The following is a 71,931-nucleotide window of genomic DNA, read 5'->3' on the forward strand; positions in this document are numbered from 1 at the left end:
GGGAAGGAAAATACATTGTTTTTCCGTCAGGCTCCATAAGAGCGCTGTCCAAAGGTCAAAGTGCATCGTGTTTGAAGGTCACATCTGAATATTCCCTATGGATGCTCAGGCCAGAAACCACTGGAGATTCCTCCAGCAGTGTGGCTAACCCAGAAGGCCCTGGGGAGGCTAACCGAAGCTCATTTTCCTTGCTTCATTCTCGTAGGACAGGCAGAGCCACCTCTCCTGTGCACTGGCTACCTTCGGCCTGTTTCAAGTCTAGTCAATCAGCCTGTGAGAGGCTGTTGGGCCAGACACATTGGATGAGAGGACAAACCTGGGACACTGGTAACAACGAAGATGCTTTTCTGATAGTCCCGGGGCAACGAAGATATTCTAAAAGATGGCTCAGTGGTACAGAGCACATACTGTCTGGCAGAGGACCCCAATTTGGTTCCCAGCAACCACTTCCGGCTGCTCACAACCACCTCTAACTCAAGCTCAAGGGGACAGGACGCCCTCTTCTGGTCCCCAGACACCTGCATGCATGTGCGTGTACCCACACACATAACCACAATCCAAAATAAAATCAAATCTTAAGTGAAAGAGGGGAAGATACTTCTGCCCCTTCTCTTAGGGATCACACCGCAGTGACTATGACACACCCTGCACCCTGCAGGGAGCTGAAATTTCCTCAGGAATCTCATGCTGGGAAGAAAAGGCTCACCTGTCAGGCAGAAAAGAAATTTGTCACCTGGAAAGAGATTTCCCATACTGGAACAATGGTGACAGGCACATATCTCCTGCCCTCTATTCAAACCTAAACACGTTAGGATGCTAAGGACTTGGGGGAGGGGCACAGGAGCACAAGTACCCACAGTGAATAAATCTCCATTTCCTGCTTTTTACTATGTTTAATTGGCCTATTGAGGACTGGCGGCCCTTAGGTTCTAATCCTCCAATTCTAATAACACTAGTTTAGATCCACTGGTTAAACTCTCTGGGCTGGCACGAAACCCTCTTTGGGATAATAGCACATGACTACCTTGCACAAATGACTCTCTGATCCATCCTTAACCATGCTGACATTTGTCGAGACTAGCAGACTGTGGCCAGAGAACTGCTAGGGACAATTTTATTTGAACTGGGAATAGATAGCATGTAGTGAGGACCTGTGAGGTACTGGTCATTGGCTTAAACACAGCTCCTCGAAGACTGAAAGAGTCTCTGCGCGGTATGGTTCCCACTTTCAGGAAAATGAAGGGTCGATGGGAAAATCTGTGACTTGTGGGAGGCAGGTGTAGCCTGCTGCTGCCTCCTTCCCCCGCTACCCAAACCCCTTAAATTAGAAGAAAAACCACAGTTACAAAGATAGGGTCATTTATTCGTGTTATATTACTGTATTTCAAAGGCAAAAAAATACAGTTGTCTGTTCTGAACATCAAAGTCAGAGAGACAGCGCCCCCACCTCCGCCCCAGCCCCAACAGTAAATACACACACTTGCATACATAGGATATGGCAATACATACACGGCATCACAAGTATCTAGAGTGCCCAGTGGTCAGTGCAGACCCTACCAGGCTGAAGGCCAGCATGGCATTTCCTTTGCTTTCCTGTGCCACCGATCTTTCCCAAAGGCCACTTTACACGGGTCACCAGCAAAAAATACAGACAGAAAAAGGCACGGCATGTAACACTGGGGTCCAAACTCCCAGGTGAAGGGAATGTTCACTGACTCCTCAATCCTCCAATCCCCGGTGAGGACGCAGACAACGGCCTCTCCTGGGTCAGGCAAATGTCCAGGCCCAACAGTATCTTAGCTGTGCGCTGGGCCTGAGGTGCCCCAGAGCAAGCTGGAAGGTGGAGGAGCAGACGAAAGGATTTCCCTCGGTTCTGAGGACCACATGAACAAAACAGAGTAAAGGCAGTTCTGCTTTAAGAATAAAGGAGGTGACACAGACAACACCACTTGGCATCTGTCTCCCTTCTAAGGCACTTTGGAAAAGTCAGGATCTGGGGACAGAAAAACAAAACTCTCGGTGCAGGCAGTCTCGGTTTGAACGGCCTTCTAGAGGCACGTGGAATCGAGAGAGCACGGACCTTGCACAGCCTGTGTGCTTTGGTTGGGGAATAATCGTTTTTAACTACACTAAAAAAAAAGTGTCTGGAAAAAGCAGCAAGTTAGACACTGTGATGCTGAAAGCCACAAAGGCACAGGGAGGACCAGGACCGTCTCTCTGGTCACCATCCACACTCACTGGAGTCCAGGCTGCTACCATGAAAAGGCCTGAGCTCTGGGATTAGACTGCTGATCTTGGCTCTCAACCCAGGCTGTATTTTACAAACCCTCTCATCCTGGTGGTCTGAGTGCCTCCAGTGATCTCAGTGACCCCAGGCACTGCACCCCAGCACGGGCGAGTTTGTGAGGGACCCCTGTGGGTTAGACCGAGCAGTGGGGAAGCACCTGCGAAAACCCTGAGTGGTGATGAGGGGCTCTATGGGCACCAGGATTCTCAAGGAAGAACGGGGTGTGGGCTCTGGGGAACTTTCTAGACCTCTAATTAAAAGGCACAATTGTGCTGGAGAATGAAGTTTGACCCTGAGTGCCACAGGAGATTTCAGGAAAGGAAGAAAGAGTGAAAGGGAGAAGGAAGAGGAGCAAAGTAAGAGTTGGTCAGTGTAGGTGGGGCCGGGAGTGCGGCACGAAGCTCCGAGGGGTGTACGGATGGCAACCACCCGGATGGCTGAGATCTTCAACCCCACAGCCTAGGGCCCTCAGGGGGGTCTAGGAAACTGAGCCCCCCCTCCCCAGAGGTGGAGAGAGAGTTCTGCCAAGTCTCTGTAATTCCTGACCCAGAGGTCTGGCAGGATAATGCTCACCTGTAGGCTTTGCCCTCATTAGGGGACCTGAGGGTAATTTTGCTCTTCACAAAACCTGGCCTGCCAGCCTAATCAGAGGCTTATTTGTAACCACTACAGCATACATTAGCTTTCTCCCTAAAAAATACTCAATCCCTTCCCCACATATAACATACCACAATAAAAATATATAGGAAATTCAAGTTTACATAGCATGCCTAGAAAAATAAAGTGTCATGACTTAACAATAGCTATTTCAATTTGGATCAACATAAAAACAAGCTATAGCATAATCAGAACTCAATTTATTCTTTAAAACACTGCAAACTGCTTCTTAAAAAACAAATAAACAAACAAACAAGCCCCCCCCCTCCCAAAACTCCCAAAACTTTACATTCAGAAATCAGACAGGGATCTGAAGACAGGCCATGTGAGTTGAGAGTACCCAAGGCCCCTGCTCCGAGTGCAAGGCCTCAGAATCCACACCCTAACAGGGCACCAAGCTCCAGGCTCAAGTTTTAAAATTCTTTTGCTAAGAAAGCACACACACTGGTGTGCATCAAGCTGCACACCAATAAGAGAACGTAGGACAGGCACAGAACATGAGACTGATTGAAATTTTGATTTTTGTATAAAAAAAAATCCAAGAATATCACATCAATCTGAATCCAGCAGCAGCCTCCAATTTGTCATAAAGTATAAACGTCACCGATTAAAGCGAAGTCTTACCCACGTTTCAGCAGTGGGAATGTGAGCCACAGTCACTCAGTTATGATCTGTGTACAGCTCTGCCTCTTTGGAGAGGTGACACAGGGTGACCAAGAAGCCTCCGAAGGCTGACCTTTTTCCCACTGACCAACACCTGGTAGAGTTTCATCCAGTGCCCAGCCAGGTTCAAGGCAAACATTACATTCACCCTGGGCATCTGGAAAGACGTCTGGATCATAGCAAGGACAACTAGCATTCGGATTACACAAATGCGAGGGGCCAGCCCAGTCGACTGGCAGAGACACACGTCTGAGGTCCCTGGCCATTTTCAGGTCTCTTATTTTGTTCCAAAATGCTATCTTGGTGTCCCGATGTCCACTGTGATTTTGGTATATAATGGGTATCTTTGTACTTCCAACACTTGGTACGTAAGTGAGTTCAAACCATCAAAACGCATAGTTTCCTTTGTGTGCGCAATCCGGTCAAACCTACCGGGAGAAAAGGAGCAAAGGAAGTGGGTTAAGACATAAATCTTGGGAAACTGGTCAACATCTGGACATCCTCCCCAACAGCCCTTGGCCCAGAATGTTAGCACAGATGGAATACCTCTGCCTCAGTGGAGGGAGGGCCAGGCTCTGTGCAAAGCTCTTGACTTACAGGCCTGCCCAGCTTTAAAGAAGCAAAAATGACTAAGAATGAACAGGGAGCTAAAAAGATAACACTGGCTACCCTTGCAGAGGAAACCTACACAGTGGATCACAACTCCAGTTCCAGAGGACCAGATGACCTCTCCTGACCTCCAAGGGCAGCTGGCACACATGTAGTGCACATACTTACGTGCAGGTAAAATACTCATATACATAAATCAAATAAATCTAACATTAACCAAAAGAGGACACACACAGAACATACCTCTGAGGATTGGGCTCATTTTTCTTGTCTCTTGAGTGTCGTATCATGCGACACTTTCCAACCACAGCATTTGGGCGCGATATAGACATGCCTCTATGAACTATTCTGCAGAGTGAAGGGACAATCATCACCAAAGCTGTCATAAGGCGTGGGTCTAGTAGCCCAGCTGGAAGACTGTGGACTTATCCATGGACCTAAAAGTTGTTCACTAAGCCCAGCCCCTCAGCATCATGCTGGGACATAACCCAAAAAGACTTTAGTTAAAATTTAGACTCCTTCCCAATATCCTGAAATGACCGATTCTGCAATTTGTAGTGTTTGCCCATTAAGGCCCCAAATCAAAGCATCAAATATCCAAGACAGGGGCAGACTGGCCGAGGTGGATGAGTTGCATGTTTCTGGCAATGTTTTCCCCGTGGGTTCATCTTCATGTTTGGAATACAGTAAGCAGGTGCATAAAGCCTTTATCTCTTGGAGAGCTACCCCATCCACGTACTGCTCCATCTTTCTAGTCCTGCCCTCAATGTCTCTTCCCTTCCCAACCCTTTGGTATGCCATCAGCCCTGTGCACTGCCACAGCACTCCAGAGGGCTTGCCCAGGGAAGGTGCTGAGGAAGTAGGTGCGTCTTCCCTGCTGGATGGGCCCTTCCATGCTCTGTATGCAACAGATACCCAAGGTGTGCCCGCTTGATAACCAGTTTGCACACTCCGATACTCAAGTGTTTTCTCAAGGTCCTTACTAAGGACTTGGAGCTTTGTCAAATTATAACACAGCAGTAACCTTGAATGGCATGGATGTTCTTCTGACAGATACCTCTGCTAACTCATCAAATGTAAAATGTATCCCAATTCGGGTAATGGGTTCAGGTTGGCTCCCAGATGGATTTTACCACCTGTTTTTTTTTTTGTTTTGTTTTGTTTTGTTTTGTTTTTCAAGACAGGGTTTTTCTGTATAACAGTCCTGGCTGTCTTTGAACTTGCTTTGTAGACCAGGCTGGCCTCGAATTCACTGAGATCCACCTGCCTCTGCCTCCCAAGTACTGGAATTAAAGGCATGTGCCACCACCACCTGGCTGGGTTTGCACATTTTAAAAGTGACTGGGGCTGTGGATGTGGTAAGACTGGTCACAGCATAATGAGCATGGACCAGGCTCACTAAACTATTGTCTTCTTCATCTTTTTTTTTGAGAAAGGGTATCACTATGTAACTGTGGTGGCCGTGGAACTCACTCTGTAGAGCAGACTAGCCTTGAATTCAGAGAGATCCGCCTGCCTCCCAAGTGCTCTACCATGCCTGCCTGATGTCTTTTATTTTTAATTTGTGTGTGTGTGTATGTGTGTGTGTGTGTGTGTGCGCACATCTGAGTGCAGATGCTTTCAGACTCCAGAAAAAAAGCCCTGGATCCTCTGGAGCTGGAGTTACAGGCAACTGTGAAATACCTAAACCTGAGATGGGCGCTGGGAACAAAATCTGGGTTCTCTGCAGAAGTGTTATGTGCTTTTAACTGCAGCCCCGTACTCTGTCTTTTCTTATTTGTGGTTAAAATTTCCAAAATAACAATATGGCACAAAGATTCTGTGGGAGGAAACTTGCACTCTACAAAAAAGGGACTAGACTGAGATGCAAAGTCTCTAAAAGAAGAGCCTCCGACCTGGGGCCCCTGTCCCATGTCCCAGTCGCACTGATGCACACCTGGCTCCGCACGGCTGCTGAGGCTGCAGCTCTCATGCTCGCGAAGGGAAGTGGTTTCCCCTCTGAGTCATCTCCCCGGCCCTTTATGTGGGATATAGGTTCGCTTCTTTGGTAGAGAAAGCAAAGCCCATGTAGGAAGTCAAAGTAAACCTGCCCCTCTATCCACTGCCAGCTTACATTTCCCAAAGTTGTTGTAAAATCCCCAGAAGCCCATTTCTCTAAGGGCTCTGCGATGCTCTGTAGGACCTATAAGAGCATGGACCTAAGCGCAGGGGCGGAGTGGGGGCTGCTCCCTCCCGGGTGCTAATCCTCCCAGAGTACCGGAGCACTGAATCACAACTGGAAGTGAAGCCTGAGACCAGAGAGATAGGAGCTGTGAGCATTACCTGTTAAAAATGTCATCATCTTCTCCTCCCCAGCCCCAGTAATTATTAGGAAATCCATTGATGGCAAGAAACTGCTGTTTACTGAGAGCAGAGACACCTCCAAAGTACTGAACATAGGGCAGGCTGGGGAGGAAGCACACATACAAAGGCCGGGTTAGTACGCTCTGACTCAAGCGAGGACTGGAATACACCAACTTTTATCTCCCCCTTTGAGACAAGGTCTCTGTAACCCTGGGAGGCCAATAACTCACTGTGTAGACCAGACTGACCTTGAACTCAGAGATCTGCCTACCTATCTCCTAAGTGCTGGGATTAAAGGCACTTGGCCATAGTGAATATTTTTGAAGCTTTTTTCTTAGTTACTAAGAGGAAATCTTTATTTAATTTGCTTTTTCCCCCTTCCCTTTAGAAAGTTAGTTTATTTGCTGACTATCTTTCCAGCCCTGAACCAAATTGTATCTTTTGCTGTTTAATTTGCTTTTGTATCCGTGTTCAGATTCTCTTAGAGACACAGATCTGTAGAAGTTTCCCCCTAAGAGTACAGTACTGTACCTACGTTTATATAGAAAACCAGTCGGTTCCAGGAAGGCTAAGCAGTTCTGCTACCTGTTACCTTGTTCCTGCCAAGACACGCTCATTCAGGCCGCTCTGCCCATGGCCACACCATGCTTCTTTGTTCTTCATGTCTACCAATCTCTCTCTCTCTTCCAAAGACCCTCACCACGGCAGCCACACCTCTGGAAACCACCTCAAATGTTATCCTGACTTAGCAAGACGACAGCCTACTTTTCCAGTACTTTTCCAAGTACTGAGTCACGGTACCTTTTGTCCTTCTATGCACTTTTATCTATCTTTTATAGATAGATAGATAGATATAAACATAGATATAGATTATATACCCATATATATATATATATATATATATATATTCTATAACACTGTCATGGTTAGGAAAGTTAGCCTCTGCCCCAAAGACAAAGGTCTACCCAAGGGCCCTCAAAGTCTTCAGTTTTCTGTTACCCTAAGCACAGCTCCAAATGACATTTAGGTTTCTGCTTGACTCCAGAGAGACTGAGAACCATCCTGTCAACTAAGGAAAACGCCAGCCAAACCACCAGAAGACACATCTGAAGATGGTAGTGGGTCCTTTTCTTTCTGGGGAGGAAGATGTGTGTGGACAAGGGTCTCACTTGGTATCCCAGGCCAGCTTGAACTCACAATTTTCCTGCCTTACTTGGCCTCCCAACTGCTAAGACTACAGTTACCTGCCACAGTGTTTGGAACTCGGACCCTACACCCCATTATACACGCACCACACGCACACCCGATCCATTATATACGCACAACACGCACAGCCCATCTATTATACACACACCACACGCACAGCCCATCTATTATACACACACCACACACACAACCCATCCATTACAGACACACCACACGCACACCCCGTTATACACACACCACACGCACACCCCATCCATTATACATGCACCACATGCACACCCCATCCTGGTCTCACTTCCTAAGTCACCTGGGATAGCTTTGGACAGATGACCCTCCCGACCTCAGTTTCCCAGTTGTTACAATTACAGGGACAGACACTTTCACTGATTTGGAAGGACTATTTTTCAAAGGTCCCTGGGGTTCTGCTTGAATAAATCTATAGCAATGAATTGAGATTAAGATGCTATCAGTAAAGGATCAGATCATCCACTTTTGGTACACCTCACACACCTTTCTGGGGGAGGGGGACAAATACAGAACTGGGATCTGAATCCAGGGCCTCAAGCACACCAAGCAACTACTCCATCACTGAGCTATGGCTCCGGCTCTTATGCCTAGATCTTTAATGTTGGTTAAGCAAAGGCTAATAACTGGTCTTTTTAATCAATGCTATTCTAAAAACAGATTCCTGTTTCACTGGAAGTACCTGCTATCTTGACTAAACTCAGTTTTGCTATCAGTTATTTTTCTTATCTACCTGCTCTATTTACCAACAGCACAGGATGTTTGTAAGTCGCTGTTGGCGGTACAGTAAGGAAATCAGTGGTTACTTGGGCCGCATCATCACACTTCAAGAGAGGGATAAGATGGTCAAAGAACAAACCGTTAAAGGGAAGACACCCAGAAGAAGGAAGGACTCAAGTGGGCACAGATTAGTTCCCGAAGAGCCTACATGTGACACTCTGTTTAGACCCCAAACAGCTCTGACAGGGAGACCCATGTTCTAGACGGTGCTATGGCTCATGCCCCCCATCAAGAGAAGGAAAAAGAGAGGATAGAATAACCTAGCCTGACAGAGAGCAGTTGTATTCCCACAAAGACTATCTGCACAGGCCAAATATACGTGGACCCAGCCTGAACCAAGCAGCTGCAGCACAGCTTCCTGGAGCTTCAGTTTACTTACCGAAGGAAAGATAATGCTTTTCAAATATGAGTAATTCGAAGACTTCTATGCTTAGTGCAAATAAGGATGTCAATTGTGAAACAGGAATGCAACCTATGCAACCTATTTACTTACTTAGGTTTGTTTTTAAGATAGGGTCTTAGCACAAAGTTCTGCTGTCCTAGGACTCGGTACGTAGCCAGGCTAGCCTTCAGCTGTAGAGACCCACGTGCCTCTGGAGCACTGGGATTAAAGGTGTGCACTTTTTCCACACATACTATTCCTGGCCCTTGGACTTTTCAGATTAAACAACTAACCATAAGGCTATATTCCATGTGTCAATAAGGTTTGGATCACGCTGCTGCCCCTGGGGACGGGAATATCTGGCCTCTTCACCAGCTCTTTGGCAGAAAACTTAGAGCCCCATGTCTGAGTGGAAGCCCATGTTCTTCTTGGAAACAGACCACACCTAAAACGTAGCACATCTGCGGCAGGCTCTTGCTGAGTATGTCTTACCTAAACCCGAACTTGTCCATTGCAACAGAAATGTGCCTTGGCTGCGCAAAACACCTGTAGGCATTGTGGTCATCCATCGGAATGAGGTCCACATCACTAAACACAAAGCAGTTGTAGTCGTAGTCCTTCAAGGCCTCTTGAAAGCCAATATTGAGGAGCTTAGCTCGATTGAACATGGTTTCTCCAGCCTGGTGCAGAAACAAGAAGTGGTTGGTGTCAGGTCCACAAGACCTTTGAAGAGAACACTCACAGGGATCAGTGACCTGCCTGCTACACATGATCATCAGTTAACTGGCGGGCCTCATTTTTCTGCCCTCGCTGCACATGTCAGTCCTGAGTGTCAGCCCTCTGAGCCAACAACCCCACTCCAGGAGTCTGTCTGGGAGACGGGCTTGCAGGCATATGACAACCTGCGACTAGTACTGTTCACTGTGAAGTGGGCATCGCTGCAGCAGACTGCACCAGTTACATAAGCATCCCTGGAGAACTGGTCAAGCTAGTCATGCCCAGCCACATAATGAAATAGAACTGCTAAAAGATAAAAACTAAGGGCCAGGTGTGGTGACACACATATGTGATCTGTACTCAGGAGCCTCAAGTATGTAGACCATGAGTCTGAGACCAGCAGGGCTAAACAGAAAATTTCAGAGCAGCTTGGAATACAGTAAGACTGTTTTAAAGTGTATGTGTGTTATTGTGTGTGTGTGCACGCATGTGTGTGTGTGTAACTCTAAAAGGCGAAAAGGCATTTAAACATATGTCATATTATTTATATTATTACAAACAGACTCCAGGGGAAAAACAAAAGGAAACAGTGAAAATGAGCTGCCTGACTGTCACATTTTCTGGACGTCTACATGAATGTCAGATCATGAATGCAGTAGGTGCTGCAGGAATGTGGTGAAGCCCACTGGGTCCTCACCCTCCTAACGTTAACAGTGAACAGCAGGAAGCTGTTGGACACACGTTAGAGCTACAGACAAAGTGCCTGCTTCCGTCCAGCTGAGGGGCCCACATCTCCAAGTCTGATGGCAGAGAAGATACTTCATATTTTAATGACTTACCTTGTTTATTTCCAGAATCGTCCATGAAAATAAGCGTGATAAAGAACTTACACTTTTGTGTTTTATTCATCTAGTGCCCCACTGTCATAAAATAAAAACATAATAGTTGCTGTCAAGCTTGATGGATGGATGGACAATGGACGGATGGATAGATGGATGGATGGATGGATGGATGAATGGACAGACTGATGGACAAGTTTCAATATACAAAGGCAGATGGTGGCACTTTCTGTAAAGTTCCCATCAAAGCAGCTCCTTGAGGGTTCCTCTGGGGGTGTCTTCTCTTACCACTCCTGGTCCAGGGTCAGCAGAGATGGCCCCAGCATCAGCTCTGCTGACCTCGACACTAAGCAGCTCATAGGCCCTCTTCCTAAACATGTGCTTTCGTTTCGACCTCGCAGCCCTGCCATGAGGCGCTGAAGCCCCACACTTTGGAATCCCTGCTTATAAGGCTCTTTTCCCTGGAACTCTTGGGATCAAGAGCTGGGACCTCCACCTTGAGGACCACTGTCCCACAAGGCCTGTGGTCCTCTCTCCTGTGCCTGGATGAAAACTGGGAAGCTGGGACCACAGGCCATCAGGTAGATAACACAGAAACAACTACTCAGAGAAAGGCAGGTACCAGGAAGTCAGCAATCAATGAATAAATTAAGAAACCACTTAGCACACAAGAGCTCCTTTCTCCAGCCCTAACAAAGCCCTGCAACTATGCACAGTGAAAGAAAACTGTGCCCAAAGGAACACTGTGTTCTTTGGCTGCTCTACCACAAAGACTTGATCAGAAATCCTGGGTTCAATTAGTTTCATGTAAGACATGGGGCCAAAAGTCCAAAGAGTAGAAATTGAACAGGAAAACTGAGAAGTTATGGGAACTCCTGTTACCATAACAACATATTGCTAATGTACAAGGCATAGAGTAATTGTTTCTACCCTGTGGTGCACAGCTTGATCATCTTGACATCTTTTTTTTTCTTTTCCAAGACAGAGTTTCTTTGTGTAACAGTCCTGGTTGTCCTGAAACTTGCTTTGTAGACCAGGCTAGCCTCTAACTCACAGAGATCCGCCCGCCTCTGCCTCCAGTGCTAGGATTAAAGGCATGCGCCACCACTGCCCAGTTCATCTTGACAATCTTTTAACAACCACTGTTCCAACCCTAACTACACTTAGGAGCACAAAGCCCCAATGACAGCTTTCCTAACAAGTGAAAGGGATGCATTCCCAAAGCCTCTAACCCCTCTGTAGGAGACTCTCGGGGTACACTCCCACCATCTGGGGTGGGGGCTCCTGGTGGCCTTCTCTGTCCCACAGGACCCGCCGGTAATGACCGTCTGATCTAATCACGGCCGGGGACTAGCAGCATATACCTTCCAGGAGCTAAAAACTTGGAACCATAGACTATAAACAGTCACAGCCTGGAGAAGGCCAGGAGACCTGCGTTTGGCTTCCCCGAGGGCTGTGTAACAGACTCCCTTCGACTCAGAAAGGACCCTGGCATCTGGACCACATTTAGTTCCAAATAACCTGAACCACATTCTTCCTCCTAAGCCTCCTTCCCAACCAGTTACTTGAAGGAACAAGGAAGAGAGGAAGTACACGGTACAGGTGAGCAGGTGTGCTGTGGCCCACCAGGAACCTGAAACGGGAAGCTGGGCAGAATGTGTGTGTCTTCCTCTTCCTCCCTTGAGATTGCAGAAAAGTAAAGTATTTTCTAGGTTTCTTTGGGTGAAATGCTGGCCTTTCTTGGTAAGAACGACAGCATGGCAAACCGAATTATCTTTTTTTGAGGCGGCGGGGGGGGGGGGGTAGTTCAAGACAGGGTTTCTCTGTGTGACAGTCCTGGCTGTCCTGGAACTCGCTCTGTAGACCAGCCTGGCCTCAGATCAGAGGCTCATCTGCCTCTGCTTCGCGAGTGCTGGGATTAAATGCCCATGCTACCGTATGTCAGCTTCCAATCTTTTTCTAAAATGTACTCCTCCACCTCCCGAGAGATGGGAGGACCCCTCCCCCAAGCCTTCTTCTCACCCCTCCTCACACAAACCTTCTGCCACCTCACCTACTCAAACTCAGCAAGCACCTGATGCCAGGTCAGGCCAAATAACCCAGCCGAGACAAGACACACACTTTGCTCCACGTCCAGTGAAGTGAATGGGGAAATCGCACTTCTGGCCTCAGTTTCCTGCTTTGTTACATGGGAAGATACCAGGTGAGTTGTAATAAGTACAATAGGTCATAAAAGGCCTTAGTACCCTACCTGGTGACAATTCAGCTACTACCACAATTATGGACACAGTTTTTCATCTGTCTGGAACTATCAGAATGATTCCGGAGTCCTGTGGCTGTTTTTTTTTTTTTTTTTTTTTTTTGTTTTGTTTTGTTTTGTTTTGTTTTTTTAATACTCCCGGGGAATCTGTCTTCTTTAGAGTTTACTTATGACCTTTCTTGCTAGCTTCAATAGTCCCATCAATTCCTGCTTCTCTGACAGACAGGGAATTGCTAAATAGGATTAGGCTTAATTGAGTGAGCCTGAGGCTCACGTGATTGAGACTCCCTCCAGCAGCAGAAGAAAGGGAACTTCAGAGACCAAGGTAAATTGTGGGAACGCACAGGGGAAGACCGTGTTCGGAAGAGAAGCTTCACGCCGAAGCAAGTGACTCTCTAAAAACTGACTTGGATTTTTTTGGTCTGTTTAGGGTATTTTGAGACAGGATCTTACTGTGTGGACCAGGCTGGCCTCAAAATCTCAAAATCACAGAGATTGAGTGTTGGGATTAAAGGCATGCACCACCACCATGACCAGCAAGATCCAGTTTTTAAAAGTGAGCTTCTTCCCATACCTCACATTGGTAGACAAGATTATAGCTACCTTTTCCTAATTAGAGGAAGAAACAGGAAGAAAGAAGAAAGGCCAGAAATAGCTCAAATCTCTGAATGACTGAGAGGCTGCAGATGAGAGCAGAGACTCTGAGTGTGGGGGTGGGGTGGGTGTGCAGAAAGGCATCAGATAGTAAGAGGATGTGAAGAAACAGAAACTTTTCAAAATTACAAGAATTCAAAACAGAGATGGAGGTGGGCCAGTCCATAGGCAGAGAAGAAGGTGCGCCCTTGCTGAGGTACTCAAAGGTTCCGGCTTCCCATCTAGGCCACAGGGAGGCTTACACTATGTTTTACATATCAGGGGGGATTTGTGTCTCAATCCAAGTAAAGGCAGGGAGACCAGTCCATTAGAAAGCTGTTTTATGATCCACACACAACTGGCAAGCCTAGGAAGTAATGGTAAGTTTTGAATTCCTCCTCTAAGCTCTCAGAGGCTCCACTTTCTTCTCAAGCCCCTGTCCCTACGTGTGTGTACTTCTAAGAGCCTTTTGGGGGAGGAGGAGGACAGGATAGGTACCAGAGTCTAGTCTAGGCTCCAGGAAAATCTCGAGGGCAGCTAAGAAAGACAAGAGGAGATGTCCCTTGATTGCAACAAAGGCCAGAGGAGCAGCTACAGAAAGCCATGGTTCACCTTGTCCATGTCCCAACAGCCCCTCGAATATTCATTCTGCCCAACCGTTCTGCCTTCTAGGAATGCAGGCCCATGTGTGCCATCAGCAGCTACATCCTGAGACCTAGATGGACTGGGGATAAACCACACATGCCTCTCCTCTCACAAGACAGCTCAACAACAAAGTTGCTCCTCAGATTCTCCACAAATCCGAATATATGTGATGGGAGAGATTTGGTTGCTGTGGCCACATTACAAAGCTGCCCCCACCTCGACTGAGTGGGTTCTGAGAAGGCTAGGACTTGGGGCTGGGGAACTCTGACTGGGCTTCCCTGCAGCCTTGGTGTGGATCTTAGAACTACAGACAGACTGGAGGGGGCCTGGGGTGGGCTTTGAGTTCCTAGCAGGTGGGTTCTAGTTTTTATCCATAACATGGTGGTCTTGGGCTTAGACACAGTCTTCAACAAAACTTGAATCTGAGACTTAAGTGTTTCACCCAGTGAGTGAAAGACACAGGCCTTCAGAAGGACGGCCCATACTTGTTGGGAGACAGTTCTCTGTTAGCTGAAGCAGTCGCTCAAAAGGATGGAGCACATCTACTCTCCAAGTCACAGGTTGGTAGAACAGCACAGAAATTGTGGGTGATGTATGCGGAGGTCAGCTTAGAACTGCAGTTACTCTGAGGCCAGAGCCTTAGAAGACTTGCCTCTCTCTGGGCCCAAGGCACAGAGACATCCTGCAGAATACAGCCAAGATGGTACTGAACACTTCCAGGATGTGTAAAACACAGGTTAAAATAAAGACTTCTCTTTCAAAAACCAATTTGTCTATTTTTATCAGTTGGCTATAAAAATGTGCACAGTTTTAGTATTTCTTAACTATCCTATCCTATGTCTGAAAATCCAGCCTGGGGAAACAATCTTGAATGCAGAAGCCAAGGCAGAGCAAACCTGACACTTGAGGATGTTTGCTACTGTTTATTAGGCTTCCAATAAAGGAAAAGGTAATTACAGTAGAACCCAGGGATCAACAACTATGAAAGCATGGAAGTTATGAATATGGAGACTATGAAACAGCGTGGGACAATGTTAATGATATGGACCCGAAAAGAAAGGCAAGATATAAACATTTATATACATACACTATGAACTCTAGCAGGTCTACTCTAAAGACAGCGGAGTCTCTCGGGCTCTGCACCGTGAGCTGGCTTCCACTGATCTCGATGTTTTCCCAGAAAGCCCACAGCAGTCCTGTGCTTGTCTGGGAGGCCCCACCGCTGGAGGACAGCCCAGTCACGGCCTTATTCATAGCTTCCCCTGGCCAGCAAGGCCCGGCACTGTGTCAGATGTGAGGACATTACCAGGGTGGCAGTGGCACTGGCGGTGGTGGCAGCGGTGGTGGCAGTAGTTAGGAAGAGCAGCGGTAGGTAAGTCGACTTTTTCTTCTTTGGAGGAGGCAGAGAGGACAGAAGAGAAGGTGGGTGAAGAATAAGAAGCCGCCGGCAAATAGGAGCTTTTCCTTCTTTGCTAACAGGATTAATAAGTACAGGCAAAAGTCCCCCGCTAGAAGGACAAAGGAAAAAGGAGGCATATGCAAAAGAGATGGGTGACAGGCCAACCTCAGGCTGCACCAGGGAAAGGGACCTATTCAGATCACCCTTGTTCCAAGGCGAAGTTCAAATACTTGTCATTTCCCGTTTGTGGACCCAAGGGCGTGTAGAGACAAACTGGCATTTCCCAGAACAATATCTGGGGCTACTCACTAGCAACTGAGTACCAGTAAGTGCTAAGATACACTCTCCAGGAGAATATACAGACTTGGTCAGAGCGGGGACAGCAGAGCAGAGGGTGGCACTCGGACTAGGTGGCAGACACTCCCAACCTTCCCACACCACCTCTGTGCCAGCCAGCAAGCAGAGAGGTCCAAATGTCCTAAGGAAAGGAGGGTGAGCCTGAGCCCTCCCACTACCTAAGTCCCATCCCCTACACATCCACTGACAGCTGGAGGAGGAAATAGCAGACACAAGTGACGGGGGGACACAGAGATGATCAAGACAGAAGCCAAACTATGGGGGCCCCAGGCCGCCCTCATGCCTTACTACAACCGATCCTGACCTCTTGGAGGAATTCTGTCGGCTGGACCGCAGCCTATGACAAGTGTAGCGGTGGCGCTTCTTGCTCATGGAGGGTACAAAAGACTATCTCAGACTACAGCCACAAGCTGATGGACATGACATCTGACAGCCTAGAACAGTCCACAGAGGCAGGGGCTGGAGATGGCTCCATGGTGGAGAATACACACTGCTCTTGCAGAGGGTCTGGTTTTAGTCCCAGTGTCCACATCAGGAGGCTGACAACTGCTCACAACTCGAACTCCATTGGATCTGATGCCTCTTTCGGCCTCTGTGGGCACCTGCACTAACACACACACACACACACACACACACACACACACTTTTGACAAACCATTTTCAAAATAAAAAACAGAGACAGAACAAAGTCACATCACAGCCAGCCAAAGCACCATCTGCTCTTCCGCTTCCCCAAAGCCTGGGCAGTCAGGTCTGCCAACAAGTGAGACAGGCTCCCAGGGGCTCTGTGGCTATTACACATAAGTCGCTGCCTGTCTCACATGGGCAAGTGCCTGTGGTACCTTCTGGAAACAAACATGACAAGTGGGATATTCCTTAGCACCTCTGTCTAATCCCAGCTCTGCTACTGGCCATAACATGCTTACCTCTGCAGCCTTCATAGCAGAGGCAGATGAGAAGCCCTCACCGAAGAAAGTCAAGATGCAAAGGAACACAAGAGACTTTGCTTTTGATTTTGGTCTGGATATGTAGTTCAGGCTTGCCTTAACACACTACGTAGTGGAGCTGATCTCGAACTTGTAATCCTCCTCTTTCTTACTACAATTACAGGTATGAATCACTGACCGTGTAAGGTCAAAAATGAGTTTTATGACCATGAACAAACACAGGGCTAAAGTATATTGTATCTTTCCCGAAAAGGAAGATTACCCCATGGGATGTACTGTAGATAACCTATGTCCTAGTCAGCAATTCACAGGGACTTCAGGGAAAGGACCCCTCCCTAGAGGGAGGGGCAGTGCCAATTTTGCAAGGGTCATGATCTGGCCAGGGTAGGAAAGGAGACTTTGCTTTCAGCAGTGATGGACCCAGCCAGAGAGCCAGGAACAGACACCTGAGTGTGGGTTTAACTAAATGGACAGGACACAAGGAAAGAGTCTCCATATTCCAAACCCTGCGGAGTCCGTGCTGGACTGTGGAGGAGCTGCATGGTCAGAGCTGTGGGGATGAGTCTGGCTGGGGACTGGGAAGCCAAGGTCAAGATGAGGCACAAAAAATATGACTGTCTCTTGCATCAAGTAGATCAGGAACAGTGAAGAGGGAGAAGTCACCTCTACTCCAGGGGCTTCACAGAGCTACTGAGGCAGAGGAGAGAAGCTTAAAACACATTCAGAAAAAGTCATGGTGCGGGGGCGTGGACAGAGGCGGGGGAAGTGTAAGGAAAGGCGCGAGGAGGAGAGGACCCGTGTCTGTGTGAAGGGGGACGGATGGGGAAGAATGGCTGGAGGAAGGTCAGGACCGGTCCCCAGGTGGTATCCCAGCTAAGGTTTCAGACCCCTCTGGCCCTGGCCTGAGGCAGTGGGGACATTGTTGAAGGGTTTAAAGAGGGTACGTGATGTGGTCAGAACCAGAAGGGTCTTGAGTAGCTGAGTGAGGAGACGAGAAGCGTCAGAAACAAGGTGAATGAAACTGCAGAGTAACAGTGTGTGTATTTTATGATGGACAGTCTTCAAAGCATCTGGCCTTTCTGCTTTCTTCTTTCTCATTTAAGGTTGGTGCTACCAGGTGGCAACACCTTCCTATTCCCTGGCTTTGTCCTTCCCTGACTATGAACTATGTGGGACAGAAAGCATCCTGTTTGCTATTTGACACCTTGACATTCACTTCCACATCAAGGCCCGCCCCAGTGCTGGACTCAGCTGGATATCTATGTCTCAGAGCGGAAGAGCGGAGCGGGACGTGGCACTAAGTAGGATGTGCAGGATCTCTAACAGGATCCACATATGCTACAGCAGGAGAAGAAACAGAAACCCAAAGGACAAAAGCCAGACTTGCTCCCCTCTAACAGTTGGGAAGCCCCTCCCACAACTCTCCACTCCCACAACTCTCCAGCACACTTATTTTGAGCTTTAAGTTTCACAGTGGCTGGGGGAGGGGGGGGGGCAGGGGGGCTACATTGAACAAAGTCAACAGCTTCCTACGGACAGAAGTATAAACCATAAAAACTTGTAGGAGTTCATTTCTGCGTGGGGGACCCCTCTGAAGAAGTTGATAAGACATGGTCCCTGAGACTTCTGGGCCTGTCGTCTGACTCAGGCCAGTATCTACTATCTTCTGACCATACAGAGGTCCCAACGGGTGGTAGGCAAGACCCTGATATTGGTACTGTGTTGGGATAAAGCAGGAGGCAGGAAGAACAATAAAGAAGTTATCAGCAAAGTACCAGGCAGAGGCAAGAGGCAGGAAGAATGGGGAGAGGGGAAAGATGAAATCAAGGTAATAGTAGCTAATATTTACTAAGGGTTTGCCACACAACAGGTGCTTCGCAGCCCAGTGAGGAAATACTAACTTCCTTTCCTCTCTTGGAGGGAACCAGGTTGGCAAGGCTTACGTGGTCGGCCCATGATCACTGACTGGGAAATGGCTCTCCAGCATGGGGCTTGCCCCCAGTCCTGAATACCAGACTTTGAGAAACATCCAGGAGGAGGCTAAATGGCTTCAAAAGAGCTCCCGTGACCCAGTAGAAGGGTATTAAAGTTGGAGTCCAGGTTGGGGTAGGGCTGCAGCCCACTGTTACATGTGACCAGTATGTATCTCTGCTGTTATTCACCCTCTCTGAGTCTCTCTGCTGTGACACTGAGCAGAAAACTCGCTCCCTGCCCTCTAGGGTCTAGGCAAGTCCTAGCAGACAGTGACGGGCGGCTCTGCTGGAGCTCAAAGACAGGCACTTGAATGCTGGGCAGGCATTCTACCGCTGAGCTACACCAACTCCTAAAAAAGATTCTTTTTTTCCTCTCTCTCTCTCTCTCTCTCTCTTTCTCTCTCTCTCTCTCTCTCTCAATTTTTCAAGACAGGGTTTCTCTGTGTAGCTTTGGAGCCTATCCTGGAACTTGCTCTGTAGACCAGGTTGGCTTCAGACTCTCAGAGATCTGTCCGCCTCTGCCTCAAGTGCTGGGATTAAAGGCCTGCACCACCACTGCCCAGCAAAAGATTCTTTTGCTGATACTAAGTACAAGTGGGAATAAGAGAAAGGAGTTCATAGTATATCCTAGGGAGAGTAACAGAAAGGAGAGAGGGGCTGACTTGGGGTTGTTTTCTCCAAAGTGTGACTCACAGAACACTCATCACTGGAGACATTCTTAGAAAACAGCTCTCTGTCTAGACTAGCTCAGGAAACGCTTCCGGAGGTCACAGTGTGCCAGGGCATGGGAAGGCTCTTTAACAATGAGATCCACCTTCTCACGTATTTAGAAGCTCCTGTACTATATTATCAGGGCACAGCTTTCTTCTTCCTCTAAATTTCCAAAGCATTAGACAATCATCATATAATCACTTTTTTTTTTTTTTTTTCCTTTTCGAGACAGGGTTTCTTTGTGTAGCCCTGACTGTCCTGGAACTCACCAATCTGCCTGCCTCTGCCTCCTGAGTGCTGGAATTAAAAGCATGCACCACCATGGCCCAGCTCATAACTATTTTTAATTGTTAACGAGCTGTCTAAGGTGGGCTGGAAGCTTCAGGATGTTGCAATGTCACACTTCTCTAGAACATCCCTGAGGCAGCACCAGGCCACAGGAGCCCTCAGCCAGATAGGCAAACACTATCCCAGCTTCCTTGAAGAAACGCAAAGTCCCTTGACATTGATGGAAGCAGAAAACAGTTAGCAATCTTACTGCCTTAAGCAGGCTGAAAGCTGAGCTTGAAACCGAGGAGGCAAACTGTCTTTTCAAAGACATTTCAATGAAATCTGACACACAGACAAGTCAGGCCTGTTAACACACTTAGGAGATTACAATATAAACATGAATTTAAGTTTGGGGACAAAGTTAAAATATCAAACTTAAATTTGTGGAACAAGTAGTAATTCTCATTAAGCATACTGAAATAAGCAAAGTTTTTTGTTTATTTATTTATAAAAGTTCTTGGTGTGTGCCTCTAATCCCAGCCCTCGGGAGGCAGAAGCAGGCAGTTATCTGTGAGTTCGAGGCCGCCCTGGTCTACAGAGTGAGTTTCAGGACAGTCAGGGTTCCATAGTGAGAGCTATCCAAGTCTCCAGGCTCTGGTGACAGAGGCTGGAAAGTCTTCAGCACTTGTGTCCTAGACGGATGGCATCCTGACACACAGGATCTGAAGTGCAGTGCCACGCTCAGCCTAACCCACGCCACTCTCCGAGGCTCTGGAATAGGACCTTCCCAGACTTCTCACCCACCGCTGGCTTATATGGAGACACATACAACCTCAACTTAGTATAGGTCTCTTACTGTCTGGCTTGATCAATTTCAAAGTTGTTCGAAAGTCTGACACAAAATGGATATTGTGTTTGTAATATTTTTGTAAAGTAGGAAGAAAAATATACAGTTACCTTAAAATGATAATCAGTGCTTTGCTTTGTGATGATTGGAGATGCCTTTTGCTTTTTTCTCAAACACGCCCTTCCCAGTTGGCTAGCCTAGCAGAGCTAATATCAATAAGCAAGCATACTGTTTGGCACTTAGCTCACTGCGTGTTTAATTAAGGGCAGAAGCAGTGGCAGGGTTGGCACTTCACTGTAAAATGCCAGATTGTCAATGAAATCACTCCCTTCCCTTAGTACTAACTGCGCTTTGTGTACCCGAGTGCCACCTCCCTTGCCCCATCTTCCCAAGCCTCACCTGGTTGATAACGTAGATGCCATAGTCCAGTTGCTGGCGCTGTAGGATTGGGTGCAAATAATACAGCCAATATTTGAGGTGCTCCTGCCGGTTGCGGAATGGGATAATGATGGCCACCTTGTGAGGAGAAATACAGTCCTTGGGGGAGTAACGACCGCCCATCTTTATCTCTGGGTTCTTCTTGGCCAAAAGCTCCAGATCCACAGGAATATTAAAGTCAATCACCATGGGGCCAACTGGGGAGGCGGAAGGAAGACATTAGCCAGCTGCAGGGCCCACCACGACACAGACTGCATCAGCTGACCAGACCACAGATACAGACAGCCCCTCCTGGCAGAGGGAGGACACAGGGTGCGGCAGAAAGTGCACCCATGCCCAGCGCTGGTGTGACTGATCACCCCAGAAAGCCCCTTGTTCCAGGAACTCCCAGTGCTGGGCAAACCCAGACAGTCAGTTACCTCTGGAAAACTCCCTGCCCAAGACACCCTCTCCCACTTGGGTGGCACTGCAAAAAAACTGGAATCAATTTCTGCTCACACAACTTGACTGTTGCAGTACAGACTGGTGAGCAGAGATGCAAAAGCATTTTCTCAGAAATCCTGAGCTTGAGACCCAGCTCTGCCATCTGTATGGCTTTAGACAAAGGACTAACAGAGCTCTTTCTAAACTTAATCTGAGCAGGGTGTGGTAGCGCCCTTTAGTCCCAGCACTCAGGGAGGCAGAGGCAAGCTGATCTCTGAGTTTGAGGCCAACCTGGTCTATAAAGTGAGTTCCAGGACAGTTAGGGTAGTTACAGAGAGAAACTCTTTTTCTGGAAAACAAAACAAAAGAAAAATCTAACTGGAGAAACGACAATTCTAACTAGAGGAAAGAAAGGAGGGGTGTAGTGTGTGTGGCTCACACTGCAGATAGTGAGGAGCCGAAGGGTCAACGGAGAAGGAAGGAGGCAATGCGACCCCAGAGGAGAGGAGGGGAAACAAAGGAACAGCTAGAAAGATCACTAAGAAAAAGAAAGAAAGAAAACAACAACAACAACAGCCCACCCAGCTGTGGTGGCATAACACCTTTAATCCCAGCACTTGGAGGCAGGGGCAGGAAGATCTCTGTGAGCTCAGGGTCAGCCTGATCAACAGAGTGAGTTCCAGGACTGTCAGGGCTGTTAAGGCAAAGTCAGTATGCCTCCAGAATTTCTGTCCTCTGGTTAGAGACCATTAAGAAATGGCCAGTAAGAAAGTGCTTGGCTTTGAGGACTAGGGAAAGGCAGACAGTAGATTCTGACATGGTGGCCAGGAACAGAGGGAAGAAAGGAGCCTGTGCACAAAGTGGTCCAGGCACACACAGGGAATCTTGACAGACAGGATCCAAGTCTGCAAGCCCGGGCTCATAGTGCTTCACGCTCCTCAGAGATCCTCAAAATAGGTTCCAGAAACATGAGCCCCAGCAAGATGCTCAGTGGAGAATTATGCCCAGAACAAGCCAGGGTGGAAGTCACACAAACTAAATCCTGCTTCTGGAAAGCACCCAGAAGCACTGAGAAACCTGTGCTGTCAAGAAACCCCTTGCAGCTCGCTAGCTCACCATTTCCTAAATCTACATCATTACTGAACTAATGTCGTCATTTGGGGAACTGTTACTGTGCCGTGGCCAGCTTCACACGTGAAACAGACCAGGCACCAGAACACAGAAGGAGCCCCTGTGGGAGGGATACTGACAGATCAGTCTCCTGAAATACGTGAGTGAGAACCAGTACTCTGCCCACTGCTGTGTAGGCCCCAATCTGTCCTGCTTATAAAAACAACGTCACTCACATGCTCGGGGAACATCTGCCCTCCTAAAATCTTCTAGCAAAGGAAGCCGTGAGCCTGCTCCCCTGCCTGGTAAGCGTTTCTGGACAGTTGTCACCTCCTCTCCCTTTCCTGGGAACCTCCTCAATCTTCTCTCTCCTTCATTACAGGACCTGTTCCCACTAATTTATTTTCTTCTGAGACAAAGCTCTGATTATATCACCTTCATGGTGAAAGCTGTCTGGCCTTGAAACAAAGCAAGGCCAGACGCTTTGGCTAGGCCACAAGGCCTACCACTCGCCTGTCTTCCCCATCACAGTGCCTATTTCCTTAGCCTGGCCTACTCGCCCTGAACCATCCAATTTCTGCGTCCACAGGCAGGCCTCAGCAGAACTCCATCCCTTGGCCCTCTTGATGACCACAGAGCTTAGTCAAGAAGCTCTCAAACTCAAAAAAGCTGTGCCTTGAATCTGGGCTATGACCTCCCTTTTGGGGGCCAGGGGCCTTGCAGAACCAGTTCTGAAAAATATTGCTACTGTGCCCGTTCTGACCTCCCACGATGCCCCCTGGATGAGCAGGCACTCTGCTCCGGAACTATGTTAGTGGTCACCTGGTACAATACACCTCAATCCTATCAACAGAATTTCCTGGGGTAACTGGCACCAACACACAATCTCAATCCACCTCAGCTGACCTTGGGAGGGACAGAAGTGGATAATTAACAAAAAGCCCAAGAGATTTTGGTTTTAAATGTATCAGCATGCTATGGACATGTGTTCCTATGGGTGTGTACAGGTATGTGCGTGTCCGGAGGCCAGAAATCAACACTATTTTTTTCCCTTAATTGCTTTCCACCTTAGCTTCTGAGACAGGGTCTCTCACTGAGGCTGAGCTCTAGGGGTGGGCGTGTCTCCATTCTTGTTCCCTGCCCCAGCACTGGGGCTACAGGTATATGCTCCAAACCTAGGTTCTGGGGATATCAACTTGGGCCTCATGCTTGTGCAGCAGGCCCTTTACGACTGAGCCATCTCCCCAGACCCTGGATAATTCTTACCAGGCAAACTGGACAACAGAGCTTGACGGCCCATTTTCACACTTGACACTTTCTAGCAATGAAGGTTCTTAGGGATCCCCACCCCTTCCCACGAGACCTACTAAGTTTAGAGGCTCAACTCTCCAATTCTAGAACAAGACCCCAAGGTACAGTGAATTCAAGAAGGTTCTTCTTCCTTCAGAGACCCCACAGCATCTGTTCCCTACACTGTCTATTGGTTTTAGAGAGACTGAAAACAAAACCCTATTTACAAGAACCCAAGAGGCAGCGGAGTTACCTTCCTACTGCCTTGCTTATGCGTTCGGAAACCAACCCAGAAGACAGGAGATCACGTGAGGTCTGCCAAGCCTCCCCAAGGACACACCTGCAGGGGAAGTGTCATGTGTTGCCCCTGCAGAAAGATGCTGAGGTAAAGAGCCCCGAATAAGAGAGGGGACCCTGGGATCCCCAGTGCAGCTGCCTCAGTGACTTATTGGGTGATCCTTGGACAATCCCCTCTGCTCTCAGCGTGCCTAGTTCCCGTCCATACATCGCAAGGACTGGAGTGGATGAGCTCCGAGGTCTCACAGATGCCCGACAGGCTTGGAGTGCTGGTTGAAACTAGGAAGAACAGACCCCGCGCTGGGATCTTCTGAAAACCCTTATTCTTACCTGCCTTGCTCCCTGGATGGCATGAATGGCCAAGCAGAGAGGAAGATATGGGTGCCCTGAAGGGAGATGACTAAGAAGAAATACTTAATTACCAAGCGCGTGCCCCTCACGTCCCCCACCTTACCACCCATGCTTGCTCAGCCTCTTTCCTTGGTAACAATCTCTCTCCCTTTCATTCATTGTTTTAAACAATGCCCACTCCCCAAATTCTGTCTCCAGGCCCTGTCTTTCTGCTGGCTACCCATGTGCCACAGACACCTTAATTAACCTGCCCCATATGCACGCTACCCTTCAGTACCTATCCTTTGACTTGTTTCTCCTCCAGGGTTCCCTTGGCAGCAACATTGCTGCCTATCCAGTCGAGGAGCTGACATGAGCAGTCTATCTTCCATTCCCTCTTCTTCCTACCCAACTCCAATACTCTTTGCCCCTGTTTTTGCCGGCCTCTGTTGCGCGCACACGCACACACGCACGCACGCACAAAGGTATGAAAAGCATGCTGACCAAGTCCCTGGGAGTCTACCAAGAATAAAACCAGCCTTTTATCCTGGAATGTTTACATTACACAAACTCTCCTTGGGTTAAGACAAGAACATTTTTCTTTGTGTCAGCCAGTGCTTTCTGGGTACCAACTGAGTGCCAGTTTGTATGACAGCCCAAGGAGGCTAAGTTGAGGAACGAGAGAAAGAGGCCAGACAAGAATGTTCCCACCTCCTAGAAGCTCCCTGCTGGATATATACTAAATATAAAGGAAACCTTCCCTGGTTTCCAGCTGCCCAAGCAATGCGCTCTTCTAGGGGCTCCACACAGAGTTCGGCCACTGATAGCCTTTTCCACTCTCCTGCTCCCCCCTGAGCCACTCTCACAGCCCACGCCTCCAATACGTGGAGAATACCTCACCCCACGCTCCTCCCCACATGGCAACTCTTCCCTGACTCCCACTTCTGACCCCTACATTCTGGGAATCCTGCAGCTCATGGCTCTAGTGTGAAGAGCACACAGCAGCACCAGGCCCAGAGGCGAACACCTTCTTGGGTCCAGTGTCAGCCAGGAAGCTGCAGAGCTTCTGTCATACTGAGGGGCTAGCCTCCACTGCACACGCAGCTCCACCTCAATACAAAAATCCAAGGAGCTGGACTCCAGGCAGGCGAGGACTGGCACCATTCACAGACATGCGCCTCTGCTACCAGTTCTTGGAGACACTGCCTATAGACACAGGAATAACAAGGGGCAGCAAAAGCCTGAGAACTTCGTGACAATCCTCAGGCTGGGCCAAGGCACCCTGACTGTGTGGCGCATGGCGTCTGCTTCCACAGGCCCTCAGCCCCGCTGGGCTGGCTTGTGTGTTTTTTTGGCTCTGAAAGCTGGAAAGCAGGGTTACATAAGCAGATGAGACGTGAGCTGTCCTCGGCTCCCCAGGCCCAAGCACTGCCACGTGGGCCTCGCAGCTGGGAGTCCAGGTCATGGCCTTTTGTGTAAGTCGCTCAATAACTTCAATGTGTGAGTTCGACTCTGCAAATTCCGCTGCTTCCTTAAAAGACACAGCAAATCTAAACACACGTATGCCCCTATATCAAAAGCAGGGCTAAACTGGGCTTGGTGGTACACATCTTTAATTCCAGCACTGGGGAGGCAGAGGCAGGTAGATCTCTGAGTTCAAGGCCAGTCTGATCTACAGAGCAAATTCCAGGACTGTAAGGGCTACACAAAAAAACAAAAAGCAAAAAAGAAAAAGAAAAGAAAGAAAAAACAGGGCTAATCTAAGTCAACCTCAACAGAGGCACACTTTCAAGTTGGCGAGGCCACCGGATCGATCCTCCAGCCTCAGTAAACAGGCTGGAACCTCCAGGTCACTGACTTCCAACCAACAGGCCAGTCGGTTTAGGACATAATCCCCACCGGAGGCTAGGCGGTACAACAGTAACCGCTGAAACCAGCAGGGCAGTGATTTTAATTCTAGCTCTCTGGGAGGCACAGGCAGGCTGAGTTCAAGGCCAGCCTGGTCTACACAGTGAGTTCTAGAACAGCCAGGGCTACACAGAAAAACCCTGTCTTGGAAAAACCAAAAGAAGGAAAAGAAATGCTGAAATCATGTACATGAAGCTAATAATCCACTGGAGGTGCAGTCTTTCTTCCAGGACTGAGGGCATCTTAGTCTATTCAAAGGTCTTTTTTTCTTAGGAAAATAAAAAATCATAGTGGCTTTTGATATTGGATTGATTTTTTTAATTTTATGTTTAAAAAATATCCTTCTAGATCTTCAAGTGCCAGGTCTCTAAATTTCCTGTGAAAATTTTCTAAGCAAGAAATCCCACCATCTGGGGAGCGTTCAGCAGACAGGGCCTAGGCTCTGGTACCCTAGGAGCTGTGGTTTGGGATCTGTGTTTGGAGCCCAGTCCCAGATCTCACCAGCCTGCCCCTCCTCTGACCTCCCTAATACCGCGCTGGCCCACATACAGGTGTGCGTGTGTGGGAGCCTCTCCTCTCTGTGCCCCTGGATTCCAAAGGGCAGGAATGCACCAGAAGCAGCCAGGCAGTGCAACAGGATGTCTGGGCTTGGGAAAGACGCATTATTAAGCCAGGGCTGACGACACAAGCCAATAATCTTACCACCTGGGAAGCATAGCTTGATCAGGGGATCAAGACCAGCCTGGGCTACATGAGACTCTCTCAAAAAGAAAAAAACGAGAAAAAAATGAGACTCAGGTGCTCTTTAGTCTGGAAATGAGAGCTGATCCCAAAGCTTCTCTTCAGCCTCTGGAGGAGGACACACCCTCTAGATCCGCCATGGGCTGATGAAGTGCTATGACTAAACCTGTTCACCTCTCCCCACCCCCGTGCTGGCCCAGGAGGTCCGTTCTATTTTCATGCACTTATCTGAAATAGTCACAACATCACACTCACTCAGACCTGCACCCCACTAGCAGTTACCATGTGCCAAGGGTCCCAGAAGGTGCCTTAAGAAGCGGCTGCAGCTTTCATTGTGGCAGTTGGGGAGAGCCCAAGACAAAATATGAGGAGGCCCAGCCAATCAGGTCATGGTGGGGCATGTGACAGCGGTGACCTGACACCCAAGGATGGAAATGACATCAGGGCCAGGGCAGAGAGTCGAGGAAAGCTTTGCAGCACAGCTCCTGGGACCCTTGGTGCCTGGGGGGGGGGGGGGTCATCACACACAGATTGTATTCACTTGTCAGTGAGTCCCTCTGCTTCTGAAATATAGCACACACTAAAACAAACACACACACCTTCTGCTGTAGAATATTAGTTTAAGATGTATTATGTTCATCAGTGCTGTGGAGTATTTGTTTAATGGGGCAAAGCTGTGCTGCTTTCTTTTATGCTGCCTTTAACTCGGTAAAGCTCTGTTACTTTGTCTACAACAACCTGATTGGTCTAAAAAAGAGCTGAGCAGCCAATAGTTAGGCAGGAGAGAGAAATAGGTGGGGCTGGTGGGCAGAGAGAATAAACAGGAGGAGGAATCTAGGGAAGTGAGGAGCAAGGCCAGGAGGAGAGGGGGACTCCAGGAAAAGCTACCCAGCCAGCCACAGAGTAGGGAGAGAAAGATGGATAGAATAAAGGAAGGTAAAAAGCCCAGAGGCAAAATGTCCTGAAAGAGAAATAAGATAAATTAAATTAGAAAAGCTGGCTAGAAACAAGCCAAGCTAAGGCCGGGCATGCCGGGTATTCATACGTAAGAATAAGTCTCCATGAATTTATTTGGGAGCTGGATGGCAGGGCCCAGGTGTAAAACAAACAACCCTGCAACCCACCCAGCGGGCCCCGCACTCTCTCCTCCTTGTTGCTCGGCTACTGACACAAGCAACAACTCATTTCCGTGAATTCCAGGTGAAGACATGCTAGAACAGGGGTAAAGAGCACCAGACTGGACTCGCAATACCCACTGGAAGGAAGCGTTTCTCCCTGAGCTTTTAAATCAAACAGCTCAGGGGGTAAGGTACTTACTACCATGCCCAACAACCAGAATCTGCCTCAGGACCTACATGGTGAAAGGAGAGACTGGGCTCCTCAGAGCTGTCCTCTGACCTTCACACCTGTGCTCTGGCACCCACACACATACACGAGCACACACACCATATACACTTATAAACACACTAAAATTATTTTAAAGAACTGGGTTAGCAAGATGGCTCAGTTTGAACCCTGGGATCCTAAGGGTGGATGGAGAGAACTGTCATGCGCACGTCGTGACTTCCACAAGCACACATGGCATAGCCCCCCAACACACACGAAATAAATAAAATGTTATTTTAAATTTTAATTAAGAAAAACCACTTAACTCTCGAAGATTTCCAAGTCACTATAAATGGTTTATCTTTTTTTTTCTTTTAAAGACAGAGTCCCACTCTGAAGTCCTGACTGACTTGGAACTCCCAGAGATCCACCTGCCTCTGCCTCCCGAGATTAAAGGCATATGCCTCCACTGCCTGGCCATAATTTACTTCTAATGTCAAATGTTTGTGTCATTTATATGTCTTTGGGACATGTCTCCAAGGAAAGGTGATTCCAGCCTTTAGTTCCATCTCCAAAGAAAACATCTTCTAATAGAAAGACTTCAAATGTGGGCTGGCAAGATGGCCCAGCAGGTCAAAGGTAAAGGCGTTTGCGGTCTGATGACACAAGCCATTGAACTGGGGTCAGTCTCCATAACCCACATGGGGGAGGGACAACTGCCTTCTATAGCGTGACCACATGTGCCATGGCACACACCCTCAAGCACACACATATACTGTGGTAATTTGAATGTTAATTGGTCCCCATAATCTCATAGAGAGTGGCACTATTAGGAGACTGGCTTTGTTGGAGTGGGTACGGCCTTGATGGAGGAACTGTGTCACTGTGGGGGTGGGCTTTGACTTTCCTATGCTCAGGATACTGCCCAGTGTCTTAGCCGACTTCCTGTTGCTTGCAAGACGTAGGACTCTCAGCTACTCCAGCACCATGTCTGTCTGCATGCCACCATGCTCCCTGCCATGATGATAATGGACTGAAACGCTAAAACTGTAAGCAAGTGCCCCCCAATTAAATGTTCTCTTTATAAGAGTTGCCATGATCATGGTATCTTCAGAGCAATAAAAACCCTAAGACATACAGTAAACAAATATTTTTTTTTCACAGCAGGGTTTCTCTGTATAACAGCTCTGGCTGTCTTGGAACTCACTTTGTAGACCAGGCTGGCCTGGAACTCACTGAGATCCATCTGCCTCTGCCTCCCAAGCGCTGGGATTAAGGACACATGCCACCATGCCCAGCAAATACAAATTTTTTAAAAAATTCAAAGAATTTTTGTTGTACTTTGAGACAGATTTTCATATAGCCCAAGCAGCTGAAACTCAGTATATAGGTGAGGATGGCCTTGAACTGCTACAACCTCTACCCTTATGTGCTGGGATTACAGGTTGTGCACAACTATGGTTTCAAATCTAGAACTTGGCTATCAAAATAAGACAAATTTTTGAAAAGAGAGGAAGAAGAAACACATCTTTTCCTACTGCGGACACAACATCTCGGGCACGTGCACAGAACGCGAGTTCCACACCCGTTTTCTTTCTGCCAACTCATCACCCATTTTCGACAGGAAACAGAACATCTGCTGTACAGGAACTCTACGCTAAGAGATGAGGAAAACAAAGAATTTGCTCAAGGCAAAGTCAGAAGGTCAAGCAGCAAGTTGTATCATAGTGGGGCTAGTTGCTCCTTTGTCCCTATCTCTGCTCAGGGCCACCTTGTCACATGCCCACACTGCCCTACCGTGTAACCGTCTATGTGCAGAAAGTAGCCTCACCAACGGTGAGCCCTCTACTGCATGGAACTGTCATTTCTCACACAGTGACACAAGGCTGCCTACATCACTAAAGACCCCTAGGCGTCAAAGGCCAAGCACTGTGGTTGGCTTTCACAGTGCTGGTGAGGCTGCCACCTGTCCCACTCCAGCTGTGCGGTGAAGGGACAATCTTGTTGGGTAGCATGTCTATGCCCACACACAGGCTGAGTAGCCCAGAAAGTCACAGCTCTGGTTTTTAAATTTCATTTCAATTTATTTTTTAAAGTTGTCTGTGTATGAGTGTTTTATCTCCATGTATGTGATGTCTGTGTACCACAGGTGTGTCTAGTGCCCTCGGAGATAAAAACAGAACATCCCATCACCTGAAACTGGAATTAGAGACACTTATGAGTCCCTATGTGGATTCTGGGAATTGAACCCAGAGGACCTCTGGGAGAGCAGCAGTTAATCTTAGCCAGTGAGCCACCTCTTCACCCCAGGAAGCAGCCATCTCTCCTCCCCAGGAAACTGCATCTTATTATGAGTACTAGGGTTGTTTTCTGTTTGTTTGCTTGCTTAGGTTTGTTTTGCTTTGAGACAAAACCACTTATTTCTAGACTCTAAGCCTCCATTTTGTTTCCAGGCACAGCTCCTGGTACTGCCCAAAATAAGGTTTAAATTTTAAATTAAAATTTTCTTCAGGCTATAGGCCTATAATTTGAGTTTGTGTCAAAGGATGGACTAACCTAATGAAAACACATTGCCTTTCCTCACCTGAGCCTCGCACTGTCACACAAAACACACTCGTGATATTGCTCCATGGAGGAGAGCAGACTGTAAGTTACACCTCTGTCCCTATGCTATGGCCTATCTGTGTCTCCGAATCCTTCTCAACCTCGGTTCCAGGGAGCAGACTGAGGGAGGCAGCATAAAAACTGAGCCTCCTGTGATGTCACTGAGCTAAGCCTTCTCCAGTGTGTCTGTTGTTGGTGCCTCTAAGACTCAGTGGGGGCACAGAAACAGGGAAAACCTCTTGGGATTCCAGAACTGGAGATGTGACAGTTTCCTTTTGTCCAAAGGTAGAAAGGTTTCCACCCAAGGTGAGAAGGCTTCTACCAGCACTGAAAACAGAGACCCTCGGCTCTTATATTAGGAGTCTCTGGTTGTCTGTGGCCCAGTCAATTAGCTTGGTGTTCACCTTTGTAGGGAAATCCAAGAATAAATTTCTGCTTCCTTTTGTGCAACCCTAAAGAGAGATTCCTTCTCTTACCCCTTAGCTGGGATTTGTATAAAATATACCCGCCTTTAGCTGTCAGTCTCAGAAAGAAGGCTCCTAGAAAGCCCATGGTAGGCTGGGGAGATGGCTCAGGGGATAAAGCATTTGCTGCACAAGCATTAGGACCTGAGTTCAAATTCTCAGAAACCCACAGAAAGCTGGGCTTGGTAGCATACATCTGTAATCCCAGTGTTCCTCGGATGACAAAGAAGGCAGAGACAGGAGAATACCGTATACAGATGTTCCTCATGATGCTATCTGGGCAAGGAGCATGGGAAAAGAAAGAGAGGAGAAAACCAGAGAAGTATTGCTGGGCAGTCAGAATCAACAGGCTAAGAGCACACATGATAAACGGACCCTAAAAACAAAAGTGAACAGCTGGCAGCGAATTCTTGTTTTCTAAATATATCGTCTCCTGAAAAGAACTAGGACTCACTGGAGAAACAGCTGGTGCCAGGGCTGTCAGAGAAAGAGCAGCCCCCTGAAACACTCAATCTTTCCTAAAAGAAGCTGCTCCAAGAAGGACAGGATACAGCAAAAAGGATACAGGAGCCAGCCCGTGGGGAATCTCACTGGGAAGCCTGGGATGGTAGCATCAGAATAAGGAATGGCAATAGAAGCTGTAACCCACTGAATAAAGTAAAACCTGAGAATCGACAGTCTGTGAGCAGGCTGAACTTAGGCATTTAGGAATACATGTGCGTATACAGTATGTATGGAACAATAATCAATGAAAAAACAAGACCGTAAATCTGAAAGAGAGCAAGGAGTAGTATATAGGAGAGTTTGGAGGGAGGGAAGGGAAGGGGGAAAGATGTAATTATATTATAATCTCAAAAAATAATATTAAAAAAGAATTCAGTCTTCATTGATCTATAATTCAAAGAGTAGAAGAAAACAGAGAATCAGTGGGTGGGGGAGCTCTTTTAAGTAACAAATGCAAAGAAATCAACCACTACAGTAATTGATTCAGGAATAAATAACCACAGCCGTTAAAAAAAAATCCAGTGAAGGAAGTTTGAGGAAAAATTGAATATTTACATTGTAACAGTAGGCTGAGGGGGTAGTCCTGGAGGAACACAAGTGTAAAGCTAGCCTGGGCTACATAGTAAGACCCTGTTCAAACATGTCATCATGAATAAACAGCAAACCCCTACAAATAACTGGCTTCTACTCTTCAACAATGTCCTGTCATAAGACACAAAGGAAGTCTGGGATATGGTTCCAGATGGAGAGGCTGAAAATAATGATTTCTGATTTTCTTTTTACCACATTATTGGTACAACTGACAAAACCTTCATAAGGAACTAGGAAGGGGTGCCTGCCAGGCCAGGACTCAGGAAGTGGAGAAGAAACATGAATTCTAGGCCAGCCAAGACCATACAACAGAGATCTGGTCTCAAAACAAGCGCATGTGTTCTCTCTCTCTCTCTCTCTCTCTCTCTCTCTCTCTCTCTCTCACTCTCTCTCCTTTTAAAGCTGGGGTTCAGTGGTAACGAGCTTATCTATTTTGTGTAAGGCCCTGGGAAGGAGGGAGATAAAAGTAATAAAAAATAGATAGCTGGGTGTGATAGTTCAACAATCCTAGCATGTGGAAGGCGGAGGCAGGAGGATTATTTAGAGTCCAACATCAGCTTGGCCTAAACAGTGAGCTCTGTGCTGTGTAGACTATGAGGTGAGGGTGGGGTTACTGAGGAGGCGTGGCTCATGAGGCAGGCGCTGGAAGGAACTAACCCGGCCTGTATTTTGATTACAGTGGTATGGACACAAATATAAGCATCTTTGAGTCCACAAAACTACATGACAAGGAAATCAATTTACTGCATGTTAAACTAAGAAATGAGAAATGCATACACACACATTCCAGGGGTTTCAATGTAGCCAGTGGAAGCACACATATGCGCTGTAAACACAGGAGCAGGGCTGCCCGTGTTGGGGCTCAGCAATGGAAATGAGAATAAAGAGAAAACACAACAAACAGCAAACAAGGCAATAAAACCAGTGACTAGAACAGAGAGGACAACGGGCCATGAGATGGAGTTTGAGAGGTGAATGGGAAAGAAGAAACTAGGAGTGACAGCAGAGCTGGAGGGGCTTTCCAAGGACAGCAGGGGAAGGGAGGACAGCACCTGGGTGTCACCGCGACAGTCTGACATGATCTAAGGCTGGAGTAAACCTACTGTCTCTTCTCTGGCTTTTGACTACTCGGCTCCCTGAGCAACCTGTGGCCTTCTGGGTACAGCTGTCTGCAACTACAGAATTCTTTTGCTTGTTTGCTTGTTTTTGTTTTTGTTTTGGGGGGGGGTTGTTTTGTTTTGTTTTTTGAGACAGGGTTTCTCTGTGTAGCCCTGGCTATCCTGGAACTAGCTCTGTAGATCATGCTGACTTCAAACTCAGAGATCCACCTGCCTCCATCTCCCGAGTGCTGAGATAAAAGGCATGTGCCATGAAAACCCCTTTCCAACACAATTCTTAACAGTAGAAGCCTGAGTACTTCCCCACTTGGGAAGAACAGAGGGACGCCCTCGTGTACCGTAGCTACACGGCATTGTAACAGAGGTCTCGTCAGAACAATTCAGCAGGAAAATGTGCTGCTGTGAGTGCTAACAGGAAACTTTCCCCAGCGCCTGGCATGCAGGGAGCGCTGAGCAAATATGAAGTTGCGCACAGTTGATGGGGCTGTGGCTGCAGTCTCGGACTCTATAGTCAGACTGGCGCCCACTGACTAGGTTTTCACACTGAGCCACTCAACAGCTGAGCCCTAGCATCTGCTGTCCTGATTAGGCACTGGGCTTACCCGATGAATCTAAGCAGGTGTGTGTGCCAAAGGCATCCATGGATAGCTATGAATGCAGCCCAACACAGTTTAATTTATATAAAACATGGAGTGCAGTGTGTGTGTGTGTGTGTGTGTGAGAGAGAGAGGGGGGGGGGCTTTCTTGTAACTCGGTTGCATAGTTCTCAGGTGTGAATCTGTAAACCACAACACCATGTGAAGGCAGGGCGAGTGTGCATTCTTCAGCTGAGACTCAAGCCTGGTTCTCAAGCTCCACTGACAACTATCCCAGCTTTATGAGGCGGCCCTCGTACACACTTCAGTGTCTTTCAGTGAAGCCTTCTGGCTAACAATGGCTATTCTAGCAACATCAGGCAGGAAGATACTCCAATGAGCATCCAAGCTAATCGTTGGTCTTATCCCATGAGAAACTGAGACCCAGAGATTACTCAGTACATTGGCAACAGACCTGACATAATTATGGACAGGTATCCTGGAGTTCAACTCCAGCCCCTACGTAGAACACAGAAGGCTGTCCCAGGCTTGCGCCTTAGGTGGTCTGCCAACACGCCAGACATATGACCCAACTGAACACACTTATATTTGGTCTCCATTTTGTTTGTTTGTTTTTCCAGACAGGATTCTCCAGTTTTCTATTTCAATAACATACCTTCTCTCCTCTTGAGACTCCACAAAATATCCAACTCCACAAAACACTCCTTTCTGGCTCCTTCTGAAAAACTTGTAATTGTTTATGATTTGAATACTCACAAACTGTCCACCCTGAGAAGCCTGTGCAGGTTGCTACAAATACCTGGCAGACCTAACACGTGCAAGCACGCAGTCCAATACGTTCCCAGTATGGATGAACAATGTGAAGCCCTTCTCCTTGTGGCCTGGAGGAGGTCTGTCCACACAGCCAGGCCAGTCTCAACTCTTGAGTTTTCCGCTTCCATAAGCTTTGGTCATAGCTTCACGCCTCTCCACTGGCAAGACACTTGACCAAGTCAGCCTAAGGAACTGAATGTTGGCCTTCTGTGCCCAAAGAGCAGCGCTGATCAACAATTATATGCCTCATGTCATTAGATCCTCTTGTGAACCCTCCAAGGAAAGCAATAGGAAGAAAACAGCTCTGACCTGATTCAAAGGACCCAGAGTGTCTTCCTGCATCAGAAGGGAACTGTGAATTTGGTAGAAGATACAGGAAGTGACTAGAAGAGGAAGGCAGCGCCCCTTACAAGTTGAATGCAGCCCCATCTCCTAGATCTAGAAACTTGTGGTCATTTGAAATCACTGGCTTTAATCACTTTACCATTTATGCAATTAAGCAAGCTTCTACTAGTCTCCAGAGAGGCCTGCCCTGGCATGTACGAGGCCCTGAACTCAACCTCCAGCCCTGTAAGCCAGACAAAAGGCATGTGCAAGGAAAATACTTAGCCCTTCGTAGTTGTAGATTTTAGACAACTGCATCGACTTATTTTTAATCCAGTATGATTTCAGTGTTCTTTGATTTGGACGCTGTTATTGGCTTCTATAAACCAGAGCTGTTATACAGGAATTTGTCCACTCAGGTTAAAAGACCAAGCACCTAGGCTAGTCTGTCACAAACTATTGCTAAGAGTCAGTATAATTGGCTGCATGCAACCAACTCAAAGGTTTAGACCAATATCATTTTAAAGTCAGGCTTTTATAGCTAACATCTGATCCTATTCTATAAGCCTGGCTTTGCTTATAAAGGAAGGAGGAAAGCTCACTCATTTTTGTATAAAGATGATTTGTATAAATCATCTCTGCTTATGGAGTATAAAGAAATCAGCAGCCGGGCGGTGGTGGCGCACGCCTTTAATCCCAGCACTTGGGAGGCAGAGGCAGGCGGATCTCTGAGTTCGAGGCCAGCCTGGTCTACAAGAGCTAGTTCCAGGACAGGCTCTAGAAACTACAGGAAAACCCTGTCTCGAAAAACCAAAAAAAAAAAAAAAAAAAAAAAAAAAAAAAAAAAAAAAAAAAAGAAATCAGCAGACTCCTCTTTAGAATGCTGAGCACCCAGGCAGAAACAACCCAGAGGCAGTCACTGTCCGAAAAAGCATGCCACGCTTGGGAAAATCCTCTCTCTCTCTCTCTCTCTCTCTCTCTCTCTCTCTCTCTCTCACACACACACACACACACACACACACACACACACACACACACGGGGTGGGTGAGTAGAAGAAGGGAGAGGAAGAGGGAGAGAGACACACTAGGAAAGTTCACATGAAGCTCAAGATAGATTCAACACTCTCTTCGGATCCACATTCTTTAGAAGCCGGGAATTTCAAATTCAGAGCCTGTGAACAATTTCAGACCTCTCAGAAAGCAGTGTGGCAGTGTGAACCCACGTTCAGGATGACCGTATCTGACCTACAGATTCTTTCTAAGAATATATCCGCAGGAAGTAATTTGTTGTGTGATATTTTGATTTCATTCTGAAAACAAAGCTTGCTTTGGGTCAGAGGATGGAACTAGGCACTAGCTGACCAAAATGAACCATAGAGGTTTGGAGGACTATGGACAGATAGGAGACAGGAAGTAGTACGGCGGGGCTGAGAGAGGATCTCAGCTCCTTTTGGAGGAAGGAACAGAAGTGGTAGGAAGTCACTGTGGCTGCTCCCCTGCTTCTCTGATCTTTCGGGTTCTTACCCCAGTGTCTGACTCCTGCTTTTTTATTGATAAAGAAAAATTAGATAAATGCCTCAGTAATTCAATTGAAATACAGAACTATGTCCTACAAAATGTGTTCAAGATTATGAAGTGAAGCCTGGAATGAAGAACACTAAGGAATTAGCAGTAAGGTTAGTAAACAGACATGAGGTTGAGGAGGAGGATTATGAATTTTAGGTCAGCCTTGACTACACAGTGAAAACTAGAGAAACTAGGGGAAGGGAAAACATGATCTGAGTATATCATGTGAAAAACCTTTAATTAGAAAAGAAAAATCTTTAATTAAAAAACAAAACAGTTAAGCCAGGAAGTGGTGTCATATTTCTTTAAACCCAGCACTCTCGAGACAGAGGCAGTCAGCTCTCTGAGTTCGAGGCTAGGCTGACCTGCGGAACAAGTTGCAGGGGGAAAAAAAAGGTAAAAAGATACTAGGCAGCCACAACTAAAGATAATCAGGCTAAGTATAGGCAAAATTACACTTTGGAAGGTAATAGAAATAGCTGAATTTAAATTAGTCTCACACAATAATTATGAATAACAGTAAATTATGCATGCATTTTGACATAGTAGCTTTATTACAGTGGTAGGGACAATTTAAAAAAAAATTTTAATGTGGTATCATTTTTAACTTTAAGAGAAGAAATCCCATAAAGTGGGACACATGAGTGGGAGAAGGAAGGTATGGCTCAGTGGGTAAAGTGATTGCCTTGCAAGCCGGAAAACCTGAATTCAGACCGCCTGCATCGTATCAAAGTCAGACATGGTGGTACATGTCTGTGAACTTAAGAGTTGGGAAGAATGAGCTGAGTGGGGTTCCAGAGCTTGCTGGCCAGACTCACTAGGCAGTGAGCTCCAGACTTACTGAGAAACCTGCTCAAAAAGTAAGGTGGAAGCCGGGCGGTGATGGCACACGCCTTTAACCCCAGCACTCGGGAGGCAGAGGCAGGCGGATCTCTGTGAGTTCGAGACCAGCTTGGTCTACAAGAGCTAGTTCCAGGACAGGCTCTAGAAACTACAGGGAAACCCTGTCTCGAAAAACCAAAAAAAAAAAAAAAAAAAAAAAAAGTAAGGTGGAGAACTCTTGAGGAAGACATAGGACATTGATCTCTAGCCTCCACATGTACACACTTCGATGTGTGCGTGTGAGCAAGCATGTACGTATATACACACACAAACACACAATGGAGGCTGGGCCGGAGGTGTGGCTCAGTGGTAGAGTGCTTGTCTAGAATACGCAAGGTTCCTAGTTCAATTCCTGGCCCCTGGCAAGGGGGAAATTCATCAAAAATGGGAATTCCAGCCCCCCCTTCAGTTTCCCATTCCACAATTTCAGTTACCACCCCTGGCTAGCCCTATCTACTGTTCTAAAATACCACATGCAAAATTCCAGAAACCACCCACTAATCTTAAAGAATTTTTATTGCAGCATATTGGTAACCATTATAAAATTGTTCTATTTTTACTACTGTCTCTTACCTATGCTTGATTTAGAAATTAAGGTTTGTCACAGGCAAATAGGGTTCAGTACAATTTGTGTGACCTTAGGTATCCTCAAGGGACTATACAGCATTACCACTATCAACGATAAGCAACACAATCAGAGCTTAACACGTACCGGCCATTCCCTAAACCTTTCATCTCTTAAGTGATACTATTACTACCCCATTTTATACAGGAGAACACTGAGGCCCGCGGAGACAACGTTCTCACACCTCACAGCTGCCTAGTATGACAGAGCCATTCCTCACTTCATGTTTGTCTGCGTGAGTGTTTACTGTGTGTGCACAAGTGCCCTCAGAGGTCTGGACAATCAGAGCCCAGGAGCAAGAGTCAGGTGGCTGCGAACCACTCAGGGTTGGTGCTGGGAACCAAACTCGGGTCCTCTAGAAAAGCAGGGTACGTTTAACCGCTGAGCCATCCATCTCTCAAGCCCCCTCGCTCTGTTTCTTAGCCAGTCATGCACCTGCTACATCACCATGCCTATTTGACAGAGGCCAGAATCCTCAGAAGCAGCCTCACCACAAATGCTCTAAAAGCAGTGGGTGGTGAGCCCCACAAGAAATTTCTGAGGCCTTCCGTAAGCAGAGAGCACTGCTATCTCTACACACACCCCACACTAGAATTTAGGGAGGAGAGAAACAGTTCATGAGCTTCAGGGAGGCAATAGGACCCAAAGGAGTCTGGACTGGCCTAACACCCCAGGGGCAGAACTCTGAATCCACCGGGGTTGCAGACCCTCCCTGCCCTCTCCACTCCACTCCAGCCTCCTCCACTGCCTCCCCAAGGTTCCTCCTGCCTACAGCAGTCCCGACAGCCTGCGCCACTGCCTCTTTTAGCGTCTTCCGGCTCTGTCGGCCTTCACTTCCTCCCTCTCCTACCCTGTGGGTCACTGTCGGCAACAGGAGGAGATTTAGCCACGTGACAACAACTAGAAAAGGTCAGGGGCTATTTCCAGCAATAGACCCCAGCCCACCACAGCCCGAGAAGAGTGTTCAGACAGGCTGAGGCAGGGTTGCCAGCATCACTGTGTGCAAGGGGTCCTTGGTTTCTGATGCTGGCCCTAGTCCAGACCACCCATTTCACTCCCTGCCCCTCAGAGCCCCGGAACAGAAAGGCTCTGGACCTGACTCACCCACTGCACAGGGGCTCTTCTATAGCCAGAGGCTGGACCTTGTTCGTGTCTACCTCTTACACTTCGGACAGTGTAGTTGTCCATAAAAGTCTGCTGTATAAGCAAACGAGGTCACGTCTGTCCCCTTCCTTTGGGGTCTCTTTTAAGTATGATGACCAGCAGCTTAGGCTGCCTACAATGCTTATCTGAACAGAGGAAGCTACCAGGCCATGTCCCCACGCTTGCCTGACATGCAGCTTCTCTGAGTCTCCCGGATCTTAGAGTACTTGTCTGCCTGCCGTCTCTTTCTCTTTTTTTCAGGCTGTTGGTGTCTGGTCGCACCAACAGCAGCTCTGTGGTTTCAGGACGTCAAAGGCAAGAGGATATTATACAAAACAGGGATAAACTTTTAAAGAAAATGTTAAAGGCATTTTTAGGAGGAATCCTGTCATTGGGCCAAGCATTTACTGACGCCCCCACCAGGCCCCTCCAGGCCCACATGGAAAGGCAGGAAGGGACCTGACCTCAGAGGCTACGTGGGTCAAGCTGGTCTGGCAGAATCCTACCCCTTCCTTCAGTGCAACCTTGCTCTAACTCCAAAAAGCTCAGTGCCAAAAGACCCCCGGCAGATTCTCCACACCAAACATCCCCTCAGAAGAGAATTTAGCTCCACTGAGGACATTCAAAATGGAGTAACTTCAAAATATACTCCTTGGAAACAGCCAAGCGCAGAGCGCAGCAGCCTGAGGCTTTGTTGACGTAATCCACAAGTCCTCACTGAAAGCCAGGCTCTGTTGCTTCCCCTTGGCTTTTCCCTCAAGAGAATTCCCGGAAACGTAAGAGTCTCACTCCACAGCCCCTCCCTGGAACTCAGGAACGCGTGGTAGCAGGAAAGCTGTGTGTTTCAGAATCTGATTTGCTGGCTCATTCCCACCTCCCCTCTGTCACATCTTGATGATGTCAACAGCAGTGGCTGGCCCACCAGGACTCATCCAGCACTCAGCCTTGGAGCCATATTAGGCCATATGAGCCTACCCAGGGATCTGGCAGCTAAGGGAACAAGTCGGGAAGTTAATGAGGGCACACCATCCCCATGGGTTCTATCTGCAGCAGATCTGCTCAGCCAGCTCTAAGGACCTGCCCAGGCGATTCCTGACCCTTTTCTCCTTTTAATCTGAATTCTAGACCTATCAGTCCACATAAGTGGTAATCATTTGACAGCACTATGCAAACCTGTCATTTCCAATGCACTTAACCCTTTGTAAGAGGCTTGAAACCTAGAGCTTCTCAGAAAAAAAAAAAAAAAATCACCTTTTTTTTTTTCTCTTTTGGAAGATGTTCTACAGACAGCATACAAAAAGTACAATTTTGTGCACAAGGCTCACCACGCCTCCAGACACCCACATATATGTGTCTAACAACAGCTGACTGTAAGATAGCTATGGCATACTCTGCCGGCCCAGGTGACACTGCTCTTGTGATTTATTTGCTACTTTTGTTTTATTATTTTCTTGCAGTACAGGGATCAAGCCTGTGGGGCCTTGCAACTGCTAGCAATCACCCTTCTGCTACTGAATTATATCCCCATCCCACCTCTGTGATTATTTAAGAGATACAGAACCAAGACTGCAATGAATAAAAAAAAGAATGATAACCAGGCTATCTTATTGAATTTCTATCAGCTTATTGTTCCTTTTGTAAAGATATCAGTCATCCTGGGTGTCTTAGTTAGGATTTTATTGCTGTGATAAAGACCATGACCAAAAGCAACTTGGGGAGGAAAGAAATTATTTCATCTGACACTTAAAACTGAAGCAGAAGCCATGAAGAGATGCTGCATATTGGCTTGTTCCTCCCTCATGGCTTGCCTGGATGCTTTCTTACAGCACCCAGGACAGTCTGCCCAGGGGTGGAACCACTCACAATGGATGGGCCTTCCTACAGATATCGATCACTAAGAAAAAGGACCACAGGCTTACTCACAGGCGAACCTGATGGGAGCATTTTCTCCACTGAGGTTCCCTCTTCCCAAGAGACTCCAGCTTGCGTCCAATGACATAAAAACTAGCCGGTACACTGAGTATGGTACCAGCCCTTCTGGAGCTGGTCCTGGAGTGGCTACAGCAGCAGATACAAGCCTGGGAAACCTAGGAAGAACTGTCAACAACAAACAAACAACAAAGACCCAGAAACAAGGCAGCAGCTATATCCTTAAACATGTCAAAAGAGAAGACGAGCAGAAAATAGGGAAGCATGTTTGTCTGGGTGAAAAGAATGTGAGTGTACTTTTCTTTAACTTCGCAAATTATTTTCAATGTGCCTGATTATTGTTTGTATGTTTTCAGAGCTGGAGATCATCAAATCATACAAGTTATCTGCACTGAGTTATACACCCTACCCCCTCATTACTTTACACACACACACACACACACACACACACACACACGGTTACTCCTACCCTAAAAAAGAAAAAAAAGAGCAAAAGTGAAGATCTATGCTCTTAGTCCTGACACCTCTATGAGGCAAATCATTATAGCTACACAGTACACCCAGAACATACTTAAAATCCCACACCTTGCTAAGAGTTCAGCAACAACCAATAAATGATACAGCCCCTGGCCTCCATTTGTACAAGGAAGTGGAGGGCTGAGGACAAGCTGAAAACGTGGAACCAGAACAAGAACACCCGGTGTGTGACTCATCCCTCTGTCTGCTAAGGACAAATCCCTTTAGGCCACGTTCACTTAGAACTAAAATCAGGCCAAACCACCACAACCCTCTAACCTAGAGGTCTCTGACTTTCAGAACAGGACTTAGAGAGCTCTCCCGGGGACAATAGCACCCTCACCTCACCCTGCACAGACCCAGATAAACGAAGGCTCACACTGCGGTCTTTTAAGTCACAGCTGCAGACGGCTTTCAGGAGACCTTGCCTAGTTTAGATACAGGCAGGCTAGCTCTATGGAGATCATGAAGTTCAGTCCCTCACCTTGCTAAGGCCCTTCAAAGTTGCAGGGCCTGGCTGGTCAGTGGCCCAGGGAACACATCAGCTATGGCAGAATCAAATGTAAAACCAGAGTCTCCAAGGGAAGCCGATTTATCAGAAGACCACTCCGAAGCTGGGGAGATGGTCAGTGGTTAAAGATTTTGCTGTGAAATCAGGAGCCCCTAAATCTGAATCCCCAAGTACAAGCTAGGCTATAGCATGTCTATATTCCCAATGCTCCTACAACCAGCCTGGGAGGAGGAGACAGGAGAATCCCAGCAGCTCATGGAATAGGCAGCCCTGCTGTACGCAGCAGCAAACAACAAGAAACCTTGTCTCAAACACTGTGGAAGGCAAGGACTAATACCCAGAGTTGTCTTGTGACCTCCACAGGGTGCAAGCATGCCTACACATGGACACACACACATGTGCGCACACATACGGACGCTCATACACACACACAGACATGCATGCACACAATTCCTTATAAAAGATTACCATTCCACTGCATAAAAAAAAAAAACCCTGCAAACTTCAAGTAGACATTAATTCAAACAGAATTTCAGTCTCTCTTGGCAGGAACAGACAGGGAACAAAGAATGGGAATAAGAAACAGAGGGAGTAAATAAGTTGGAAGTGAAGGAATCTCCAGGTTTGACCAAAAAATAACTAAGCCCCTTTCACAGAGACCCTTAGCCCACTGGGCCCAAGCTAAGCCTGTGGACTGTGCCTCCAAAGTCTGAACGGTCCCAGGGCAGAACCTGTGGGAGGGCTCAGGCTGACTTGGCATCAGCTGCCCCATCATTCTCAACCCCTAAATTAGCCTGGAAATCCCTACCCTGCTGCTACTCAAAGACCATAATACCCAGGCAGATGGCCGTTGATATCTCATTATGATCATTATAAAGCAACAAGTTAAGGTTACCCAGCAGAGCTAATGGGCAGCTTCGGAAAGAAAAGGAAAATTTTCACACAATCAAATAAAATCAGACAGAAGAACTCTGATATCAAGCCTGAGTTTCTTTCTCAGCGAAAGGAAGGGAGGTTTGAATGTTAGGGAAAGGGACACACACGCGCACACACACACACACACACACACACACACACACAGTTCAGAGACACAGTAATTATGTCTCTCTTGTCTAAATTGTACATTGCTGCAAGGGAGACCCTTTTCCTTCTTTGTAGCTCTAGTGCTGCACACAGTACACACTGCAATTCCCAGAGTCATCCCGACATCCACATAAGACCTTTCAGAGGAAGGGATACACAAGCACCTTAGAAGGATCTTCTTTCCACTCTCTGGGCCCTGTCAAGGCAACTCCTGGTCCTCCGAACTAGTCTTTCTGGGCATTAACCTGAGGCAAGAAAACCACCGACTCCCCTCCAGGAATGTTAAACCAAGAAACCATGATTTAAATCCAATCCACATTTGGCTCCTATTTTCCATGTCCCAAGATCATCTGACGTCCTTCTGCCAAGGTGGTTCCCACACTGGAACCTGGGATTTTCCCCTCCATTGCTGGGATTAAACCCAAGGCATTATATATGCAAATCACCGAGCCACAGCCCTAGCAAGTGTAGAATAAAGAACAGGCAGGGCTCACTTTTCCTGCTATAATGTTATTTGGGAGAAATGAACAGGTTTTACCATAAACGAAGATCCAGACTGTCATGGAGGGTATTTCAGAAGCCACTTTCTGGCTACCTGACTGTGTCTGAGATGAGGTGAGGCCTTGAAATATTTTTCCTAGAATGTACTTCTCTGCTCCAAGTAGGTTAGGTTCTGTCTAATATGACTGTTAGATAAAGACAGTAGGATCTGTGTGCACATCAATAAATTATTGCCTCCAGAGAAAAGTAGCAAGGCAAAACTGGCTTAAAGGGCTAGTTACCCAAATTTAAAGCTGCAAGATCTGCATCCAAGTGAGGATCTCTGCACCTCCTCTAATACCCAGGATGAGATTTCACCCTTAAAAGAAAAGGGGATGAGGTCCCAACAGTCATCCAGAGTGGATAAGTCAAGGACAGTCCTCTCCCACGTGTCCCAGCACAGGCTGTTCTAATCAGCCTGCCTGTGTCCGCATGTGCACACATGGGTGAAGGGAGGCAGCAGCCTGATACAGAGAAATGCCTGAGAGCCAAGAGCCCAGAACAGACCTAGCAAGTACTTCATCTTCAGCGTCACTCACAAGCCATGGCAAAGGCTCAGCTAAAAGCACCCTCTCCAAAAGCCAGGGAAATTGTCCCGTCAACAAGTGCTCTAAAAGGGCCTCGACTATCTAGAGCTCCTGTTTGCATCTAGATAAGAATCCTAGGCCAGCAAGACAGCTCAGCAGGTGAAGGTGTTTGCAACCAAGCCTGACAACACGAGTTCCATCCCTGAAACCCACAGAATGGAAAACTACTGACTCTCCACACTCACACCATGGCACACAGGTCCACACACACACACACAAACACACACACACACGCATTAATATTCCCTTTTGAACAAATGATGAGTTATCTCCTTAAAGCATAGTTGAGCAAGAAGGGCCTCTGAGATTGAAGTTGCCCAGAACTCACTGCCCCCTTGACGGATTTGCACTATCTGTCCCAGGTCCCAGCACAGCCTGCTAGCCCTGTTTCCCCCAATGAATCCAGCCTGATATGCTTGTCTACCTTCTCGACCAACACCACACCCAAAATGCCTGTGCCACAGCCAGTCAAATCATGTTGAGCTGTGCCAAATATGAGCAGATAAAACATTCGAGAAGAAGATAAACATTCTGGGAAAGTGCAGCAAGCTGCAGCTCCTCCCATCTCGGGCAAACATCCAGGTGGCCAGAAAAGAGAGCCTCATTGCCATGGTCAGTAGAGTGTACAGTGCAGTTACCTGGAAGCCTGTCACGGGGCTAGAGGAAAAAAAAGCCTGAACTAACTAGAATTCTCTGGGCAAGTTGGAGAACTTCTCAGGAAAGGTCAACCAGCCCCTATAGCCTGCACTGGGGTTGGGGAGGATGGAACAGACAGCCAGGGACTCATACTAGCCCCACAGGAGAGAGGAGTCCTCCCGCTATCACTAGTACTCCAAACAATGCAGCCTGCCCCCAGTCAGACCTATTGCAGAAGCACGATTCTAACCTCAGCCTATCTAAAGTCCATTCAAGTGTCCTGGCGAACCGAAGCCAGATCTAACAGCAACCTAACAGCAGCCTGGTCTGGTCCCTTACCACCTCAAAGTCACCAGCTATCAACTGAAAAAGATCCAAGCGTCTAGCTCAGACCGCTGGACACCAGAAAGTAGAGAACTCAGGGAAAGGAACTGTAAGTAGTGAAAGGGCCACAGTGCTAACCTCCAGGGATGCTTCCTCCCACCAACCTCAAAACCACGGCCAAGGGCTTCAACTGACACCTGCCCAGCCGAACAGATGGGCCCCGAGACACACACACACACACACACACACACACACACACAGTCCCTGGCAGATTGAAAGCTTTCTTAAGATTCCTCCTGGCCAGGAACTGCCTGCCCTCCAAAAGTTACACCTAACCATTCAAATCTAAGAGTGCAGTTAAAAAATAAAAAAGTTAATTAAAAACCTCTACCCTCATTTCTGGGATTGTGGCCTCAGCAGCAGCCTAAACATCAGTCCCATGCAAGTCACATGAAGCTAGTCAGGCCCTGGCCTCTGGCTCCGTAGTCTAAAATGTTGTCTCTCTGAAAGGTCCTTTTGAGTTGTCTGTTTTAGAATTAATTTAGCAACACCACATTACTAAGCCAAACTCAGCAGAACTATAGCCACCACTGTCTCTCATATTTCAGCAGGAAGACCCTATACTCCAAACAACTATAAATATGGGTACCCGGTTTTCATTTTGAAACAAACAGGGTCTGATGTATACCAGGCTAGCCTCCAACTTACAACACAGAGGATGACCTTGAACTTCTGATCGTGCTGTCTCCACCTCTCAAGTGCTATGGTTCCAGGCATGTTCACAGAGCTCAGTTTTATATGGTGCTGGGATCACACCCAGTGCTCTCTGCATGCTAGGCAAGGACTCGACCGACTGAGCTACGTGCCTGGCCCTGGAGTACTTTTTACTAGTTTGTCTTTTTATCTGCATAATGCCCAGGCAACAACCAAAAACAAAAGCAAAAGGCCCAGACGCTCTGTAATCTGGGGACCTGCTCTCCTCCTCTGTGTTCTTCAGTGACATCTCTACGGGATCTACGGAAACAATGCCTCCCAGCCTCAAACTCTATTATTGATTACTTGCTATCTTGTGCTTACTGTGTACACAATCTCAACTAGCCCTACAACAACCCAGTGAAGTAAGCACAGGCAAGCTTATCTAACACCCCAGGAAGGAACACTACAATGTTTGAAGTTGACGTTTATCAGTAAGACTAATATTCTCCTTCACCTTCCATAGGACTACTCCTGTTTCCCAGATTAACAACCCAGTCCAAAGGAATCCAATTTCCTGCTCATGTTTGGCCGATTCCAAGAGGTTCCTCCCAAACTTGATATGAAAATATTGAAGTAATTATTGGAGAAATTGAGCAAGAGACTATAGGAAGGCCTGCTCTGCCAGGGCTCTCCGGGAACGTGACAGGGCTCTTGGCAGGCTGCCTGCCTGCTGGTGGGGAGGTGGGGCTCCTCTGAACAACATTCTCTTGAACCTGAATTAGAAATGAGCAGTCACCTGGCTGGTAACGATGGCAGCAACCTGTGGTCTACAGGCCAAACAGAGGTCTACCCTGGGCCAGCCTCTTTAGTACTAGAAAGTAAACCCATCTACCCGCTGCCTGCCTAGTGAAGGAAGGGTCAGGGTTCAGATCAGCTAGAACAGTAGTGCCAGAACAGTGTAGCCCCCAGCGATCCGGAGCGATCTGGTTCATTTTAGGCCTCCAGTCCCCTGAGTACACAGGCACTCTGACCCTGGAGAGAGCCAGGCTCACTTTGGTTAAGAGGAACCTTCAGGAGAAGGAACTTGGGAGTGGGAGACGGAAGGCCCCTAGGTCCAGGACCTACCAATAGGAAGAAATCCACAACTGTAGCAACTTTCTAAAAGTTCATCCTCATTATTTAAACCCCTAGTTACAGTGTTTCATTTACTCCTTCAAAACAACTCCCTAAACAGATGCGGTCTATTATCTCCATTAACCAGAAAGCAACCCGTAAAGAGAAAGTTAAGCCATTTGTTCAAAGGCGGAGTGGAGGATGGTGGGAAAGGAGGTGGTTTGCTCAGTCAGTCCTGTCTTCAAACTGTAGAAGTTGCTACCGGTGTTGCTACAGGTAGGCAAGGCAGTATGCGGCCTTTCAGCCTACCGGCTACTTTAAACCGACCCCAACTCCAAAATTTCCAGAACCTTGGGCAAGAACAAGGGTGCTTCCAGGGCCTTTTCTGGTGCTGGGGCCACAAGAGCCTGAGAACTTCCCAACAGGGCCCCAGCCTCTGAGACAACCAGCCAATCTCTCCCGGGTCAGCCCCAAAGTTGGTCTAGGGGGATTAAGTACTCTGATCAAAACCCTGAGGCTAGCAGTCTGAAAGAGATCATAGGGTAACGTCCCCATGACCCTACTGAGGAAATCCGAGGAGTCCCTGACCTCCGATCCTAGTTCTTACCGAGTAGCGGGGACTCCTCAGGGCAAGCGGGTAGCGACAACAGTGCAGTGGTAGGGGGCACTGGGAACGAAGTCAAGTTGCTCTTCGGGCCGGGGTCAAAAGCCGCTCCAGGGCTAGAGGGACCCGGGCGAGGCTTCGAGGAGACTCCTAGAGGAGGCGGCGGCCGTGCGCCCCGAGTCCGGAGCTCTCCTGGGGGCTGCTTGCTGGCGGCGGTGCCGTTCGTGCCTCCCTTAAATGGAGAGGAGACTCCCACTAGCTGAGGCAGGCGGCTCAGGTCGCGGCCCGAGAGGTAATAGACCAGGGTGACGCCGAGGTGCAGCGCGCAGACGGCCACGAGCAGGCGGCAGGCCCGCTGCAGAGACGAGCCGGGCATCGCGGTGCTGCCGCCCAGGAGCGGCTCACGAAACCTCATCTTCCCGCCGCGGCTTTAAGAGGGGGGTGGGCTAAGGATGAGAGGGCGGCCCGCCCGCAGGCCGCCCGCCAGGAGCTACCGGACCACAGCGATCGAGGGAGGGGTGGGGGGGGTGAGGCAGGGAGGGCAGCGCCGGCCGCCCGCGGCAGAAAGCCGACACCCCGGGCCGCGGGACTCCGGAGCGATCAGCAGGGAGCCACAGGCGCGGATGGGCACGGGGCGGGGCCGCGGTAGGGGGCGGGGCCTCAACCGGGTTTTCGGAAGGCGAGGAGAGCGGAACCTGAGGGGGCGGTGCCGCAACGGGGCGGCGCCGCAACGGGGGCCTTCTGAGAAGGGCGGGGCTTGAGGGGTGAGGCTGGGGGCGGGGGGGGGGGGGGAGAGCCTAAGGGGCGGAACCTGCAGCTGGGGATGCGGGCCGCTACGGGAGGGCGGGGCTTGAGGGGCGGGCCCTCGGGAGGGTGGGACGCTGGGAGCAGCGGCTCCAGGGGACTAAACGTGGCGCTCAGCCAGCCCGACTGCATCCAGGGCTTGAACCGGCATCCCACGCCCAGCGGCGCTCGGCTTTTCTTTCGAGCGTTCACCGTGGGGCTTAAGTGCCTTCGAACCACGCTTCCTCGTTAACCGAACTGCTCTCGGGCGATCCCACCACTTCCTGGCGTACCCAAAGACGCGTGTGTGGGCTTGGGACAGCAGCGCGTGAAGCCTAAAGGACTGGCTGGTAGCCCTTGAGGGTAGTGAGAAACTGGAGCGGAGAAAGGTCGTCTAGGAAACCGGCTTCAACACCCCGCGAGGCCAGCGGACCGATTCTCTGGGGCGTTCCAAAGATCGTCTTAGCCTAGCTGGGTCCTCCGGCCTGTGAAGGGGGTCTAGCAAGAAGGGGTGGCTTACTGGGAGTCCTACAACGAGGAAAGGACCAAGTTGCTGTAGTCCCGCTTTGGTGTTTGTCGGGTTGGGGAAACCTCAGGGGCCAACCCAACTTGGTTCTAAGTGTAACAGTGTAGGATGTAAAACGGACTGTTCTGCACACAGGCTTGTGAATTAATGCAGCTCTCTGCAGGTCCCATCCCTTACAAGCATGCGACCTCGCCCTGTGGTGAGAACCCTTAAGACGGGAAATGTTAACTAATTCTAGCTACTCCTGGACTTGGAGAGTGTATTGTTAACCAGTGTATGCCCTGGAATAGGGATTGTTAACTATCTCAGTTTCGTAGATGAGAAAACAGGCTGAGCAGTTTGACGTTTGGTTGCAATCATATAAAATGTACCTGCCCTCTGTTGATTTTCTGGCTGCTCCTCTGGCCTCTTTTTTTTTTTTTTAACTGCTCCTCCTCATCTCCATTTGTTGGTGGGGTCCTGAGGCTGTGGTTCCTGAGGCTTTTTTTATGTCTACACTTACTACTTAGGTGTGATTCTATTAACTGTAGGTCGATGACAACAACAATTTCTGTCTAGCCCACACCTCTTCCTTAACCTTCACCTTCCTGCGTCATCTCACCTGAACAAATCCTGCCCACAACAACCTGACCCCTACACCCTACAGTCCACTTCCATCCTCATCTCCCTCAGAAAGAGGCACCATTGTTTACACAGTTCCCCAAGACCAAAGCCTGAAAGCTATCCTTTGCTCCCAAATGTTGTTCCCAGTCCCTCAATACATCTGTCACTGCTACCTTCAAATGCCAAAGTTTACCACCTGCAGATGTGCAGCCATCCCAGACTAAACCACTATGGTCTTGGTCTGCTTTATACAATTGCCTTCTAAGTAGTTAGCTGTTTCCACCCTTCCCTAGTCTTCTTATCTCAGGGCCTTTGTTCCTGCTCTGCGCTGGACCAGAGATAGTCTTCCCTCAAATTTCATTCAGGTTTCTCAAATGCTACCTTATGGAGAAGACCTTCTTGGTCTTCCCAATTGCTCTTCTGCAAAATCAGCTCAGTCTGCTTCTGCTTTGTTTTATCTCTGAATAACCCAGGGTGGTCTCAAACTTGGCATCCTCCTGCCTCAGCCTCACAAGTCTGACACTACAAGTAGGACTGAATTATTATGACCAGGGATCCTTGTGAGCACTTTCCTTCCTTCCTTCCTTCCTTCCTTCCTTCCTTCCTTCCTTCCTTCCCTTTCTTTATCAAGACGGGAGCCCACACACTATAGCTTAGGCTAGCCTAGAACTCTCTATGAAACCTAGGCTAGCCTAGAACTCTCTATGAAACCTAGGCTAGCCTAGAAGTCACACAGCAATTCTTTCACCTTCATCTCCCAAGTGCCGGGCTTGTCGACCCCCATACCTGGCTTCTAGAAATGGTTGTCTTAGTATGGGAAAAGGAAAAGGGGACCCTTATTGCTGAGTTATTTTAAAGAGCAAAGTCACAAGTTCTCTTCTGAGAGTTGGTCAGGGTGAAGCTAACTCCACCATCCTATGCTAGTAGGGAAATTCTGGTTGGGAGTGAGCTGGGTTGAGGCATATTAGTTCCCTGTCTGAAAAATGAGCAGAGGAAAATGGAGACAAGTCTAGGTCCAGACAATAGCCAGGAAACAGGATTCAAAGAGTGTTAGGGCCACAGATATATCCCAGTATCTTCTGGGCCAGAAATTCAAGAAAAATAACACCACCTGCTAATTGTCTATGGATCGGGAAGACAAAGAACCCACTAAGAACTAAGCCTTTTCTGTACCTGCCAGTTTCCACTTCTGTTTCACCCCAGTAGATCAGAAGGGCATAAAGATCAGAAGGCATAAAATAGTGCCTGGCGCTTTACAGGTCCATAACACAACTCCCAGGCAGTGTGGCAGCAGCTTTTCACTATGGGCTGTTGGCTGGCGGTTCTGATTCCTGTAATAATAACCAAGGCATACACAGGACCTTGGAGATGCACTGTGTGAAGCTGTTTTGAAATTTCCAAGGTTCTGTGTATGCCCTGGTGATTGGGTGCTAATGGAGGCTGGGAACTCAGAAGGCCTAGTTGGGTTAAGTTAATGGGACCTTCATTCCCTAAGTTGACCCTTTCCCCAAAGGCCTTTCCATGTAATGATTTAGGCTGGCAATTGCCTGGGCATCCTCACAAACTGGAGGACACATTCCAAAAGCAGCTCAAGACAAATGCAAGAGCACTTCCTAAGAACCAGCCTTAAAACACCACTTCTGTTCACCTGTGTGTGTGTGTGTGTGTGTGTGTGTGTGTGTGTTCACACATGTCACAAGTGGGTGAGGTTATTATCGGAAGTCATTTCTTCTACTGTGGGATCTAAGAATTGAACTCAGGTTATCGGGTGTGGTTGGAAAGCACTTTTACCTGCTGAGCTAGCGTGTTGGTGCCAAAGTATCACTTCTCAGAGAGAGAGTTCTTTTGGCTAAGATAAACTTGAGAGCTAGACATGGATGCACAGCCTGTAATCCAAGCGGCACTCAGGGTGAAGACAGGAGAATCTCAAGTTTGAGATCAGTCAGGGCTCCATAGTAAACTCTGTCTGAAAACAAAAATTTTAAATAATTTAAAGTCAGATAGGGTGGCATAATTCTGTAACCTCATAATTTTGGAGGTGGAGGCAGGAGGATTATCCTTAGATAAATAAGTCTGGACTACAGAAGACTCTGTCTAAAAATGAACAACAAAAGGTAACAGGGTAGTCTAGGTTCAAAGAGAACTTTTAAAAAAAGACTTCTTGATGGTTTTAGAAGGAGCAAGAAGTTAGGCATCTTCAAGCTTTTCCAGTAGCTACAAATTACTTCGATTTTTCTCACATATAAAATATATAGTACTTTGTATCTGTGATTCCAAGTCCTGTCCTCCCCAAAAGCTCATTCAAGTGCAAAGTTTCATCATCTACACCAGTTCCCGGTATAGTCCCTTAAGTACAGGAACATATAAATTATAAAATCACCTTTTTCCTCTTCCTTCTCCACCCTTCCTGAGAAAGTCAGTCCAGAAGCCAGGAATAAGAGTTCAACAAGGTCAGTAGTCCAGATGGCATGCACATGCTTGCAAAATCCACCAGCAGGAGGAAGAGGATGGGGCTGGGTAAGGATATAGTACAAACGCCCAAGCAGAATAAAGGGGGAGGCATCTAGAGGTTCCCAGGACTAGCATATGGTAGAAAAGCTTTTATAAAGTAGAGCGACCCAAATCAGGGTCTCCAGCCCAAGTGGGGAAAGGACATGGTTAAGTTCATGCAGATGGTTCTAAAAAGAAGCTGCTCCGTAAGTATGTGCATAAGGAAAGCACAGCTGTGTGCCAAAGAGAGGTAAATGCAGAGAGCAAAACACTCATCTTCCGATACTTTATTTGAACGAGAGAAAGTGACATGAATTCATGACTTTCCACTCAGAGGTATTACTTTTGCATTGCTGGGGTTTGAACCCAGAACTACACACACGGGCTAAACAAAGGCTCTACCACAGAGCTGTACCTGTCATCCACTCAAGTTAAAGATAGAGAATGGAGTTGATGGAGACATCAGAAAATTTGTTATAAATTGTGTGTGGTACTACTTAAATATAGTCATGGCACTCAGGAAGTGGGGGCAGGAGGATCCAGAGTTTAAGGTCATCCTTGTCTAGTGAATTCCTGACTAGCCTGGGCTCAGTGAGACCCTATCGGGGATGGGGGGAAAGAAAAAGAAAGAAAGAAAAGAAAGACAATGGATACGGGAGCTGGGGTGTAACCCAACAGATAGAGTGCTTACCTGGTATGCTTGAAGCCCTGCCTTCCATCCTCAGCACCGAATAATCCAGGTATAGGTCCCACACCTATAATAGCTGTGGAGTGGTGGTGTACCCCTTTAATCCTAGAACTTGGAAGTCAGAGGCAGGTGGATCTCTAAGTAAGTATGACTGTCTGGAAGCAAAAATTTATCAAGGTGAATAGCACACTAGCCACCAAATCTTAGTTTCTTGTTCCTTAAACCATACCCTACAAAACAAAAAAAACCCAAAAAACAAAAAACACCAAAGAAACAACCTAAGTGTTGTAGGAGATAAGCCTAACTCCTTGATAGACCAGATAAATTACAAGATAATATTGAAAAATCTTAGGCCATAAAAAAAGAAAGATGAATCACATCAAATCCAAGAGCTGTAAAAGGATTCAGAGGTGAATTCAGTGAGCCAAGTACAGAACAATGTAAGCATAAAGTTAAATACTGACAGAAAATTCTTGGGGTCAATTGAAGAGTGGAGATTGTGAGTCCATAATCACATGAATAAGCACATGGAAGTCTGACAAAGGACACAGAACTTCAGAGCAATGCTCCATGAAATACCAGTAATTTCTATGGGAAACAAAGCACTCCAAATGGTTAGCTATTTCACAAAACAACCATGTCACTATCATGATAGCAAAAAGAAAAGTGGACAGCCATTCCCATTCTATTTGAAGAAAAGTAAAGAGGAATGGCGGTTAAACGCAGCACGTGACTCCAGTGGCTCCTCTCCTGGAGGGTGGTATGGGGGGCACAGTGAACTGACAGTCACTTGCCAGTGCCAGTCCCTGATTTTTATATGTCCTTACACATAAGTATATGTTACATATAATTATACAGTGTTATATGTTAAATATATAATATATACTAACGTGTTATTATATTAAGACTATATTAAAGATTTGGGATAAGGGTGGGTTAATCATTTTCTTCATCATTAGTGTAGCTACTAATAAGTTGCCTATACTCCAAGAAAGAAATAACACACACACACACACACGCACGCACGCACGCACGCACGCACGCACACGCACACACATGGAAGCAACTCTAATCAAACTCAGCAGTCACAAAACAACAAAGACATGAAAGTAGGAAAGCAGAAGGGAGCTGAGGTTCAGTGGGAGTAGGGGGGACACGAGAGGGGGCAACGGGGAGTGAAAAGGACCAAAACACATTATACACGTGTGTGAAATTGTAAAGAATTTTAATTTCACCAGGCAGTGATAGCACATAATTCCAGCACTTGGGAGGCAGAGGCTGGTGGATCTTCGTGAGTTCAAGGCCAACCTGGTCTATGGAGCAAGTTCCACGACAGGCACCAAAGCAACACAGAGAAACCCTGTCTCAAAAAAAAAAAAAAAAAAAAAAAAGAATTTTTATTTCTTAAAAAGGGTTTGGGGTAATACGGAATCATATCAAACTTACTCTCCAGTAGTTCACAGCATTATTTGTATTCATATTGCAATCCTTCTATAACTTATCTTCCCCCACTTCCAATATCTAATGGGAAGACAGACAATAGGCAAACCACAATGGAAACTCCCACTTAGGAAGGAGTTATTTAGAAGCACATAACAGCCATTAGTAAACCTGAAAACCAATCACACTCTTTTGGACAATTCCCCGGGCTCTGCTCCAGGGGCAGCGAATCTATTTCTCTGTGAGCTCTTACCTCTCCCCTTTCTGCTCATGGCTGAATTCTTGGCTCAGAAAGTAGTTACTCCTTGGAGGCCCTACTCTTTTTTCCTAAGAGGTAGTCCATGTTTTTATCCAGCAACTTGATGAAGATTGCACAGTGCCCAGCTCTATAGCTAGGGATGGCCATGTCCTGTGAGATTGGTTACAAGTATGTAAGGTTTAGTCAATATCTGAAAATCAATTATATCAGCCTCTACTTTTAGCAAACAAAGAGAGAAAAATCTTAATACATGTTTATAATAATGCATGCACAGCAAAATATAATGTATGCAAAACATTTTTTTTTTTAGTTTTAAGATTGTAATTTTATTACATTTCTCCCTTTCGTTTCCTCCTTTAAACCCTCCATACACCCCACCCACTCTCTTTCAAATTCATGGCCACTTTTTATGTTAATTGTGTATATAAATTCTTGATCCTCCTGCCTCAGCCTCCCTGGAGATTATTGCCTCACTCTACTCTGTCCTAAGTTTTAGGTTGTATTTTTTTTTAATTTTAAAGATTTATTTATTATGTATACAGCATTCTGTCTGCATGTATGCCTACATGCCAGAAGAGGGCACCCAGATTTCATTATAGATGGTTGTGAGCCACCATGTGGTTGCTGGGAATTGAACTCATGACCTTTGGAAAAGCAGTCAGTGCTCTTAAGCTCTGAGCCGTCTCTCCAGTCCCAGATACTTTTTTTCTACCTCTAGAGACTGTCCTGACTGGACCCTCTTTAGTTTCTCAAAATTTTGCCAACCCAGTAGTTTTTTTTCCTGTTGTCACAAAAGCAAAAAACCAAAAACATAGATGAACACACTTTGTGTCTTTGCATAATGTCAGAATTTACTGAATAGCAGTACATTTGTAAGGTTTAGAAGTTTCAGTGACAATAATTTGTCACAAAATCCACCTACCTTAGTAACCTGGCCACGGCAAATGTGAGTTCTTTTTTCCTAGTCACTAATATTAACTCTCATATCATACAGCAAATATACCTATATAGTTCTATACATATATGTAAAAAGAGGCTGCCGCTGAGGTCAAGAGGCTTCAGAAGCGGGTTGAGTAGGAGTTAGTATTGATAAATACTGAACCAGACCAACGCTGGGAGTCACTGCTACTGAAGCTTCTAGAATCCAGTTTGAGAATGAAGCTTCAGAATTCAGCTTTGAGGTGAAAGGCTAAACGGAACTAAATGCAGAGCCGGACAAGTCAGGTCAGATTCAGGTCCAGGCAGAGGAACAGGTGGTCCAGCAGACAGGTCAGTAGATGTTCAATAGTGGGGGACTGAGCTGAGTCAGGGAGACTGCAGTCCTTGACATACGCACCAGAGGTCAGGTGACGGGTTGTGGTAGGACCACACCATTGCAGCGCTGGGCGTCCATCACTTTTACCCAGCAGATGGGCAGTTTCTAGGCCCACTCAAGTGGTCGCAGTCAACCTCTCCCCTCAAATTGAGAAGAAAGTTGCTTGTAAAATGGAGTCTCCTAGAGCAATACAAAGCCCAAAACAAAACAAAACAAAACAAAACAAAACAAAAAACAAACAGAAACAGAAAAACCACAGTGTTGCATACAATAGGCAATACCCTCCGATAGAGCACAGCCCAATCTCGATGCTGGACTCTAATGTGGGTTGCTAAGTGGAATCAGCTGGAACTTGGAATATTGAACTTAGAAATCCCCATGTCATGCCCGCAACCTATCTGGTTACGGTACGTTGTCAGTGCATGAGTTGGGCAGGTCACTACCAGTAATAGTTTGCTCATTGAACTTTGGTCATCCTCACAACTCCTCATAACCCTGGAGACTTCCTGGCACCAAAGGCAAATGTGACACTTTAGGTTTTTATCATGGAAGCTGAAGTCTCTGTGCCCGTTATCTCCTAGAGAGCTTGGGGAAGCTGAGTTCCCCTGCACTGAACCTGCCCCACCTCTCTAAAAAAATCTGTAGCTGATTTATGATGACTCAGCGGTGCACTTGTGTTTGTGCCTTGTCTACGGTGACTTCCAAGCTACAGCTGCAGAATTAGGGAGGTGTAACAGAGGCTGGATGCCCACAAAGCTGAAAATACTTAGTATATTACCTCATCTTTCACAGAAAAAAAGTTTGCCAACCTTTGATCTATCACTATGCAAAACAAAACCAAACCCAGAAAAATTCTGACCCAAAATAATCCCTACCCCTACCCCCAATACTATTGTCTTTGATCTTCCTGCCTCAACACCTCTCTCTCTCCCTCACTCCCTCTCTCTCCCCTTTTGGTTTTTCAAGACAGAGTTTCTCTGTATGGCCCTGGCTGTTCTGGAACTTGATTTGTAGACCAGGCTTGCTTCGAACTTACAGATTCTCCTTCCTTTGCCTCAGGAGTGCTGAGATTAAAGGCGTGCACCACGATACCTGACTCTGAAAGTAAATTATTTTTTTAAAAACAATAACATATTTCTTATGAGTCTGGGCATTAACCAGGCGTTTCCCTGTTTCATAGCATGTTTTCTGGAAACACGTACGGAGTGTTGGGAAGGTACAAATTGCCTCATTCCCATGGCTGAAAGCTGGTGCTGGTTGGCAGCTGGTAGGTCTACTGGAGCTGTTAGCCCGGTGTCTTTCCCTGCCCTGCCACCACCACTGTACGGATCTCCTACCTGGCTATTTGAGCTTCTTCAAAGAACGGCAGCTAGAAGCCTGGGGAGAGGGCTCCTTGTGTGAAGTGCTTGCTGCACAATCTTGGGGACCTAAGTTCTCAGCACTAAGGACCAGCACCTCACAAAAGCCACTTGTGGCTATGCCTGCCTGTAACCCCAGCACTGAGGAGATGGAGACAAGCAGGTTCTGGGGGCTCCCTGGCCGCCATACGGTCTAACCAACTGGTGAGCTTCCAGTTCAGTGAGAAATCCTGTCTCAAAAAAAAATGTGAGGAAAAATCATACATACACTACATACAAACATGCACACATGTATATGTACACACACAGTGTGACAAAAATGGCAGCTGGGTTCTAAGAAAGCATCCAAGGGCTTGGGATGCAGTTCAGTTAGTGGAACGCAGGCCTAGTATGCTGGCAGCCCTGAACTGTTCGGCCTGGTGGTTTGGTTTACGATTCTGGGACTCCAAGCAAGACCCCTTACAAGCTTTCTACCATGGAGGTTCATCCTAAGCTTTAATACCTTACACACACACACACACACACACACACACACACACACACACATAAATTCACTTCTTTTGGTTGCTGTTGTTTGGGTTTTTTTTAAAGCAACAACAAAAGTAGGGTCCTATTATGTAACCCAAGTGCTACCCCAAATTTATTCCTTTGTTTTTTGTTGTGTTTGTTTCCCTTTATGGGGTTTGGGTTTGGGTTGAATTGGTTTTTTGTTTTGTTTTGTTTGTTTATTTGTTTGAGATAGGGTCTTACACTGTAGCCTAGGTTAGTCAATAACTCACCATGTAGATAGGGCTAGCCTTAAACTCAGCACCTCCTTGCCTTAGCTTACAGTATGCTGGGGTTATAGGCAGGAGTCAATATATTTGACTAATAGTCACCTTTTAAAACAAACAAACAAGTGGGAGGGCACTTGTGTAGAGGCCAGAGAATAACTTGGAGGAGTCAGTTTTCTCTTATCATGTGGGTACCAGGAATTGAACTCAGGTCTTCAGGCTTGGTAGCAAATACCTTTACCTATTGAGTCATATTGCCAGTCCACATATTCACTTCCTTGTGTTCCTGTTAACCTGGAAGTTGAGGGTGGAAGGCAGAGTCCTGGCACAATGGAAACACTTCTATAAGTTGACTCAAATCTTCCGAATAAAATCATTGTGCCGCTGTTGAGAGGGAGTGCTCAACATCCCCACTTCAGGGCTCTCCTGCTGCTGCCACCAGCTGCCTGGGGGCATCACCTGCCTGGGAGCATCATCAAGTCCTTGGTGGGTGTGGTGAGCCCAGTCCTTCTGTCAGACACAAAACAACCTTCCTCTTTCTGCTTCCATGGTAGGCTTCAAGGCATTGCTGCTTTCCTGTACTGTGTACTCAGGAATATTCTTCCAAGTAAGATATTTGCTGGTAGGCAAATACGGTGACAAAGACTCCCGGAAGTCATTTAGCCCCTCTTTCCTTTCTCTCCTTCCCCCTCTCATTTTAAATATGTTTATCATTTATTTGTATGAGATTATCTATCAGTGCATGTGCACATGTGTGTGCAGGTGCCAGAGGAGGCAAGAATAAGGCATTAGATCACTTGCCACTGGAGTTACAGGCAGTTGTGAACTGCCAGACACGGATACTGGAATCCAAACTCTGGTCAAGTCCTCTTAACCACAGAGCAATCTCTCTCTCTCTCTCTCTCTCTCTCTCTCTCTCTCTCTTCTCTTCTCTTCTCTTCTCTTCTCTTCTCTTCTCTTCTCTTCTCTTCTCTTCTCTTCCCTTCTCTTCCCCTATAAGACAGGTTCTGCCCAGGCTGTCCTAGAACTCACTCTGTAGACTAGGCTGGCCTTGAACTCAGAGATCCACCTGTCTTTCTGCCTCCCAAGTGCTGGGTTTAAAGGTGTGTGCACCCAGCCTGAGCAATCTTTTGAGCCCCATCTCAGTTATTTTATTTTTCTGAGACAGGGTCTCATGTAGTCTAGGCTATGTAACCAAGGTTGGCCTTGAACTCCTGTTCCTCCCACTTTTACCACCCAAGTTCTGGGATTGCAGGCATTCACTACCATGCCTGCTTTCCCTCTTAATTATAACATTATCCAATTCTTCTATTTTACCTGTAAGAATACCGTGCCTGACATTAAGATCCCTGCCAAGGTCCCAATCTGTAAACAGATGAACACATAGATCTTTGTGGTCTATCAGTTCAGGTACTTGACAAATAGGAAATGTGATCATGTCCGCCCTGGCTTATTCTGAGAACTCTCCACTTCCTTTATATCTTTCAAAACCTACTTTCATGTAAGCGTATAGTTTGCAGAATCAATTTTTTCTCCAGAGTGTCCCCAAAAGGTCCACGTGTGAAACACCTTAGCCCTCAGCTCAGGGTGGTGGGAGGAGGTAGGAGCTTTAGAAAGTAGGGCCTAGTAAGAAATCTCCAGGTAATTGGAGGTGTCTCCTTGAAGATTTATGGGACCCCAGTCCCTTCATCATTCTCTTTTCACTCCGGGTGATAAAGTCTGCCGTTTTGTTCTACTATGTACTTCTGTGACCCTGACACAGACCCCCAAAGGAATGGATCCAGTCAGTTCTGGACTGGGAGCTGGGTGTGAAGGTTCACATCTGTAATCTCCGCTGGTAGAGGTTCAGGACTTCAGTGTCATCCAGCCTAGGCTACACGAGAGCCTGTCTCAACAGACCAAATCATAGGCTGAAAGCTCCCACATTTTAAGCCAGAATAAACTTCCTATTTTCAAGTTGATTATCTTTGGCATTTGTTATAGTAACCCCAAGTTGACTAATGAATTCTCTAGAATGGATAGATAATGGTTTTGTCTGACTTCTATTCATTATTTCTTCTAATAAGAGATACCCCTAACCCCAGTTTCAGGACTGGAGAATGGGGTTAAAATCAACAGTTAAGATCACTGTCTTCTCTTCCAGAGAACCTATGTTCTAGCCACCCATCCGCATGGTGGCTTACAACTAACTATCCAGTTCCAAGAGATCTAACATGCTCTTGTGGTCTCTACACTGGTTCAGACATCTATGCAGGCAAAACACCCATACACATTTTTTTAAAAAAATACTATTTTTTAAAGACAGACTGTAGAAGGAGCAGCGAGCTGTGTTCCTGCCCAGCTCCTGCACGGCTAGCTTTACAACCGAAATAACAACACACAAATTGTATTCATTTAAACACTGCTTGGCCCATTAGCTCTAGCCTCTTATTGGCTAATTCTCACATCTTGCTTTAACCCATATTTAGTAATCTGTGTAGCACCACGAGGTGGTAACTTACCAGGAAGGATCCTAACCTGCGTCTGTCTGTGTCGGAGAGGAGAGTCATGGCAACTGCCTGAGGCATCTGCCTGACTCTGCTTTCTTTCTCCCACAATTCTGTTCTGCCTACTCTGCCTACCTAATTTTCTGTTCTATTAAAGGGCCAAGGCAGTTTCTTTGTTTCTTTATTAACCAATGAAAGTAACATATAGACAGATGACCCTCCTCCATCAACAGACCCCCCCTTTCTTCTCCCTGTGGTTAGGACAGATTAACCATAGGTTTCTGAATGGATTGGACAACTTACATCAGATAGAGCACTAAATCCCTCGGACAATAGTGACTAAATTAGGGAATAGTACATGACCCAAGGTTGATTGACAAGCAATGCCCAGTCTTCCCTTAGAATTTCTGCTACTAGAAATTTCTAAGGCTTTTCTCTCCCTCTACAATCGCCATTCTATAGTAAGTGCTATACTGTCCAGGATTCTTGGAACAAACTGCTACAGATCTGATGGTTTAAAGCAACAGAAATTCAGTGGTGGTGCACGCCTTTAGTCCTAGCACTCAGGAGGCAGAGGCAAGTGGTTCTCTGTGAGTTCAAAACCAACCTGATTTACAAAGCAAGTTCCAGGCCAGCCAGGGCAGCATGGTAAGACCTTGTCTACAAAGCAAAACCCAGAAATAAATCTTCCCCAGTTCCGGAGGTTAAGTCTGAAGTTGAGGTGGAAACAGGGCCATGGTCCTTTTAAACATGCTAAAGAATCCTTTGGGCTGGAGAGGAGGCTCAGAGGTTAAGCGTGGTTGTTGCTGTTTCAGAGGAAGCTGGGTTGGCTTTCTAGTGCCTACATGCTGGCTCACAAGCATCCATGACTCCAGTCCAGAGGATCCAGTGCTCTCCTCTGAGCTCCTGGTAGCCAGGCATGCACACGGTGCACATATTTACATGCAGGCAAATCCTCCATATAGGCAAATAAGTCTAAAATCATAATTTTCAGAAACAGTCCTTCCATATACCTTCCAGTTTCCAGTGGCTCTCAGGTTGGTGTCCTGTGGTCCTGTAACTTGTTCTTCTGTCTCCTCCACTGTCTTTTTGTAGCTGTCTTCCTGTTTATGGGTCTTGAGTTAGTTACTTCTCTACTCGCTGGGACATGCCCGACAAGAGCAACTTTTGGCTCCCAGTTTGAGGGGTACAGTCTATCCTGGTGGGGAAGCCATGGCAGCTAAAGGCAAGACTGGTCACATGCTTCTCTAGGCAGGAAGCAGAGAGAAGAATGGTGGTCATCCTTGTCAAAGTGACTGCCCAACCACCTCACTTTGAACCAAGAACAGCTCTCTTCTGCTAACGTGCCCGGCTTCTTTCTCTGTCCCCTTTCTTTTCTATTTCTTACTCTTGTTTGAATTCTTGCTTTTTTAGACAGGATCCTGCTATGTATCCCAGTTCTCTGTCAGCTCAAATCTTCCTGTCTCAGTCTCCTGAGTTCTGGGATTAAAGACATTCATAGCACACCTAGCCTCACCTTTTCTTCTAAGATACCACAATGTATTTGAGGTCTACCCTAATCTAAGATGACGTCATCTTCACTTAACAATGTTTCCAAATAAATACCATTCTGAAGTTTTGAATAAGATAAAAATTTAGAAACTCACTGTTTCACCAACTACAGCCCCTGTATAGAAGGGACCAACAAGAACAAAACCAACGAAGACACAGAGGAGCGTGCCCTGCTATGCCATGTCTGGCTTCCCAAGGGCCACCTGTTAAGAGCACTGCCTCCCCCTTTTCTTTAAGTTGATCTGAGCTAACAGAGGGATTAGAGTAACATTTGTGGTGACCAGTGCTCCGGACTTCCCCATTCTATCCTCGCCTCCCAAATCCGCCAAATGAGGTCTGAGCGATTTCATTTGCAAGTAGGCTTCATGCCTTGGATTACTTCATTTGGCTATGAAACAAATTTATTTTGAGCAGCTAGAAGACTGAGCCCTGACAGTGTCTTTAGTTGTTGGTCTTTTCATTTCATATTTGTTACGAAAAACTTGAAAAGCATATGAAGTAGATAAGATAGCAAATCCCCATGCTTCTATCACCTCATCTAAGACATAACATCTGACTGTCCTCATTCAGCCTTCAGGGTTCCGTGTAGTGGGAGGAGGGAACCTTCTCTGACTACCACATACTCACAAGTAAGTAAAAATGTAACTTTTTTTTTTTAAATGTAGGTGCAGCTTCACTAGGTCAGGGAGGAATTCTTCAGCGTCCTCTGTTCATTTGCTTCTTTTGCTTTGTTTTTATTTGCTTTAAATTTTTCGATTTATTCATTTTATTATATTTGTATGAGTGTTTTACCTGCATGTGTGAACGTGAGTCATATGCATTCCTGTTGTTCAGGGAGGTCAGAGGTGGGCATTGGCTCCCCTAAGACTGGAGCTATGTGTGGTCGTGAGCCATTATGCGGGTTCTGGGAACCGAACTTGATTCCTCTGTAAGAACCACAAGTGTTCTTGACTGCTAAGCCATCTCTCCAGCTCTGTTTGTTTTACTGAGACAGGATCTCATTATATCCCAGGTTACCCTGGAACTTACTGGATAGTCCAGGCTAACCTCAAATTTGAGATTCCCCTGCCTCAGCCTCCTAAGTGCTGGGATTGCAGGCTAGAATTCTGCACTTCTCCTAACATTTAGGTGATAGAAATGCTGTGTGTCTATGGATCACCAAGTTACAAGGCCCTAAAGCCATAAAGCAGAGAAGAAAATTGCAGCATGCTACACAGGTAATGGGCCACAGGGTTAAGAATTGGCTTGCTGAGGAGCTTATATACTACCCAAAATGACTCATAAAATATTCCTAAATGAGGCTAACACTGGACCAAGCCCTGAAGGAGACACAAGGAAATCTCATGATTTCTGGAAGGTATTGGCACTGCACAGAGCCTGCAAGATACTTCCTTAGCCATGTGTGGGGCTGCTGGGGTCACTCACTGACACTTGGGAAAATGGAGAAGTTCTGAGAAGTGAAGGGACAGTCACGTGGCAGTTCTAGGAAATGTGACAGAGAACATGTCCAGCCTGTTCTCTTCAAGAAGGGGCCTTGGCGGCTCGCTCTCTCTCTCTCTCTCTCTCTCTCTCTCTCTCTCTCTCTCTCTCTCTCTCTCTCTCTCTCTCCCTCCCTCCCTCCATCCCTCTCCCTTCCTCCCTCTCCCTCTCCCTTTCTCCTTTCTCCCTCCTTCCCTTTCTATCTCCCCCTCCCTCTTTCCCTCTCTTCCTCTGTCTCCATCTCTGTCTCTGTCTCTCTTTCTCTCTCTCTCTTCCCATGAGGCTGCTCTGTGCTCCCTTTCTCTCTCTCCTCTCTCCCTTCCCTTCCCCCAGAAAAACTCACAAGGTAAGCTCTGTCTGCATGGTGTGTTTGTCACTTTGGTTTGGACCCAACTGGCCAAGGTCCATCTCACACCATATTATTAACACCAGTGAGTGTCAAATCTTCAAACCCAAAGGGGTGATAGGTAGTCTCACAAATGGGAACAAATTCCAAGGAGAAAGGAATCGGACCTAAGAGCACACATCAATTATAGGTCCCTCAGGGGAGAAGGTAGGAGCTCTTCCTGACAGGAATAAAACTTCACACACCAGTGAAAAATCTTGCTAGGCCCTCCTCCTTCCTGCAGAGAGAGGACTTGCTTCTGGACTTCCTTCAGTGCTCTGAGGGACATTCTGACCTCCTACTTTTAAGGCAGAGAGTCCAATATCTCAAGAACCCTTTCAGAGTCTGGAAAACTAAGATGATTACAACAGCCTGAGGGTCTTGATGGAAACCTGCCTAAATCCTGTCTCAGAAAGGTATCATTCCAAGATCAAGGCCACAGAAATTCCAAACCCACTGTTCTGAGAATTGCCATATAACTGGGAATTTCTATAGTACTGGGGCTGAACACAGGGCCCTATACATGCTAGGGTATTGTTCTGTGACTAGGCTAAATCCCAAGCCCCACTGAATTTTTTTGTTTGCTTTGTTTTGGTTTTTGTTTTTTTGTTTTCTGGGTTTTTTGTTTGTTTGTTTGTTTTCTGTTTTGTTTTGTTTTGTTTTTCAAGACAGGATTTCTCTATGTTGGCCTGACTATCCTGAAACTCACTCTGTGGACCAGGCAGGCCTTGAACTCACAGAGATCCATCTACCTTTGCACCACCTGATTCCTGGATCCACTACACCTCTCAGAAGTTTGTAGCAGTGGAGTAGGCACAACAGATTCACACTAAGAGCAGCACAGATTCTCCCATGCTAGGCTATGTTGGGAGTTTGGAACCAGTTGGGATTACAGAACATCCTGTCTCGAAGCCAGCAGTGGTGGCACACATCTTTAATCCCAGCATTTGGGAAGCAGAGACAGGTAGATCTCAGTGAATTTGAGGTCAGCCTGGTCTATAGAGGGAGTTCCAGGACAGCCAAGGCTACACAAAGAAACCCTTTGAACCCCACAACCCCCCAAAAAAAATGAAAGAAGAAAGGGAAGGGAAGAAAAGAGGAGCATGCACATGAATTCAGAGGCCTCACATTCAGAAACTGGCTCATCTTGGATGGACAAACGAGCTATCTTCTCAGAGCCTTATTTGGACATATTTTTGTTTCGTTTACAGCACTGAAGAACAAATCCTGGAATTCACCCATGCTGTGCCACACTGACTCTTACCTCCAGCCCTCTCAGTACCTGTGGTGGTTTGAACAGGAATGCACCCTCCACTCATGTATTTGAATGCAGAGTCACTAAGAAGTGATATTATTTTAAAGGACTGCAAGATATGGCTTCGATGGAGGAAGTGTGTCGCTGAGGGTGGGTGCTGAGGTCTCAGAAGCCCAGGCCAAGACTGGTGTCATTCTTGGCTTATGGATCGGGATGTAATTCTTGGCTACAGCATTGTGCATGCCACCATGCCCCTGTTAGGAATAATTCTTAAAACAAGCCTCTCCCCTGACACAAATAATTCCAATCAGACCATATTAGACCGAATAAAGGATGCCCGTGTTTAATGTAGCACTCCCAGGTGGCCCGGGAAAGCATGGAGAGGAAGAGAGAGCAGGGGAGACCACGCGAAAACCAGAGCCCACATGTTCCTTTTCCGGGTGGCAGCCTAAATAGCCTGTGGGAGTGGTCCTGACCATCCCTGGGGAGGAGCCAATGCTTGGTGGGCTTCTTTGGCTCTCCCTGGGGAGATGCCACTGCTTGGCAGTTTTCCCAGAGGCAAAGTCGGAACCAAGGCAACTTCCATGGCAGGGGACCTGAAATGGTTGCCAGTGAGGGGTGTGGATGGAGCATCATCCGGTTTACTGTCATCCTGGAGTCATCAGGTAGCTGCTTTTTGAGGGAGATGAGAAGGCAGGTGGCTAGGAGAGAAAAATATATTGTTATTATTGGCCCTATGAATGGGGCTAGCCATGGGAAGTGATTAACTGTCAGAAATAACGGGACAGAGAAGTGCCCTGGTTGTACAGGTGAGGCTCGGGTGTGTAAGTGAGACACACACAATAGCAGATAAAACCAGATTTTAGTTGGCAGGTGTCCTTGATCCAGGAGAGTTGGTACATTCTTGTGACATTTTGGCAAAGAATGTGGCTACTTTCTACCCTTTCCCTAAAAATCGGCCTGAGGCTAAACTGCAGAGTTTTGGGTGAATGGTGTTAGCAGAGGAGCTGTCAAGACAACCTTGCCTTGTTGTCAGGAGGCTGCTAGTAATCATGCCTCTGCAAATCTATAACAAAAGGGAGGAAGCTGGACAGAGAAATATAAAGTATACAGTTTGAGGAGAACGGAGTACCAGGAAGTATAAGGGAGCTAAATCCTGTGCTCAGGGAGATAAACAGATTAAAGAAAAGTCTGACGCTAAATGGAATGAAGGGAGTGGCGACCTCAGGGCAAAACCCTGCCCAGCTAAGCTTCCATCTTGGGAAAGGAACTGAAGAGTTCAAGCAATGAAGAAAACCATCACCACAGAAAGCTGATGCAAATGTAACCAACAAGGGGGCCACTCCAATTCCAGCAAGCGGCATGACTTGGCAGCTTCAGTCACGTGTGCTTTTGGCTTTAGAGTCAAAGATACAAGAAAGGGGTTGTAGAATCTCCCTCCAAGGCTAAGGAAAGCTGCTGAGGTCAGGCATGAGATGGGGTATCCCTATATGGAGGCCTAGAGAGTCCATTGCAGGAAGATGTGAAGGTGAGGGCTGGATTGTGTTAGAGACCTAAAGATATTGGTGATGCCAGAGTCGTGGGATACCTGTTATAATCTGCTGACCTGGTCTGTCACCTGGGTACCCTGTCCCTTTAAGAGACAAGCCCTGCCTTGAGGGAATCTTTTTCTCTCTCTCTCTCTGCTCTTCTTCTGGAGAAGCAGCTTCTGCCTCTTTCTCTTCTCCCCCCCTTCTCCCCTTCCCTTTCCCCTCCACAAGCCACTAATAAACTTTATACAGCAGCTCTCTCTGTATGGAGTATCCGTCTGTCTCTCACCTGCCAAGGGAACCCACCGAAGCCTCAGGTAACCCACTCCACCCCTCTTGGACTGACCTCGGGTTAACAGTGTTTTATAAATGATATCAATACCTACCAAGGAGAGCTGTGGAGTGAGTGTGGAACCAGCCCAAAAGAAAGAAGTATGAGCTGGGAGGTGGTGGCACGTGCCTTTAATCCCAGCACTCGGGAGGCAGAGGCAGGTGGATCTCTGTGAGTTCGAGGCCGGCCTGATCTACAATGTGAGATCCAGGTCAGCCAGGGCTGTTACACAGAGAAACCCTGTCTTGAAAAACAACAGCAACAATAAAAAACTAAGCAGAAAAGAATTGGAGATCTGAAGAACACTTTGGATCAGAAATGCAGGTGCAGAATTTGGAGCTTGCCCTGCTGGTTTTCAGTTTTGTTTTGGTCCAGCATTTCCTCACTATGCTCCCTCTCTTCCCTTGGGGACTGGTAATGTCTATCCTGAATCACTGTATGCTGGGCATATGTGACCTTTTTATTTTAATTTTACAGGGGATTACAGTTAAAATATTTCTATGAGTTTGGGACGAAACTCTAAACTTTTAAACAGCGTTGAGGCTGTGAAAGACTATGTGGACTTTTGAAGTTGGACTGAATACATTTTTTGCATTTTGATATGCAAAGCCTACAAGCCTATGGGGGTCCAGGGAGTGGAATGTGGTGGTTTGAGTAATGACACCCCCTCTACACACACCACACACACACACACACACACACACACACACACACACACACAATAGGCTCATATATTTGAATTTAATCATTAGGGAGTGGAATTCTTTGATAGAATTAGGAGGACTAGGAGGTGTAGCCTTGTTGGAGGAAGTGTGTCTCTGAAGGTGGGCTTAAGGTTTCAAAAGCCCAAGCCCAATGTTGTTCTCAGTTTGTAGATCAGGATGTGGCTCTCAACTACTGCTCCATCACCATGTGTGCTGCCATCCTCCCTGCCATGGTGATAATGGATTTAGCCTCCAAAACTATAAGCAAACCCCCAGTGAAATGCTTTCTTTTATAAGAGTTGCCTTGGGCTGGGTGTCATGGTGTATACGCCTTTAATCACAGCACTCGGGAGGCAGAGGTAGGTGGATCTCTGAATTCAAGACCAGCCTGTTCTACAAATTGAGTTCCAGGAGGGAGGGAGAGAGAGAGAGAGAGAGAGAGAGAGAGAGAGAGAGAGAGAGAGAGAGAGAGAGAGAGAGAGAGTAGCCTTGGTCATGGAGTCTATTTATAGCAATAGAAAAGTAACTAAGACAGTATCTTAATTAGAAAATTAATAAAAGCAGCATACCCACACTGATACTGCAGAAATAACCTTGGGAACCCCTCAGAGTTCCTGATTAGGTTAGTGTAATGGATTAATACAATGTTGCGGATCCCTGGCAGCTGCAGCAGCAGATGCTGCAGGTCCCCGAGTGGCAGCAGTGGGTCCTAAGAGCAGCCAGTCCCAGGTAGGGATGGCGCAGTTCCCTGAGTGGCTGCAGCAGGCCACGAGGAGAGACAGACAGATGGGCACACCATGAGACCATGCTGCAGGTCTCTGAAGATGGCTAGTGCTGAGCAGGGGGCCACATGGAGGGCGAGAGACAGAGACATGGATAGGCACACCATGCAGAGTGAGGTTGGATATTTATTTAGTGGGCTATGGAGGGGAAGGGAGAAGGAGAGAGAGGAGGGAGAAGGGAGAGATGGCAGCTGCCTCTCTGAGAAGGAGATGGGGAAAAGAAAGAGAGTCAGGCTGCAAGCAGGAAGGAAGATCTGCCTGCCTCAGCAGATGGGGGGATGGAGAGTAGGGGGGTATCTCTTAAAGGGACAGGATAGATCATTACAGGAGACCCCTTTGCCTGACCCAGACCTGGAAGCCACAATGCCCCTGCTTTATTGCTGCCAACAATTACAGACTTTAAAATATTCCAACAATATACAAGTCAGCAATTATTTTTGTCATAGTGGTCATAGGTTTTCATTGTTTTTGTTTTTAAAACAAGGTCTCTACAATGCAGTTTTGGCTAACTTGGAACTTTCAAAAAAGACAGGGCTGGCTTCAAACTCACGAGTCCTGCCTGCCTCTGCTTCCGGAGTGCCAGGATTAAACATATGCACCACCACGTCCAGCCAAGCAATCATTTTTTTATATTTATTTATTTATTATGTATACAATATTCTGTCTGTGTGTATGCCTGCAGGCCAGAAGAGGGCACCAGACCCCATTACAGATGGTTGTGAGCCACCATGTGGTTGCTGGGAATTGAACTCAGGACCTTGGGAAGAGCAGGCAGCGCTCTTAACCTTTGAGCCATCTCTCCAACCCCCCAAGCAATCATTTTTATTCCCTTACCTTGCTCTCCTCCTAGGAGAGGCCTCCCCACTGAGTACTCATCAAGATGCCAGTCATGAGGCAGACCCCGCTACAGGGCCATGAGAGGACACAGGCTGTCTCCAGAGGCCTCATCTAACCTTGCTCTCTCTGGCTGCAGATGTTGGGGCTGAGAAAAGGGCCTGGTTTCTCTCATTTCTGGGCTGAGTCTCCGGAGGGGCAAGCTCCCAGAGCTGGTTAGAAGGACTCAGCAGAAGAGCTGGCAAGAGGCTCAAGCTGCGTGACCAGTCAGTCTTCTGGCAAGAACAGAAGGTCTCATGGCTTTGCCCCTGGCCATTGTGCCTGCCCAGCCCCTTAACGGGCTTTCCTAGCTGCCATGCCCACACCTGCCAGCCAGAGCTAAAGTGAGACCAGAAACTCCGAGAAGTTACAAAGGGAATAAGCACAGTTTGTGTTTGGTGGTGACAATTTGTGTTTGGTGGCGGTAGCTCCCGACGTCCTTACAGCCAGCTATTCTGCCTGACCATTGTCACTTGGAGTGAGGTCTGTCTGCTTACAAAGGCAGACTGGCCCGTGTGGATTTCTCCATTGCCGCTCACCCTGGGAAGTGTATATGCCAGTGCGGGCTTCGTGTGACATGATGACAGCAAGTTCGAAAGCCCTGGTACTAGGTTTCAGGTGCTCTGTGGAATAAAAGTCCAGCAGTGCACAGAGGTCTCACCATCCCCCCTCAGGCCAAACTCACCAGGCCAGGTCTCAAAAGCCTCTTGTAACTGCTCTTTCTCTGGTCTTTCCCCACTTTGATAAATGTCCTGGGATTAGCCCTTCTGTGTTCATTGGATGAGCAATTTGTGTGTGTGTGTCTGACAAAGCTACATCTGAATAATATTTGGCACAAGCCGAAGAAATGTGATCCACCACATTTCTCTCCAGCCTGTTCTCTGGAGCCGGCCGGGCTCCTGCCAAAAAGGCTATAAGATTCTACAGCTGAGTCTGGCAGCCTAAACATGTTTGCAGGCAGGGAGCGAAGGTGGGGGAGGTGCCTAGGGTAGGGCCAACGACAGAGAGGCAGAGGAGTCCTAGTGAACTGGCCAGTGATTTTATAGCTCCTGTAATAATTTAAGGACATTACAGGTAGTCACCCAGTCCTGGAGGACATGAAACCCTGCTGGGGGCAGAAGAGGTTGGGGGGGGAGCAGGGTGGGGGGAGCATCATACAGCTCAAGAGTCTGGATGCTTTCCTAGGCCCAGGTCCTGGGTATGAATGCAGTCAAGGAGATTCAAGCAAGTGCAGCATCCAGATCCCAGATGAGGGAGGGCAATTAGTGCCGAGCTCTTGTTTGCACATGTGCAGGGGACGACTATGAGGTAGGGCAAGATGTGGCCGACTACTTAACTGGGTCCTATTAGGGTAGGTCCCTGAACTGAGGAGCACAGGGCTTGAAGCGGTGGTAATCACAGGACCCAGGTGTAAGGGACCGAGGCCTGCCGAGGAAGAGGGAACTTAGTATGTGGGTGTGGGTATGCCAACAACCTCCACGACGCCATTCCCCCAGGCCTTCGTCCACCATGCCCCCCTTGGCACTCTCTCTACTCTCTCTTGGGGCCCACACATCATTTCCTTTATATCTTCCACTCACGGCTCAAGACTTGCTCCACCTCATTCTCTGGAAGTTAGAGACTGGCTGCAGGCAGGATACTAACTCACATCCCTAACAATAAGCACAGAGCTGACCACCAAGGAGATATGGACCATGGTTTCCTAAAGGAAGGAGTGAATGAAAGAAGCCGGGAACTCAGCCATCAGGAGTCACAGGTCACAAGCATATAGCAAATAACACGTCAGACAAAGTAACGATATAGGAAGTGAACGATTTCAGGTTTGAGAAGTGGCCTGAGCATGGTGGTACGGGTCTGGAGGCCCAATACTTGGGAGACTGAAGGCAGAAAGGTCATAAACTAAAGGCCAGCTTGGGTTGTTTAGTAAGACTCTGTCAAAACACACACGTGGCCGGTGCTGGGTGTGGTGGCACATATTTGGTTTTGTTTAATTGGTTGATTTTTTTCAAGGCAGGGTTTCTCTGCGTAATCCTGGCTGTCCTGGAGCTCTCTCTTAGAGCAGACTGGCCTCAGACTCACAAATCTGCCTGCCTCTCCCTCCTGAATGCTGGGATTAAAGGTGTGTGCTAGCGTGCCAGGC

General features: G+C 47.2%; 1 protein-coding gene across 1 annotated transcript; it reads right to left on the reverse strand.

Moving 5' to 3' along the window:
• Positions 1-1,342: 1,342 nt before the first annotated feature.
• Positions 1,343-48,716, reverse strand: B4galt1 (beta-1,4-galactosyltransferase 1). The gene is made up of 6 exons (XM_038347334.2): positions 48,185-48,716; positions 20,949-21,184; positions 9,444-9,631; positions 6,539-6,661; positions 4,460-4,564; positions 1,343-4,035 (listed from the first exon to the last, which is right to left on the reverse strand). Exons 1-6 carry the CDS (start codon positions 48,594-48,596, stop codon positions 3,903-3,905), a joined length of 1,197 nt encoding a protein of 398 aa, XP_038203262.1. The 5' UTR covers positions 48,597-48,716; the 3' UTR covers positions 1,343-3,902.
• Between the last annotated feature and the right edge of the window lie 23,215 nt (positions 48,717-71,931).

Source organism: Arvicola amphibius, chromosome 11 (genome assembly GCF_903992535.2).
Source record: "Arvicola amphibius chromosome 11, mArvAmp1.2, whole genome shotgun sequence".
In the NCBI taxonomy this organism is placed as follows: domain Eukaryota; kingdom Metazoa; phylum Chordata; class Mammalia; order Rodentia; family Cricetidae; genus Arvicola; species Arvicola amphibius.

Bases quoted from the DNA above. Each gene is read 5' to 3' on its own strand.
- B4galt1 (XM_038347334.2), bottom strand. From the start codon at position 48,596: ATGAGGTTTCGTGAGCCGCTCCTGGGCGGCAGCACCGCGATGCCCGGC. The intron at 21,185-48,184 runs GTAAGAACTAGG...CCGCCTCCCCAG, and splicing joins TGAGGAGTCCCCGCTACTCG to TTGGCCCCATGGTGATTGAC. The intron at 4,565-6,538 runs GTAATGCTCACA...TTCACTCTGCAG, and splicing joins GATGATGACATTTTTAACAG to AATAGTTCATAGAGGCATGT.